This window comes from Ochotona curzoniae, unplaced genomic scaffold (assembly GCF_017591425.1).
Source record: "Ochotona curzoniae isolate NIBS_2020 unplaced genomic scaffold, NIBS_Ocur_1.0 scaffold_4505, whole genome shotgun sequence".
Lineage (NCBI taxonomy): Eukaryota > Metazoa > Chordata > Mammalia > Lagomorpha > Ochotonidae > Ochotona > Ochotona curzoniae.
The window spans coordinates 33,230,329-33,291,276 of NW_024467118.1; the positions used below are offsets into that span (position 1 = coordinate 33,230,329).

General features: G+C 49.7%; 2 protein-coding genes across 2 annotated transcripts; one reads left to right on the forward strand and one right to left on the reverse strand.

The window, feature by feature from the left end:
• Positions 1 to 11,532: 11,532 nt before the first annotated feature.
• On the forward strand, positions 11,533 to 22,742 carry CLU (clusterin). Its single transcript, XM_040965948.1, has 8 exons — positions 11,533 to 11,662; positions 13,064 to 13,212; positions 14,859 to 15,029; positions 15,657 to 16,068; positions 16,933 to 17,037; positions 20,884 to 21,113; positions 22,051 to 22,226; positions 22,468 to 22,742. Exons 1-8 carry the CDS (start codon positions 11,569 to 11,571, stop codon positions 22,475 to 22,477), a joined length of 1,347 nt encoding a protein of 448 aa, XP_040821882.1. The 5' UTR covers positions 11,533 to 11,568; the 3' UTR covers positions 22,478 to 22,742.
• A 6,817-nt stretch (positions 22,743 to 29,559) lies between these two features.
• On the reverse strand, positions 29,560 to 49,093 carry LOC121146793 (L-gulonolactone oxidase). Its single transcript, XM_040966348.1, has 12 exons — positions 48,983 to 49,093; positions 47,820 to 47,921; positions 45,051 to 45,176; positions 44,049 to 44,143; positions 43,107 to 43,197; positions 40,932 to 41,117; positions 38,683 to 38,790; positions 37,755 to 37,831; positions 33,900 to 34,049; positions 33,136 to 33,300; positions 30,183 to 30,273; positions 29,560 to 29,688 (listed from the first exon to the last, which is right to left on the reverse strand). Exons 1-12 carry the CDS (start codon positions 49,091 to 49,093, stop codon positions 29,560 to 29,562), a joined length of 1,431 nt encoding a protein of 476 aa, XP_040822282.1.
• Between the last annotated feature and the right edge of the window lie 11,855 nt (positions 49,094 to 60,948).

Consider the following 60,948-nt stretch of genomic DNA (forward strand, 5'->3'; position numbering starts at 1 on the left):
TGAGTGTCCATGCAAACAGGGAGTGAAACTGCGTCAAGGTGGTCAGAGAGACATCCGCTGGGCCCTGCCAAACAGGGGAGCTGTTTTCTTCACACCTTCGTGTCATCCACACCTACTGCACGGATCCCAGCAGCAACCCATGTGGGGGCCAGCTCAAATTCTGGATGCCCCATTTCTGATCCCGCTCCTTGCTTATGGCTTAGAAAAGCAATGGAGAATGGCCCAAGTTCTTGGATCCCTGAAGCCACATGGGAGACCTGGAGGAGATCCTGGTTTAAAACTAGTCCAACTGTGGCCATTGGCACATTTTGGAGACTGATGGACAATTTCTCTCTCTATATATATATTTCCCTCTCTCTGCTAACTATGCTTTTCAAATGATTGCATTACGTTTACATGCTGGTTATTTAAAAAAAAAAGATTTATTTACTTTTATTGGAAAAATAGTAACAGAGAGAAGGAGAGACAAAAAGATCTTCCATCCCCTGACTCACTCCTCAAATGGCCAGGGCTGAGCCAAGCCACAGCCAGGAGTCTGGAGCCTCTCCTGAGTCTCCTATGTGACTGCAGGGTCCCAAGACTTTGGGCCATATTCTGCTGCTTTCACAGGCTACAAGCAGAGAGCTGGGTCAGAAGCAGAGTGGGTGGGGCATGACCCAGTGCACTTGGAGGTGGAGGATTAGCCTGTTGAGTCACTTCACCAGCACCACTAAATCTTTAAAAATAAAAAAGCAATACTTAAGTTACTTGATGACATGATCTCAAGCACGAAAAAGGAATATAAAATGTGGATTGCTTTCAAAACTAGTACATAGGGCTCAGCACAATGGCTCAGTTGGCTAATCTTCCCACAGCAAGCATCCCACATGGGTTCCAATTCGTGTATCAGCTGCTCCACTTCCCATCTGGCTCCCTGCTTATTATGGCCTAGGAAAGCAGTGGAAGATGACCTAAAGCCTTGGGACCCTGTGCCCATGTGGGAGACCCAGAAGAAGTTCCTGGCTCCTGGCTTCAGACTCATTCAGTTCCAGCCATTGTGGCCACTTGTGGAGTGAACCAGCAGCTGGAAGATCTTTCTCTCTGTAAATCTGCTTTTCCAATAAAAATAAATAAGTAAATCTTTTGTGATGATGGTATCTCCCCTGATAGGTAAGTATAATAAATAAATGTTTAAAAAGAAGAATGTAAATGAAGTACAATTACAATGTCATTTGTTTCAACTGGAAAAAATAAATTTAAAATTCATACAAAAGAGTTAATATCTAAGAATGGTTGACAGCAGGTAAAAAGAGAGAGAGATGACCTTATAAACACGGTGTCTCAAAGCTATGCATTAAAACAATAAATTGTACATGAAGAAAAATCAGAAGTGACTGGAAAGTCCTGAAAGAGACTTAAATTTGTCCGGGTAAATTCACATATGAAAACACAGCATTTCATGTTAGAGTAAGTAGGGTGGCTTGTGTAAAATTAGCTGTGTGGGCACATCAGGAAGAAGATTAAGTTAGATCATAATCTCCTTACACACACACACACACACACACACACACACACACACCCGAAAATAGGAAAGTTAGGGGAATATCTGTGTATCTTCTAGCCAAAGAAAACATTCTTAAGCAAGACATGAGATTTAGAAACCTTAAAGAAAAAGACAAACGCTAAAAAGTCTCTATATGCAAAGATAGAAGGCGAAAAATACCCTAGTTTTTTTCCTAGAGCTTTTGTGACTCTCAAAGGTTATTCCTCTGTTTATAGATCTGCTATAAACTGATAGAAAAAATGATCATCTTGAAAAAAACAAATAAACAGTGTGGTTAGGACAACTGGTAAAGAGGTGATTTCATCTAAAAATGAATAACTGAAAACCATGAACATAGGAACAGACCGCAGGAGCAAAATGTCATTTTTCATCTACCAGATTGGTAAAAGTTTAAAAAGACGACATCAACACCGACTCTTCTTGAAAAATATTTATTTAATTTTTATTGGAAAGGCAGAGAGAAAGATCTGTCCATTGGTTCACTCCTCTAGCAGCTGCAGTGGCCGGAGCTACACCGATCCAAAGCCAGAGTTAGGAGTTTCTTCAGGGTCTCCCACACAGGTGCAGGGTCTCAAGGCTTTGAGTTGTCCTCCACTGCTTTCCCAGCCATAAGCAGAGAGCTGGGTGGGCAGGAGCAGCTGGGACATGAATCGGCATCCGTATGGGATCCTGGCATGTGCAAGATGAGGACTTGAGCCACTAGGCTACTGGGCTGGACCCATCAACATCTAATCTTACAACATATAAAATCAGCATAGAAGACACAGTAACCTTTGTTACTAGGTAAGAAGTGTGAACAATAAGAATGCATCTTTGGGCTGGGCGTTAGATACTGTGGCTAGAACACTGCTTGGGATGCCTGTATGCCATGTCAGAGGGCTGGGGTGAGTCCTGGCTCTGCTTCTGGTTGCAGTTTCCTGCAAATGTGCACCTCGAAGCGGCAGGTGGGAGGTTCAATACTTTGGTTCTTGTCACCCACGTGAGAGACCCTGAGTGAGTTCCAGTTTGCTGCTGTTGCAGGTGCTTGGACAGTGAATCAGCAGAGGAGAAAATACTTGTTATTCAAATAACACAAAACCAAATACAAATACATTTTTAAATTCAGAAACCGTGATTTACTTTATATAGAGCAATAAAGACCAACAAAGTAAGATGCGCACAGGCAGTTGTTTATTGGGACACTGGTTCAAACAACAGGAGAGTGTTGGGCTAGGGCAAGAGTGAATCAAATGCCTTTAGCTTTGCCATGCAATATCACACAGCTATTGATAAGTCTGAGTTAAGGCTCAAGGACCCCCCTGCCAGGTAATGTGGGCCCCAGCAACACTCCACCCCCGGGCTTCACAGACCCAGCTCCCGTCACACAGGTGAGCCCAAGGACATATCATATGCTTTTATATATCTTTTTTTAAAAGAAGAGAACACAAAAGCTATGATATATGTTCACAAACACGAAGGATATTCTAAATATAATGCATGTGTATATAAATGGAGCTGTTAGTTTAGAAGTGTAAGAGTTAGAAAGGAATAGGAAAACAGGAAAGAAAGAAGGGCGGAAGAAAAGATTGATCACTCACTAAATATTAACTTTCCTCTCTACATCTTTGGGTAAAGCTGCAGCCAGGATTTCTGTGCCTTTTGTGTACTTCCAGTCCCAGCCTGACTGACAGCTCATCTTCAATCAATTCCAGAAGCACAGTGTGTTATCAGGTTAAATCGCATAAACTGAGGATGCCTGGGGGCACAGGGAGAGACACATCAGAGCACAGAGAGGAAGCAGCCCACTGCCTTCCCACCCACCAGCCTGAGCTGGTGCTTTGTGTCTGGTCTGAGAGCCACACAAGGGAGAACATAAGGAGATGCAGCATTTGTAGGACAGAGCAGAGAAGAGCCTGGGACTTGGCAACCCTATTCCCCAAGAAGGGGTGGAAAGGCCTGTGCAAGGGAACCGCTCAAGTCGAAATACAGTCTTGTTTTCAAATGTTCAGTGTCAGGCAGACGAGGGAACCACAGAACTCTATTGCCTTAGAAATAAGAGAAAGGCAGAGAATTGATAGGTAGTTTCACATATTGCAAACAAAAATATTCCTCTGCCTCCATTCCTTTCTCATCTTAATTTTCTTTTTCTTCTTTTAAAAGACTTATTTATTCTATTTAAAAGGAAGAAGAGAGAGAGAGAATAATTTTCTGTCTGCTGATTCATTCCCCAAATGACCTTAGTGGTTGAGACTAGGCCATGCTGTAGGCAGAAGCTAGGAACTTCCTCTGTCTCCTGCACAGGTGGCAGGGGTTCAAGGACTTGGGTCATTTTCTTCTGCTTTCCTAGACACATTAGCAGGGAGCTGGATGAGAAGCAGAGCTGTTGGGGCTTGAACCAGTGCTGTGATGGTAGAATGCTGGTTTGGTAAGTGGTAGCTATAGTCCATGACCCCCAATCCGTGGATCTCTCCTTATTTCTTAAAATAAGAATAATACCCAGCATGCTACAAGAACACAGACATGCAATGAGGCTAAGATGGGCTACAGCACAGTCAATGTTGTGCAAGCCCTACAGCAGTGTCCTCCATGTCGGCTACTTTTATGTGGAGAGTTTTATAAGCTCTGATGCCGTATACCATGTTAATTTAGTCCTTATCTCTGCCCAGTGATGCCATCATATAATCACCATGTAGTTCCACTGAGAACCACTGTATGAAGTAGATATTACATTGCCAGCAGGATTAACAGTAGTTATATTAGCAATTAGGATTCTATGAAACAAGGGTTTACCTAAAGCAGATGTGGAGGATCAATTTTCTACAAAGATCTGTTCATTTGAAAGATAAGTTTCAGCGAGAAAACAAGAGACAGAAAGAAATCTCCACCTGTCAGTTCAGCCCCTAATTGGCCATAATAGAGAAGCGTGGAACTCCATCCTGGTATCCCATATGGGTTTCAAGTACCACACACCACAGTCTTCTCACATACATTTGGATAGGAAGCAGAACAGACAAGGCTGGAAGTTTGAAGTGTCTCCTCCTCCTTCTTTTTCTTCTTCTTTTTTTTTGGGGGGGCTTATTATCTTAATAATTGCAGCAAAGTTGAGCAGCTTTAGAGTGAAATACAGACCTCAAAATCAGCGAAGAGTCTCAATAGCAGTAGAGCTAATTTAGGTGACATTTGTCTGCTTAGGGCCACATGAGACATCAAAATCATTTTCCAGAAGTATGTGGGAAGCTGAAAGAAACCAGCTGATGGAGAGACTGTTCCCTGACTTGAGCAAGGCCAGGAAAAAGTGCGCATCGTGCTGCTAAATCGCACGTGGGCCTATTTCACTGCATATGACTTTATTATCCCCAATTTCATCATGAACCTGCAATTGACTGCATGTACCCATTAAATACTTACAGCTTGGAGAATGATTCTTATTTTGGGCCACAGGATATTGCTCTGATCTGTTTCCAGTTTGTTCAGTTATGTCTGGGGGTTGAGCCATCATTCTGGGAACGCTGAGCTGGCCAACAGCCAGGAGATATTTGAGCATTCAGAGATAGGCATGGGGTACAAAGAGTACGTGGACAAAGGGATACTACCCTCCCCTTAGGTTCCCATCTCTCCAAGAACAAAGATCAAGTTCAACCCCCGAGACCAGAGCAAGTCCACAGCAGGAGAAAAATAACAAAACAGCAACACCTGCCAAAATGGTGATGAATTCTGTATGAATCAGCCAAGTGACTCAGCACCTAGATAAAAGCTTATTTGAATCTCTGAGATTTGGTGAAGGGGGTAGTGCTGCTCAATTCCATGTGCCAAGATGCCCCTGGCATGGACAAGCACAGTGCCAGGCCCCAGGTTTCTGAGAGAGACACAGTCCAGGGGATCAGAGGGCTGTGGACACATCTGCAAGTGGTGAGAAGGGAAGGAACTAATGCCCTAAAGTCCCTGTGAGCTGCAGACCAAGTTGCCTTCAGATACAGGAAATCAGATGGATGAAGAGGCTAGCACTGGACTTGAACTTGGCGTTAAAACACTCAAACCAACTCAACAAAAGATGCCTCTCATGTGATCCATAGCTTCACTGGAGGTGATGGCTATTCATTCCTGGTGACATTCAAACTGAGGCAGAATGACCATCACTTGCTAGAAAGAGTGGTGTGGGCATAAGGACCCAGCAGATTGTGGAGCTCAAACCAGTTGACCTATATTATTTACTTAGAATACTAAGAACCTATAGTATTTCAGTGTGTTAAGCCTCCACTTACTGCTGGATCCTATATCGGAGTGCCTGTTGGCATCCCAGCTGCTTTGCTTCTGGTCCATCTCCTGCTAATGCAGTGGTGAGGCAGCGAGGGAATGAGCCAAGTCCTGGGGACTGGCTGCTGGCTTCTGCCTGGCCTAGACTGTTGTTGCAGTCATCTGAGGAGTGAACCAGTTAATGAAAGATCTCTCTCTGTCTCTTCCTGTAACTCTGCCTTTCAAATAAATAAATAATAAAACAAACCTTTAAAAAGAATACTTACTAAAAATGTAATGAGGCATGTATGGCACTTTGAAAGTTCGTGTTCTTTTTTACGGTTTATTCTGAATCCTGTTTGCTTAGTAACAGGAAGTAATCAAGTACTTGTCCCCTGGGCTCTGCACTCATGGCTGTGAATCATGCTATTTTTTTCCAAACCCTTTCTTCCTCTCCGCCCATTTCTCCATTTCGGCTGACTAAGCCTGATCTCCCTGCTTGACCTCCAAAAGCCAGTTTTGAAAAACTGGTCATTGAAGATTTATGCCTCTCTCACCGGATGCTCAGGGAACTAGGGAGCACAAAAGTTACAAGGATCGAGGTTCAGAAACAATGTTTCTGACCTTGGCATTGACAGGGCTGCAAAGGAGGCAGTTCCCATAGAAAATGTAACCACTACTGATATATATATATATATATATATATATTTTTTTTTTTTTTTAATTACAAGGAAGCCTTGAGCTCTTGCTGCATTTCTCCTCCTCCTCCTTGGATGAAGATCTTCTCCCACTTGGGGACCTCAGACATTTAGTTTAGATGTCAAGACACCTGCTTGTGCAGGTGGCAGAAGCTGAGGCTGGGAGGTCAAAGCGATTGGTCCCATCAGACCTGGGCTACAAGGTCCAGCTGGAACTGTTGCAAGGCCCGCAAGCATGCAGCCCACACTTGGGGGCATGCCTTGCAGCTCCCTACAGGCCATACCTTACCACAAGTAGGGTCCTGGTGGCTCCTGGACTGTGGGTAGCCAGGGACTGAGCCTCCTGGCTGCACTGTACAAAGGTTACTAGGGAAACGCGGCCCTGGCCACTGGTATCCTGCTGTTCTTTAGGCCATTTTGTTTTATGCTGGTTTCCAAAGCCGCCCCTGCCCCAAATCAAGCTACCTATCCCTGTGGGGTCCACCTGACTCCCACGAGCCTGATTGCAGCCATCAGGGCAGGTCTCCTTGTCCCTGCTCCTGGAGCTCAGATGTCCTGGGGATCCGGAGCAGGAAGCTCGGCTCCTTCCCCAAGAAGTGACTGCATCTCAGAGGCTTCTGATGGCTCCCTGTCCTGTCCCTTCTGCACCAGAGGCTGGGGTAGTGCTGACAGCAGAAAGTTGGGGCAGCTGGAGGCTACTGGGTCCCTAAAGATACAGATGCTGTTGCATAATTGTCAGGCCAGCATGGAAGAGGAAAATACAGTCTGCCCCTCAACCCCCCCCCCCCCCCCCCACCTCCTGCAAAAAACACTCAGGGCTTGTGACAAACCAAGCTTGGATCCCACCCCACGAAGCCCACATTGCTTGGCTGGTACCTAAGTGGCTGGGAAGTATATTTATTGGGGAGCCAGAAGAAACCTCTCATTCCCCTAAAACATGCTTTTCAAATTAAATTCATTTCTTTTTTCTCCAAGAGAAGTGGGTCTGTCAGGGACCACCTTGCCTCGTGCAATGAGCCTTGGCAGTCCAATACCTGACGGCTTTCTTTGAAGCACAAGGCCACTGTCTGTGCCCCGCCCACATCATTCCTGATACCACCCCATTGAAATAGGTATTTTTCATGGGGAACTGTGAGATGGTCTTTGCCTCCTCCTATCCCACTCCGGTGCAGAGGATGCCCAGATGGACACAGGAGCCCAGATGTTGTGTTCCAAGTCCCTGGCTCTGAGCTTCCCCGGATCACCGGGTGAGTGCTAGGCGACACCCAGGTTCACAGACCATTTGCGATGTCCATGCGGGCAGCTCCCCATACACCCCGGAGCGCCCCCCTCCTCTCCCCCTCCAACTCCCAGCTTCCAGAAGGCTCTCGTTGCATTCCACGGCATTCTTTGGGCGTTGAGTCATGCAGGTTTGCAGCCAGCCCCGAAGGGGGTGTACGCGAGCAAAGCGCTATAAATACGGCGCCTCACTCTGCTCACCACGCGGCGTCGCCAGGAGGAGCGCACAGGCGCCGGCGCCGCTGACCGGTGAGCAGTTTTCATCTTTCCTGGCCCTGCTCAGAGCCACAGCTGGACAGGTGGGCGGACGAGGGTGGCAGCCAGGAGGGCAGAGATGACAGCCAGGCAGGCAGGAGAGATGGCCGCAGCCCTATGCCCAACGGCTGCGCAGGGGACCGAGTGGCCGGGGGTGGCGTTCAGGGAGCCAGGACTCCCTGGAGATATGTGCTCCAACCACAGGGTTGGGGTTGTCCATTGGGCAGGTGTAATAACCCTTCTTTTTCAAAGACTGGGAGACGGGGACGAGATTTGGAGAGCGCAGGGTCCCGCCGGTGGCGGAGCCGACCTGCGCGTGGGTCCTTCCGCAGCATCTCTGGCTGCGAAGGTACCGATTTTGTCGGTGGCAGCTGCTGGCTTGCTCGCATGAGTCATCATGGTTTCTCCCGGGCGCTGTCGTACTCCTGCGGGTGCGTTGTAAGTACGATGTAGTGCATACATTGCGGCCGCCTCGAGCCTGCTTGTATTGTAGTTTTAAATGCAGCCAAGCCGCCGGAGAAAGGCGCCAAGGCTCCAGTCTGCTCAGACCACCTTCTCATTTTACGGATGATAAGCTAGGCTCCTGGCTCCGCGGAGCCTTAGGACTTCTGTTTCCAGCCTTAACATCAGATAATCACCCATTGAGAACCGAAGCCCTTGACTCTACAGAATGTCTGGGTTTTGTCAGGACAAGAAGTGGCTTCTTGTTACTTTTTGTTTTACTTTTATTATTTTTATTATTTTTTTAAAGAGCAAGCCTAAGAATTTCAAAACCAATGTGACAACACACAGTTTGCGTACCTAATAATATCTCTCTTTTTTTCTTTAGTGAAAGGTATTTATTTGGATTAAAAAAAATATTTTAAAAAGTGCAAATCCTAAGAAAGTTTATTCGGAGAGTTTAAGTAATAATAATATCTAATGGGTGGGGTATTTGAGACCATTTAAATGCCTGACCTTGCCAAAATGGGAATTTATTTGTCAAAAACACACAAAAAAATAGACTCCAGGGCTGACATTCACCGGTGTGTGTGTGTGTGTGTGTGTGTGTGTGTGTGTGTGTGTGTGTGTTACGGGTCACACAGAGTGTCTTTTAGGGTTAGCATTCTCCCATGCAGGCAGGGGCCAGTGGCCTGGGAGCTGGGGCTCTGGCCTTGAGGCTGTGCCTTGTCAGTCACTCCTCCCTACAGCTCCGCCTGCTCCCTCTTGGATTGTTTAGTGCCTCTGAGCCTTTGGCTGGGTCACCTTTGGCTTTGGCAATGGCCCTTTGGAGCCACTTGACCCTGGGAGTAGGGCTCAGGCCAGCCCCAGGCAGGATGAGAGGGTCAGTGAGTGAGGGCAGCGGGTGGGCGGTCGAGATGGACAGCTGCTGTTCAAATACTCTGCTTGGACTTGCACTGGCCGTGCAGGAAGCCCAGGAGCTAGGCGGATCCATTCTTGGATTCAGCGTCATCACAAGGCCTCTGAGAGCTTTGAGGTGCTTTAAGGAGGAGCTCTCCCATGCCCCCAACACTAAGCCTCACAGTCCAAGGACACCTCGCTGTGTATCTGCCTCTCTCCAGAAGCCCCAGTTAGGTCTTATCAAGGCTGAGGGTCAGTCCTCAATCCCGTGTTGAGGACTTCAGACTGTCTACAGAACATGTCCGTGTTTCTGAACTTGACAGTAAGTCCCAGTTTCAGAGGCTGATGTGACTTGGTGACAAGGCAGGCGGCTGGGTCTGGAGGTGAGGAGGTGGGGCTCTAATTTGAGGGTTGTGCCCAGTTTGCTATAGGCCCATTCTGGCTCTGGACTTGAGATCAGGCAGGAGAGTGCCCCCCTTGTCCAGTCAGCAACAGATCTTGGGCATTTACCCACCTGCAGATCCCATGCAGTGCTCTGACCTAAGGGACCCACACCTGGCTCCTGGAACAATCTGTGTTCCAGGTTGTCTGGGAATTTCTCAGGAGCACTGTTCCTGGTTGCTTTCATCTGTCTGGTGTGACAAAGGCTCTGTCCCTGCCGGAGGCATTTCAGGCTTGAGTGAGTAGCTAGGGCATAGCCCGTGAGACCCGGCCTTCCCAGCAGGCCTGCAGGTGTGCCTGGCTTGGCCGCCCACGCGTCAGCCAGGAAGGCACTGACCTGTTCTCTTCTCCCGTGCTCTGGGCTGCTAATGGCATCTCATCAGAGGCTGGCCTTGCTAATGTCCCCCCCTCCCCCGTATCCATATGGGCCTGCTCAGCTAAGCAGTTCTGGGATATGAACCATCTCCTTGATGGGAACCCCACGTCTGGGTTTCTTCTGTTATGAGCAGATAATAGTTTGGCTGGGGGCAGGGGTGGATGGGCAGGGGGAGGGATTTCTGTTTTATGTAACAACTTGAGCTTCTGGGAAAGGGTCCGTTATGTAAGACTCGGGCTTGGGGCAGCTGGCTGAGAGCAGGGATGCCCTGGCAGACCTTGAGGGAATGGGCCTTGTGAAAGGGAGCTTGTAAGTAAAGAGGCATGATCTTCCACAGGGACTTTCCAAGGGGGCCTGATCTGCTCCTGGGATTCATTTTTTTTTTTTTTCCCCTCTCAAGATTTATTTTTGTTTGAAAGGCAGAGTCACAGAGAGACAGGGAGAGACAAAGGGAGATCTTCCATCTGCTGGTTTATTCTGCGAATGGCCACAACTGCAGGGGCTGGGCCACACTGGAGCCACAAGTCTTAGAAGTTGATTCAGGGTGGCAGAATCCAAGTGCTGGGACCAGCCTCCTTTGGTCCCACAGGCACATTAGCAGGGAGCTGGACCAGAAGCGAAGTGGCCAGGACTAAAACAATGCTCTGCACTATAGGCCCCAGGTTCACTATTAACCTTGAACTTTGCCTTTCCCTTCCTTCACTCTCCCTACTTCACTCCTTGAAGAAGATGATTCTCCCTTCTTTGCTCTACTCTTTGTCAATACTCCTGAATCCATGTGCAGCTTGTCTCAAGTCCCAACTGGATTTCATTTCTCAAGAGGGTTGGCTGTTACTGCCTTGGACTCTTAAAAATCCTAGTTAGGTGGTGTTGAGATTCAGCGTGTGGTTGGTGATGTCTGCTATGGGTCAGGTGGAGCTGTGTACACTGTAGGGGGATTTGGCTGGGTGTAGGAAGCTTGTGGGGCTGGGAGGTCATGGAAAGGGTAGATGATTGATCCAAAGGATGTGTTTTGGACATTTGATATGAGGAGTACTCTCTGGATAACGAGGCCAGGGTACAGTCAGTTTGGACAGCTCTTATGGGGCAGGGGAAGACCTGCAGAGCACTGGCCTGCGACTCCAGGGCTCTTGCTTCTCTGTCCGGTGCTGCTGCTTTGTGCCTCCTCCCCGCACCACCTGCCTTCACTTCCTTTTGAAGTTGTGAAAGGGCTAAGTCTGATCTTTGCTCTGAACTTCCGCAGGGATAAAAATGCACTTGTTCTTGTTGGAGGGAACAACCGAGGCGATACCTCCTCTGTGTTTCTGGGCAGCAGCTGCTGGGCAGGAAACCAGCAGACTGCCCAGCCAATAAGTAGCATGCCTGTCTCCTGATCTCTCCCAACGCAGGTCTGCTGGGATTCCAGACTCAGAGGAGGTGGCAAGATGAAGACTCTCCTGCTGTGTGTGGGGCTGCTGCTGACATGGGAGCAGGCACAGGTCCTGGGAGACCAGGTGGTCTCTGAAAATGAGCTGCAGGGTAAGTAGAGCAGGCATGGGAATGGGGTCCTCAGGCCACAGCATAAGGTTGCAGCTGAGGGCAGCTGTGCCCCCTATTGCAATGTTCTCCAGCCATTCTGCCTCTGGTCTGCAAGACCATGTGCATCTTGTGCCCTAGCTCTGGGTTCCTCTGGTCTGCTCCTTGGCTCTCTAGTTGAAGCCCTTGGTGGTCAGGTTCACTTCTAGGAGTTGGCAGGCACCTTCCAGGAACTGCCTGATGGCTGCATTCTGTTTAGCTGTCGTCTTGGCCCAGCCCCCAGGCCTCCTCTTGAAGGAGCATTTGTACCTTTGTTGGTCTCCCCTGTGTCCAGAACATAGGCTTCATGTTCTCGGCAGTAGAGAGGAGGCCAGGTCATATGAGAACTTGGGACCTCCCCCCAAGAGACCCTGACCCTCATCCCACCACCTTTCTCCTGCCCGCTGACCAGTTCTGCAGGGTCATCCTGAAAAATTCCAGGCCTGGAGATGGGGCCAGTTGTCACATCCCAGTTGTGAACCCCGGACAACAGTCTTAATCTTACTACCCTGCACTCTCCAAAGCCCACTAGCTTTACAGAGGTGTAAGTGACAAGTGAAAGTTACATGGAGTGTGAGATGCAGCATGACACACACTGTGAAATGATGACCACCTTGGTCACCTGATAAGGTGATGAGAACATTTAAGAGCAATTGTGTCAGTGAATTCCAAGGATAATAACAGGCCCCTCCAGGTCTAACCCGTCCTGGGTAACCAACGCTTTGTCCTCTTTGCCTGGCAATTCCCTTGCTGTACTGCTTGTTAGCCATCTGTGCGATGGGCACAATGTTAGGCTTCTGAAGAAGAACCATTGGCACAGTGTTTGGCATGTGCTAAGCACCAAGTGTGCAGTCCTCAGGTGATGTGATGGCTTCTTGCCTGGTCCTGTGTCATTCATTCGTTCTCCTGTCCCTGTGACCAGGTTGGAAGAAAGGACAGCTGTTCAGTTCAACTACACTTGATCTTAGCCAAAAGGCCGAGAAGCGATTCAGTTCAACTAGATTGCAGAAAGATCTGTATTCCAAACAGCAGCATTTGAATGCATGAAAATGTACATTTCTGTGTTTTTCTTTTTCCTTCTTTTGTGGCCAGGCCGGTTCTCCAGCACTGGCTGGGCTTGGTGCTGGCTGCTACCCCCTTTCCAGGCTGTGCCAGCTCCTGGGCTTGTATTTCTGAGCAGGTGGGCTGAGAGACAGTGACTCCTGTGATAGGAACTGGTTTGAGAGCCAGGCTGGGGCCATGAGGCGACCTGCTAGGGGCCGGGGGCTTCTCATTCTGGGTGGTCCCTGTGCGACCTGTGCGGCTCCGTGCAGAGCAACATCTGCTCCTCTCTCCTCATGCTTCTCCCTGCCCTTTCCTTGGCAGAAATGTCTACTCAAGGGAGTAAATACATTGACAAGGAAATCCAAAATGCTGTCAAGGGTGTCCAGGAGATAAAGACTCTGATAGAAAAAACGAACCGAGAGCATAAGACGCTGCTCGGCATCCTGGAGGAAGCCAAGAAGAACAAAGAGGTGAGGCTACACTGGTGACCCCGGGTCCTGCCGCAACCACCCTGCTGGACAGGAGGCAGGGGTCATCTCAGGGTACCTTGCTGGGTTGCCATGGGGACCTGCGGTCCTCCCAGGACTGTGTCAGCTGATCCCGGGACCGTGGTTAAGAAAAACGGAAGGATTATTTGCTTTTGAAAGCTTCAGGAGAGTGAAATCTTGGATCTGGTTTCTTTATAGTCCTGGCCTAGGGCCGGATGCCCAGATTCATTTGAGTGGGTTTTTCTAAACCCCGACAACGTGCCGGCTCCATGTTAGACCACAGATGGGGCGGCAGGGGTTGGGGGGGAGCGATGGTGTTTTTCCTTTCGGAAGCTTTTCATATTTGGTCTGTTTCTTCTTTTCTGTTCTTTTTTGATGTTGATTATATCCAAGATCATGAGTTTTTAATATTGAAACACCGAGTTTAACATTTCAAATGTGTAAGCGCTCCTTGCAGTGATCCCCATGTCCAGCTTTATACGGTAGTGGTCCCCCATCATCCATAGGGGATGCTTGCATTCCAAGACCTCAGGTCAATATTTACAACCACACATGGGATTGACCCTGACATAGGCTGTGTTTTTCCTATCTATGTGTACCAGTGGCAAAGTTCAACTTATAAAATTGGCAGAGGGAGAGGTGACTGAAAGGGTTAATCATAAAGGTGACTAAAAACTCCACCATTATTTTGTTAGAAGTGCTTCTTGCTTATGGCAAGGGGTTGTCCCTTGACTAGAAATGAAAATCATTTCACTCGCCTTGGAGTCTCGTTCAGATTCATTGAACCCCAGCAGGTGACCAGCACAAGCGATAATAAAACACAACTATTGTAGCAGTTAACCATTATAAAAGTTAAGTGGAAGCAATCTCTCACAATATATCTTAATTTCTGATTGAACTGTAGTAACACTTTGGAACCATGCTTGACTGCAGATAGCTGAAGTTGCGGAAGGCCAAACTGCTGATGGGGGTGGGGAGGAATTGCTGTTACTGTTACACAATTTATGTGTTTGCTTTTGAGCATCTGTGTGGCTTCACGACTAGTCACAAACCAGTACCATAACCAACACCTTTACTCAAAAGGACTTTTTAAAATTGTGAGACTCTTGGAATAGCTTCTTACACAATGATTGTGTCAAATGTCACAAGACATGGGCTACGGAGTTGTGGTAGTTGATGTGACATTGGCTTTGAAAGCCTGCTGATTCTTCATCTATGCTAGGGGGCATGTTTCCCATAGGAAAAAAGATTCATGGAGCCTATGGTCTAGTTTGGGGGCTGGCACCTGGACATAGAAGCAGAGATTAGAGAAAATGAGGTACTCATGGGGTAAAGAATGTAAGAGCAGAAGTCGGAGGGGATGATCCAAAGGGCTGCAGGTGCACAGGAGACCTGGCAACGAACTAACTGGATCATGAAGGGTGAGAGATGCTTAAAGCTTGGTGGGCTGGGAGTCCAGGCACGTGAGTGAGAAGGTGGTGTGAACTGGAGCTGGGGTAGAGGTCAGCCCATTGGGGAGCCCCTGAGGAGGCCTGATGGGGTGGAGGGCCCAGGAGAATGGCACTTATTCAGGAAGAGCAGAGCCTGTGGTCTCTGCAGGCATCCCACTGGCCTCTTGTCTTCTGTAGGATGCCCTTAATGAAACCCGGGACTCTGAAATGAAGCTGAAGGCGTTCCCAGGAGTGTGCAATGAGACCATGATGGCCCTCTGGGAAGAGTGTAAGCCCTGCCTGAAGCAGACCTGCATGAAGTTCTACGCCCGTGTCTGCAGGAGTGGCTCAGGCGCGGTTGGCCACCAGGTGAAAAGAAAATACACGGGTGGCTTAGGCTGTCCATGGAGAATGAGGGGAACACAGTGAAATAGGCTTCACTGTCAATGTGATTGATTGGGCCTGGCTGGCTGCATGGGGGCCCAGAGTGCTGTGACTGATGAGTCATGCGTACAGATATATGGAGTATGCATGGCAAATACTTGTCATCGCTTTCAAGGCTCTTGTTCAGAAATGATTTTCTGGATAACTTAATAGAGAGCTTCAGGGTGTGGCAGAGCCCTATGTTTACTTAGGCAGAGGGGATTAAGTGTTTCTAACACATTATTATTAACCTTGTTCTCCTCCGTGGGCCTTCAGGGTTTGGTGATTTTATGCAATTCATATTCCTGAAGGCACATTGATTTTCAGCATGCCAGGAGGGGGTGTCCTCAGTGACCAGAGATGGCCTCATTGGGATCTCTAAACTCTCCCCCAGGGAAGGCAGCAGACGGGGACAGTGTCCTGGCAGTTGGCCATCTGCAGGCTGGTTGGGTCTTGAACTGGTAGCTACATAGAGCCTGGCCCATGTGGCCTAGAGGAAGGCCCTGCGGGGAGCAGGGGGATGCTGTGGGCTTGCTGTGTGTCTCCTAACTGCACCTGCTTGGGCTGTCCCAGCTTGAGGAGTTCCTGAACCAAAGCTCTCCCTTCTACTTCTGGATCAACGGCGACCGCATCGATTCCCTGCTGGAGAATGACAGGCAGCAGAGTCACCTCTTGGACATCATGCAGGACAGCTTCAGTCGTGCCACGGGGATCATGGATGAGCTCTTCCAGGACCGGTTCTTCACACACCAGCCCCAGGACATGTTTCACTACTCGCCCTTTGGCTACCCCCGCAGGAGGCCCTCCTTCCTCTATCCCAAGTCTCGCCTTGCCCGCCACATCATGCCTTTGTCCCCATACGGCCCCTTGAACTTCCAGGACATGTTCCAACCCTTCTTTGAGTTGATCCACCAGGCCCAGCAGGCTATGGATGTCCAACTGCACAGCCCGAACTACCAGGGCCTGAACATGGAGATTATCCCAGGTGAGAGAGTTGCCTTCTGCGAGCTGGCAGTTTGCAGAACAGCTCAGTTTGTCCCAGTGCCCATTGTTGCCTAGCCAGAATCCTCATCTGGGAGGGTAGGGTTCTCCCCACTTAGAGGGGGAAAAGAGTCAGAGTGGCAAAGGAAGGCATCCCAGGTTGCACAGCTGAGAAAGTGGGACCCAGCCCAAGCCAGTCCGACAGCGTTCTTTCCAGTCGCCTGTGTCCCTTTGAGCAGTTGATGGCTGTGACATTCACTGATCCTCCTGTATAATCAGAGCTCCCTCCTTTTGGCACTCTGGTGGCATTGTGGGCAAGCCATGCATCTGTGGGTGACAGATTCCATCATCAGCCCTTCTCACACCTAGGCCAGTTGTGTATGGCTGGAGCCTTGGAACTGAAAACAGAATGTGCCCTCAGTGTGGACCTTTTGAACACTAGGCAGGGAAAGGCAATGCCTTTAGGAACAAGTTCCTTCCCCTGTGCTTGGTTGGCCAGGAGTGTTCCCTCCCACCTTCATGGGCACGCTGATTGCTTGGGCAAAAATAGAGAGCTTGAATGAAGACAGAACTGATGCATGGTAGTGCCAAGGAGAAGAGCAAATTGTGGTGGAATGAGGAGGCAGAGGAGGTCTCTGATGGAGACAGTGACAGGGGAATCCACATTCAGCTGAGGGGTCAAAGGAACAGCTGCCAGGGAGCTCACAGATGAGGCAAGGCAGAGGACTCAATTGCAGCCAGTCTGACCACTGGACCATCCTGAAGGACAAAACAGCCATGCAGAAGGGTTCAGAGAGGTCCATGATGCTGGCTGGCCTCTCTGGCACTGGACACCTTCGTCTGACTTTCTCTTCTTATGTGTTTCCAGAAGGCAACGATGATCGCACTGTGTGCAAAGAGATCCGCCACAATTCCACAGGCTGCCTGAAGATGAAGGACCAGTGTGAAAAGTGCCAGGAGATCTTGTCTGTGGGTGAGTTGGCTGGGCTCCAGGCTGCCAGCTGCCCCTGTGACCGCCTGGGCCTCCCTGGGCCTGCTCTAGGGGGTTCAGACAGATGGGAATTCAGATTCTAGTCCCCAAGATGTGGCCCAGTATCAGGTCCTTAGCCTAACAGAGTGGGGTCCATGTCCGTAGAATGAGGCTAAGATGCAGGACTGTCTGAAGTTGGTGAGAAATAGGTGATATGCCCATGCCACATCTAGCTCCTGGAAAACGGATGGTTCAGGGTGGGTGCTGCTGTGCTTTAAAAACAACAACAACAACAACAAAAAGCAAAACAAAAGAACTCATCCATGATCCCGAAAGATGATGCCCATCATCCCTTGATCTCTGCCTCCTTCCTGCCTCCGCTCCCTCCCTCCCGCTCCCCACCCCAGTTATTCTGCTCCTGAGTGTCAAGTGCAGAAGACATCCTCAGATTATAACATTTCAGCGAACATCCTGTTCACTGAGTAATCATAATCATATGTGCAGGTACTGTTCTAAGCTCCCCCTAGGCACTTAATTGTGCTCTGCCCAGTGACCCTGTGTGTTGGGGTTAGCCACTGATCCTGTGTCAGCAACAAGGAAGCTCAGTCACAGAAAGGGTAAGGAAGAATGACCATATTACATCATTCCCAAGCGCGTGACCTGGAATTCCAACCCAGGGGTTGGGTGGGTGTGTTTGCAGACAGTGGACTGACTTCTTTCCACAGTGTCCCTAAATTCTCTGGCACATGGACTACTGATTCAGCACTTTGGCACCTCTTAGGTTGGTTTGTCCCTGGGCAAAGGAGGTAGTTCCTTCTGACTTTCCCTTCCATCGTGTCAGATCTGGTGATCTATTCAGCTCTTTCTCCTAGATGGTAGCTATAGCTATACAAATCTGAGGACTAGTTTCTGGTACGTGGTAGTCTGTGATCAGGAGTTAATTTTTCCTCCTTGCAGCCAGCTTATCAATCTTGTGGCTTTGTGCTTACTTCATAGGTTTGGGTTTGCCTGGGCAGGCCCTCAGAATCTAGTTAATTATTCCTAGCCAATGCAAAATAAACATTAGTGTGTTAGGAGACTGAAGTACGAAGTTTTAAATGGGTATATAATCAAGGTGCTTGGCCTTTTCACACACAGATATTATAGGCTAGCATAAATTACATAGTATCTCACCACAAGAAAGTTAGTAGTTACGTTGGGATCAGAAGAGTAGCAGGTGTGTTGGCTCCAATTGGACCTCTCATGTTGGACTTCTTGGTCCTCAGCTACAGCTTTGCAAAAAACAGTCACTTTCACTTCTGAATTGAGGTAGACTTGCTCTCTCTCTCTCTCTCACTCTCTCTCTTTTAAGATTTATTTATTTCTGTTGCAAAGTCAGATATACAGAGAGGAGGAGAGACAAAGAGGAAGATCTTCTGATGATTCACTTCCCAAGTGGGTGCAACGGCCAGTGCTGTGCCGACCTGAAGTCAGGATCCAGGAACTTACTCCAGGTCTCCCATGCAGATGCAAGGTCCCAAGGCTGTAGGCTGTTCTTGACTGCTTTCCCAGGCCACAGTAGGGAGCTGAATGGGAAGTGGGGCTGCCAGGATTCCGGTGCGTTCAAGGTGAAGGTTTTAGCTGCTAGGCCACTGCGCTGGGCCCTAGACTTGCTCTTAATTATGGTCCCTGTAACCTCATGATCCGGTATCTGTAAGGAGTTGTAGACCAGGGGATCTCAGTCTTGTTCTACTTTTAGTATATATGCTGCTGAAGTGAACACGAGATCTGTTTCAACACTGCCAACCTGTGGAATCAGATGATTCTTTGTCTTGGAAGTGTGTCCTGAGCAGTGTAAGATGCTGAGCAGCCTCTCTGGCCCCTGTCTCCCTCAATCCCAGCAGCTCCACCTCCCAACCAAAAAAATCCACATGTGTTCAGAGCTTCCCAAGTGTCCCCTGGCGGATAGCACTGCCAGACTGAGAATCTGTAGACAAGTCTCTGTTCTCAAGGACTTTGTCTTTTAATTATTTTAAAGCTTTTAATTATAACTCAGTAGAGTTAAGGATATTCATTACATGCTTCTAATTTATTTCTTTTAACTTAACTGAAAGCAGGGAGACAGCGAGAGTTCTCCCAGGGACTGGTTTGTTTCCTCAATTGCTGGCAAAACCAGGGACTGGACCAGGCTGGAACCAGGAGTCTGGGACTCCATCAGGCTCTTCCATACCGCTGCCCATGGTGTGTGTTAGCAGAAAGCTGGAATTGGGATCAGGGCAGCTGTGCCAACCCAACACATGAACCCAGACACTCTGATACGGGGCGTGGGGGTCCCAAGCAGCATGTTAACCGGCGTGCCCAATGGCCTCCCCCCCACATTACATGTTTCTTTTCAACCTGGCTTCTTGGTAGTTACCCTGCTTCTTATTCCAGGTAGCACTTGTCTGTGATATGAACAATTGCACTCACTATTCTGAAGATTTCTTTTTTCCTATGGCTCACAGGAATTTGATGTAACCTCCTCTAGACATTGTTCAAATCCTTTAGAAGGAGAAAAGCAGTAGTTTTTTAAGAGATAGGGGCAATTTTCAACTCTTGTAAGTGTGACAACCCATGGTGGACCCTTGAGGACCAAAAGGAAAATAATTCAGTTGTGTTCACTCTCCCATCGAGCTTGCTACCAGCCTTGGTGTGAGGTGGGCAGGCAAGGGCTTGCGATCACCAGGGGCTGGATGTTGTGGCTTGAAGGGACCAGAATCGTCAGCTCAGCAGACATGCTTAGAGCACAATCTGGGAGAATGTTCCAGAAGCACAGCTCTTGCATAAGAGTAGTACAAGTTTAGTCGTTAAAGCCCTGGGTTCAAGCCTGGCTTCTTTGGCTCTGGGCGAGTTACTTTTATGGACCCCAGTCTCACTGTTGGTGAAATAGGAGTAGCATTGATTGTTTGAGAAAGGGGTCACTCAGAGCGCCGGATGTGGTGTCCAGTGCGGTGTCCGGGATGCAGCAGGTGCCCCCTAAGTGGCACATTTGACGCACAGAAATGACGCCTGGGAGGGAGGAGGACTGCAAGCGTCAGCAAAGCTTTGGCTTTGAGGACGTAGATCGGCTTCTCACAGTGTGGTCAGCAGTTTTTGTACCCAGGTCCAAGGCTGTGAGGGCCTGGCATCCAGAGAGAGATCAGTTACGTCACTAGGCAAGGATTTAGCTCAGCAGACTTTTTTCCCAAGGACAAAATTTTCTTACTATAGGAAACAGTATTATGATTCTCATTCTGAGGCAAATTCCTTATTTTGTCACAAATGATAACAAACTGTGCTTGTCCTTTTTTTTGTTGTTGCTATAACAAGAATACTTGACCACATTAACTTTCTTTTTGAAAAAGAGGTTCATTATGACCCTGCAGTTCTGGTCCAAGGTGAAGGCGTCTCCCACATGGGTTCTGGGGCCCAAGCAGTTGTGCTGTCTTCCACTGCTTCCCCAGGAACATCAGCAGAGAACTGGATAGCAGAACAGCCGGGACTTGAACCAGTACCCTTACGTGCTGTTGGTGCTGCCGGTGGAGGCTTCCCTAGCTTCTCCCCCTCATCTTCCAAAGCCACGAGGGTTCAGTGGTGAAGCCTGCACCTGATGGTCTTATCTATAACACTTGAATCACCTCCCGAACACCTTGCCCCGTCAGCATTAGGGTGGGATTCAGTTTGCACCCGCATTCTATCTCACAGCAGGAGCTTATACTCCAGGATCTTCCACCATCTTCACAGTCAAGCACCTGGCTAGGTCCCAGCCCTAAGAGCTGGTTCACATTGATGTCTTGATCCCTCTGAACTTTTCCCTCCTCGTTTGTGTCTGGTTTTCCCATCCCTGGGCAGACTGCTCGGCCAACAATCCGGCCCAGAACCAGCTGCGGCAGGAGCTGAACGACTCCCTGCGCATCGCGGAGGAGCTGACCAAGCGGTACAACGATCTGCTGCAGTCCTACCAGCGCAAGATGCTCAACACCTCGGCCCTGCTGGAGCAGCTGAACGAGCAGTTTAACTGGGTGTCCCAGCTTGCCAACCTCACACAAGGCCAAGACCCCTACTACCTCCGTGTCACCACGGTGAGTCACGGCTCAGCCGCACACTGATGGGTGCTGTGAGGATCTGGATGTTGTGTGCCTCTCGCTCCAAGGATGAAGTGGAGAGGGCTTGAGGGAAGGCACTTTGCTTCTCACTGAGCGCATACGATCGCATGGCAGGAAACAGGACAGCTGTGTCCATTGGGGTGCCCCTGCCGCATCACCCAAAGGGCTCAACTCAACCTCACTGTACCCATGGAAAGGGGGACAGGTTCTGCAGTTTGCACCTGACTGGGTGACTCAGCACGCTGACTCGCCTGGGTAGTGGAGCCTGTCTGCCAGGCTGCAGAGCCCGGAGAGCACCCTTTGTATCCACACAGCCCCACGTGCTCAGGCTTAATCACTTGCTGATCAAAATCATTAAAAAAAAAAAAAAAGAAATGCAGTGTCTTTCCTGAGCGTGTGTAGATTTTTTTTTTTTTTTTTTTTTTGCTTTATGGATTAAGCCATCCAGCACAGCAACTGTTTGTATACATTTCCATCTTATGAGGAGTTTTGGAGTATGGGCAAGGACCACACCATTTGCCTGAGATTGCCATATTTGTGAGGGAGCCAGGAAGCCAACGGCCTAGGGGCCTGAGAAACAGCGGGTTCTTTCCTCAAACTGCCTAGATCATGAACTGGTGCATTGCTTGAAATCAATGCTAAAAACTTTTCTGCAGCCGAAAAGTCCTTATTTACCCCAACCTGGTCAGTGTCTGCCCAACGAGACAACATGGAGAACCCGTTGCTGGTCTCTGGGTTACACCCCTCGGCTGGTCACTTGTGGCTGCAGCAAGTGCAGGCCTGTGTGTCCGCTGTCTCCAGTCCTCCGAAGCTGTCCAGCCGCCCAGATGTTCTTCCGGGTCACGCACCTGACTCCTGCTGCACGGTGCACACCTGTGGGCTGCTGCTTTCAGCTCCTCCCTTCCTCTTCCAGGTGACTACCCACACCTCCGAGGATGACGCCCCCTCACGCGTCACTGAGGTGGTCGTGAAACTCTTTGACGCCGATCCCATCACTGTCACGGTTCCAGAGGAAGTCTCCAGGAGCAACCCGAAGTTCATGGAGACTGTGGCGGAGAAGGCGCTACAGGAATATCGCAAAAAGCAGCGGTGAGTGGTCCGGTCTTCGTGGCCACCTTCTGGGGCCTCACCGGTGGCTGGGAGCCGCAGGACGCCTGCAGAGTGTCCTCTAGTCGCTGCTGGGGCAGGAGCCCAAGGACGAAACCAGGGAGTTACTGGGAGTTGTTTTTCCTTTAACCCATGATCTTTACTAGTACATAAATTGGCTGTTTCATCTCCACGATCTTGAGCCTTCCCTCCCATCACCTCCTCTTGTTTTTTTGTTTTTCAGAGCTGAGTGAATTTTGAATGTTGCTTTTCCACCTACGGGGGCGTCCGCGTCCAGCTCCCCCTGAGATGAGCCGCAGCCCCCATGCCCTTCCAGAGAGAGCTCTGCACGTCTCCAGGAGACCAGGCCCCGGCCCCACCCCGTGCCTCCTCCCTCGGGATTCTGCCCGCTAGTGCCTGCCTTGACCAGCTCGCTCGCTTGTGGGAAGGACGGCTTCCGCATGCAACTAACTGAATAAAGCTGCCTTGTCATCCCGGTGTCGGGGCTCCTGTTTTTAAGCTGCTGCCGTGCCTCCTGCATGCCTTCACATCTTGCTACGGACAAAGATGGTGAAACACCGGCTGAGGCTCGAGACTGCCACCTGGTGGTCAATAGCAGGAGTGTGATGCGGAGGTTCAGTTCCAGAATTTCTGGCTTTCAGGGAGAGAGGCGTGTGTGCCAACAGCCCTACTGAAGTGCCTTCCTGAACGGGAAAATTTTTCCGTTCCAGTAAAAAACCACTGACGTAGTCTCACTGGGGCAAGGATGGTAGAATGCATTGAAAATTAGAGTGATGACGGGATGATTGTAAGGCCAACTGGGTAATTTCGCACATAATTGGTATCTGCTGTATGGAACTGTAGGCCACCAAAGACCACACAAGGCTGCTTGCTTTTTAGTTGTGTCTGGGGAACTTTCTAGACTGTGAAATCTATCCACAATCCATCTATGCAATCTTCATTATCTTTCCGCTAGACCACAGGGATGTCTGCCTAGATTGTTCTAGATGACTCACCCAGAGCTTAATCTGAACGGTAGTTTGGCTGTAGTGCCCACTGCTGCCAGAAGGTGGCACTGGCAAGTAGTGCTACACAGCTCCGTGTGCGAAGCCTTGTCAGTGACTGCAGTCTCAAAGTGTAGAACTCTGTTCTTCAGAAGGCGCAAACGGGAGAAAGTTATCCAGAGGCACCCAGGGCTAGTAGTGATGTTCACATGTGAATTCTTCACTCAGAAGATTTTTTAAAAAAAGATTTATTTATTTTTATTGGAAAATCAGGTATACAGAGAGGAAGATCTTCTGTCCAATGATTCACCCCCCAAGTGGCCACTCAGCTGGAGCTGAGCCAATCTGAAGCCAGGAGCCAGGAGCTTCTTCCAGGTCTCCCATGCAGGTGTAGGGTCCCAAGGCTTTGGGCCGTCCTCCACTGCTTTCCCAGGTCACAGTAGGGAGCTGGATGGGAAGTGGGGTTGCCAGGATTAGAACTTGCACCCATGTGAGATCCTGGGGCGTGCAAGGAGAGGATTTTATCCACTAGGCCAGCATGCTGGGCCCAGCTCAGTAGATTGTTATGTCACCATTCCTCGCTTCTCTGTTGCAAGGTGCAAGTGAGAGTAACAAACCACGGCAGTAACACACCCATGAGGCCTAGCCAGCTGCACACACTGGAAAATCAGGGTAAAGTCAGTGTGATCCACTCAGTGACGTGTGTCAGAGCTGGAAGGGCTTTATTGAAATGACCACAACTGTCACGTAGCACAGTGAATGGATGGAGGTATTGATGATCTTACTCCAGTTCACAGGTGCACAAAGATTCACATTTTTTTTTGTACTTTAAAAAATGTTTTTATTTCTGTTTGAAAGGCAGACACACACACACACACACACAATCTCCCATCTGTTTGTTCCCCAGATGGCCACAATGGTGGCTGGATCTGGGATGGTCTGATGCCAGAAGCTGGGAGCCTCATTCTGGGTTCCCACGGGGTTACAGGGACCCAAGGACTTGGGCCATCTCCCGTGGCTTTTGCAGGTACATTAGCAGGAAGCTGCATTGAAAGCAGGGAAGCCAGGGATGGGACTGGTGCCCACACAGAGTGTCAGCACCAGTTATGAGGCTTAGCCTGCTATGCCATGCTGCTGGCCCACATAGTTTAAGCGCTGACACTGACAAGGCGCACCAAGTGATGACATTTATTTGAAAGGTGAGAGAGTGAATGAACACACACACATACAAGCGTAGGAAGCCCCACACAAAGAATATCTGTCAGGAGCGGCCAGTGGCCAGAATCTGCCAAAAAGAAGAAGTGGGGAGGGGTGACAGAACATCTGGCAGGCTTTGCACTGTGAACTCTGGCCAAGGACAGAGAGAAACAGAGGCAGCGAGAGAGATCGCTGCCCTCCCAGCGGTCGCTCACCTTTAGGAGGTTGGGCAGGGCCTGTCTGGGTGTGAAGCCTCCTGGTAATCCCATGGTGCCCCAGCAAGTCCCATGTGGCGCCCCACAGCCCTGTTTCATGGCCCTGCGTAAGTCCCAGGTGAAACACATACATCCTGGGAAAGGAGGGTGTTTCGACTGCCAAGTAGAAGGATAGAATTACTGGGGGAGAGGGAAGCAGTGACTTCCAGCCCAACATCACTCAGCTCACCGCCTGCCTGTTCATCCCACATTGACCTTGGTGTCACAGAAGGTTCAAAAGTTCTATCCTCACCCTCACCGTTACGTTGCTGGATTCTGGAAGTCATTTTGTCAGTCATGTTTCTTTTTCTTCTTCTTTTAAAAAAATGCATTTACTTTAAACTCTCATGTAGTAGAGGGTGGGTCTCCTCCCTTCTGCCCGCTTGGATGTCCCCTCCAGTCCTGGCAGACATTCCAGGCCAAGACACTGGAAAGATGGAGACGGCCAAGGCATGCAGACACGGAGCTGTTTGTGGCCGGAGGCTGCAGAGAGTGCGCCTGCGGATTCGGGCTTGTAGAACTCCAAGCAAAGTGAGAGCAAGGCCATGGGGTGCTGAGAAGGTTCTGGCATCCGCCTGGCGTGTCACCAAACTTGCTGTTGGGTCCGTGCTGACACAGAACTCAGGTGCCAGAAACTCGTAGTGTGACACCTGGGTAGGACTGCAAGATGGCATGACACCGATGGTGCGCAGTGCACAGCCCTGGGGACATCCAAGTGTTCTGACGCCTGCGGTGTAACCCTAACACTAGGTTCCCTACATCTGCCCTCCAGGGAGGAGCTCCATTCACTCCCTCCCAGGAACAGTCAGCTCTGGGAAAGTATCAAATTTGCAGACTGTGCAAACCCCCCACCCTGATGCCTAGCAGCCCCCATCGTTGAGTATGGAAAACCAGCCAGGAAGTCGCTCGGCTGTGCAGAACAACACTACAGTGCTCGCACTGAGGATGGGCAAGGGGCCAGTCCTTGGTGGCAGAGGGAAGAGTCTGGTCTGGAAATGAGACCCACAGCCACAGCGAGCTGATAGTTCAGGTCACTGGGGCTTTACTAGGAAGTAAAAGGATCTGCTTCGGACGCTGCTGACCACAGAACACTGGTGAGCAGGAGTGAAGGGGTCTCACGTTCACACCTCTGTGTGAGCCCAGGACGGCTCCAGATGCCACGACCCACAGGGGAGCACGAGGGTAAAGCATGACCCATGCGAGGGACGCTGCGCAAATTGTATTTGTAGCTGCAGTCATGCAGAACTGGGCTGGCATGGAGCCTGACTCCACGGCCTTCTTTGGGTTTCCCGGGGGTTCCCACTACAGCGTTGTCTCCCCTCTATCCAGCTGTACCAGCTTGTACCAGTTTGGCAGACCCAGGGTCTAGAAAATAGCTCTAGAGAGTGCAAGAAGGATCTAGTATTCAGAGTTTGCTCACGGAACCAATGATTACCAAACCAGGGATATCAGAGCACCAGGTTAATAATGAACTCCCTGTTGGCCTCTGGGTAATTCTCACATGTTGATCTATTTCATCTCTGGTCCCGGGGCTGCCATCATGATCACTGGATTACATCACCCCCTGCTGGCTGGGACACTACAGTTTGTCCCTGTCCCCTAACCCCGAGGGTCCACTCAACAAACAGTCCAAAAGTTGTCTGTAGCAAGAGCTGCTTATCCCCAGCACAGGCAGGGGGCTTAGTCCGGCTAGGCAAGGGTTATGGGCACAGCTACAGCATCATTTACTGCCTATTCCCATCTGGTACTTAGAGAGGAACAAAGACCCTGACCTTGAAAGGGGCCCAGACTGTCTCTTGCGACTTCAGCTTTGCCTCTAGTCCCTCCCAGGTGGTCAACCCAGCAGAGACTAGCATCCACGTTGAGGCAGACAATGGGCGTGGGGATGATATGGAAAACGTGAACTCTGAGCTCACATTTGGAAGGAGACCAGACAGTTTTGCAAACGACTTAGGTATAGGAAGCCACAAAGATACACCGACAACATCAAACATAGGTATTTATTTTCCAAATGTAAACCCACATCCCATCACCAGCCCATCATTCTTGGTGTATGCTGTAACAACTGTATCCTGCGACCACTTTGAACACCACATAATATTGTCTCCCTCTGGGTGTGTAAAAAAGCATAAAATAAACCAGCATTTTGGTAACTGTCTTAGAATTTTCTAGAACTGCTTGGATCCTGTTACATGGAAAAGAAAACCAGAGTCTAAACCAAGACAGGCAGATTGTGGAGACATGAGCTTATACTTTCCCCACTTTAGTTCCTGAGTTCAGGCTCAAAGGCTCTTGAGACCAACTGTCCCCCTACAGAACTCCTTCTGCGCAGTGGCCAGCGCTCCCTTCTCTGGGACGTTCCTGGTCCCTTCGTCCTTTAGGGTCAGCAGGCTGTGCAGTTTACATCGAAGGCCACTGGGTTCCAACAGCTGCCGTCAGGGGGGCATCTTGAGTTCTTGTGCAGGTGCTGACTGCGGCGCTGCTCCTGAGCCGTGTCCCTCCCCAGCCAGCTCCACCTGCCCACCTCCCTGACCACAACCACAAAGTCTTTTTTCTGTTGGTTTTAAATATGGTATTTGTCTTAAAAAAAAAGATTTATTTATTTTTTATTGGAAAGTCAGATATTCAGAGAGGAGGAGAGACAGAAAAAAAGAGCCTCCATCTGCTGGTTCACTCTCCAAGTAGCCGTGATGGTCGGTGTTGAGCCAATTTGAAGCCAGGAGCCAGGAGCTTTTTCTGGACCTCCCATGTAGGTGCAAGGTACCAAAGGCTTTGCGTCATCTGCCACTGCTTTCCCGAGCCATCAGCAGGGAGCTGGAAGGGAAGCAGAGCAGCTGGGATACGAACTGGCGCCCATCTGGGATCTTGGCATGTAAGGTGAAGACTTTAGCTACTAGGCGACTGCCGGGCCCAAGGCTACAAAGTCTTATCTCAGATCCTGGGGATACAACAGTTGACCATCCTCCTGCCCCTTCTGGGCAAGTGCCCACTTGGGGCCGTCCCCACTGCAGACGCCCAGTGGTAAAGTGGGGGTCACCAGGACTGGACTTTCTGGTGCCTCACATCTTTGTGCTGGGGGAGTCTTTTGGAGCAGTGTGCGGTTCCCGTAACCTCTGGGACCCTCACAGCTTGCCTGGATCCTCTTTCTGTAGCTGGGCAGCAAGATGAGCACCACGCGAAGAAGCTGCCACTTGGTGAAATTTGCTGTGTTTGCGTTAGTGGGCTACCTCGCTCCTTCAGTGCAATTCTGAGGGCCGCGTGGCCCAGCAGCCCCGATGCTCCAGGGCGATTGTGTTTCCCATCTGCCCAAGGAGGCACCTTTCTTTACTGGTCCACGCAGTTTCTAATTCAACTGCAGGCTCCGCTGTTGAGCCCCAGCTTGCAGTCCAAGTGTCTGCCACAAGGGGGCAGAGCTGGCACATGATGCTTCAGGTTTAATCAATGAGAGAGCCGGATCGGGAGGGATGGGAGACCCCTCCTGAGGGAGCCTGGAGCCGGTGGGTGGGTCCGCGGGACCCTGCAGGAGGACTCCACAGCGAGAGTGCGTGGCCTCCCTACACCCTAAGTTTCCCGGCTAAAGGAAGCTGCAACCACATCTATTCAAAGGCTGAACCACAAAAGAGCAAATCAGGTTAAGTCTATTTTCCAGAAAATGCGATGACCTCAGTGTTGCAGGAATTAAAATTTTCTTGACCTCAAGGGTCCGACCGTGAGCCATTGTGCCATGTTTGTGTCCCTTCTTCCTCTGCACGGGTGAGTGCCAGCCCATACAAGTGTGGTCGCTCCTTCTAGAAGTGGAAATGTCACTTAAACATGCAGAAAGTGAAACTTTCCTTAAGTGTTGGAAACACATTTACACAATAAAATGGAAGGCAAAACCCAAAGCTCTAAAACATTAAAATATAAGCATGTTGGGTGCTGGTCTTGGAGCTGGTCTGGCTGCGTAGAGCACACCCTGTGTGGAGCTCCGGAGGACTCTGTGCTTGGCCGAGAACTCTGCTGTCACCACCCCTCACTCCCCTTTGACATTCTTAAGAATTCTGGAGCAAGGGGTCTTGGTTTACATCAAGCCCTGGGCCCTGCCGCTCGCATGGCTATGGCCTAGGGTCCTGTGGCTGAGCTTCTGGCTCTGAAGCCGTGCAGCCCAGGTAGGTGTGCTGGGTCCAGTGGTTCTGCCACTTCTTGCCATGGTCCCCACCACCCACCTCTAGCACCTCTCCATCTTTGCAAGGGAAACTACCCACCAATCCGTATGTCCCCACTTCCCCTTCCTTCCAGCCTGGCATTCTCCATCCTACTTCCTGTTCTTGGGAATTCCGCTACTTTGGGTACCACATGTCAATGGAATCGTATGCTGTTTGTCCTTTAGAAACTGACTTATTTTACTTAGCCTGAGGTCCTCAAGGTTCACCTGTGTTCAGCTTGGGTCAGCATTTCCTTTGTGAGACCAAATAACAGTCCATTGTGTGGAGATATTGCATTTATTTAGAAAGGCAGGGCAAGAGAAAGAAGAGCGTGAAAGAAACCGAGGCCAGGCCACACCAATCAAGGGACCCCCTTCCAGAACTCCCCTCGAGGTGACAGACCCTAAAGTTTCACATCTGTTTCCAAGTGGAACCTTGGACCTCCCAGGCTGGCAGAGTGTTGGGGCTCCCCTTTCTACAGGGCAGAGAGGATAGAGGCTTAGGGGTGGGGGGGACGCCCTTGACAGGGCTCTGGGTGGCAGCCGCTCTCTGTGGAGGACTCCGAGGGAAGGGAGGCCAGCTCCACAAGGTGGGGCTGGGGAGGAGGTGTACTCCCCACAGGCCCAGCACCTGAGGGCAGGGGTCGGAGGTGGAGGGGTGGGATGCTGTGGCAGGTGGAGCTTGCTTTTGTTCCTGTTCAGTAGAACACCTTTTCCAGGTATGAGTTCAGGAACATCCCCGTGGGGTCCAGCTTCTCACGGATGGCGCAGAACTTGGGGAACGCAGGATACATTTTCTCAAAGTCCTTCCGGGTGCAGTTATGGGCCTATGAAAGCAACCAGATACAACAACCTGGAATCTGTATCTGTGTCTATGAGAGAGACTGTGCATGGGACACACGCATATGGGTAGACACACACACACACACGTTTGTGTGAGCATGCCCTGTGGAGACACAAACAGAACAGAGGTGTTTTGGAAAGTAAAGGGGAAAGCTGTGTTCTCTCCTTCCACTGCCACCCACAGTGACTCAGAGGTGGGGTCCTGTTCTCAGCTCCACTGTTGCCATCGGGCAGCTTCGTGTCTGAGACACCTCTGTTTCTGCTCTGTACTGCCCTGTGTTTTGTTGTTGTTCCCAGGGTTTTGCTAAGAGCCAGAGGAAGTGAAAAGAAGAGGCATTTTGAGGGACCAGAGAGGTGGCCATAGTCAGCCCCAGCACCACAGCAGCGTGGAAAAGAGGTGCCCTTGGTGGAAGCCGCGTGCACAGCAGCCCCCTCGCTGGTCCGGCAGGGGTTGGAGGAAACTGCCCGGAGTTCTCACCTTGGCCCAGTGGGGTCTGCCCCCCACCTTCTTCATGATGGTCTCGTAGGCCAGCCAGTAGTCCAGCCGTGGCACGTCCTTGCCATAGGGCCTGGGAAGGGGCAGAAGGAGGTGAGCCCCTGCCCTCATTGTGGCCTCATCTCCCACCCGTGGTCATCAGGTACCTGTGCCTGCGCTTAGCAATGGCTGCGGAGATGAAGGCCACACCAAGGTCGAGGCCCTGCCTGCAGGAAGCAGGGAAGCAGCGACCTGACCTCCAGACACCTTTAGCTTACTGTTTATCTCCCACAAATCCTGAACAGTGTATGTCCGAGTCTGCATTTTTAAATTGGTGATCTGAAAGCTTTTGTGAACTTAAATAGCTTCAGAGGATATGTGTACACACATGCCAGCAAGCACTGTGCATTCTACATCTGCCCACTGATTGACAGTGTTTGAAAACAAAAAATTCCAGAAAGTTCCCAAAACACATGTACGTGTCTGAAGAGGTGCAGGCATTTCTCTTGTTGTTCCCAGAGTAATACACTGTAGCAACTATTTACATAGCACCTACACTGAGTTGTTATGAATAATCTAGAGGGGATTTAACAAGTGCAATTGTGTGTGCATATATTTATCCTTTGAAACATATTTCTTTATTTTCATTTTATTTGAAAGAGAGAGAACGAGAAAAAAAAGTATCTTCCATCCCCAAATGTCTGCAACAGTTGGGCCTGGGCCAGGCTGACGCCAGGAGCTGGGAACTCACCCAAGTTTCCCACGTGGCTGGCAGTACCTACATACTTGAACCATAACCCATGGCACCTGTACTGAGGACACCCCAGGGTGCACATTGGTAGAAAGCCTGGACTTGAACCAGGTAGTCTACTTTGAGACGCAGGGGCCCTGAGTGGCAGGTCAAAATCTGGGCTGAACACCCATCTCTAAACTCATCTCTGAACTGTAGCTATTCCTTCTCCCAGGTCCTTTCTAAGCACGCTCCTCTAAGCACACTGCTTTGGACATCTTTTTGTCACAGATTTAGAATCTCAGAAGCACCTCACTTGATGTACGGAAAATGTGGTTATGTGTTCAGCTGACAACACATGTCAGGCCTCCCACCCAATCTTTCCACCAAATCAGATTGACAGAAAAAGTCTGGCTTCATTTTAAGAAATTTAATTAACAGGGCGCCAGTGACATGGTTTGCAGTAGGCTAAGCCTCTGCTAGCAATGCTGGCATCCCATATGGGCACTGGGTCCTGTCCCAGCTGCTCTACTTCCAATCCAGTTCCCTGCCTGGAAAAGCAACAAAGGATAGCCCAAGTCCTTGGGACCCTGCACCCATGTGCAAGAAAAAGCTCCTAGCTTCAGATCTTCTCAGCTCTGGCTGTAATAGCCATTTGGGGGAGTGAACCAGTGATGGAAGATTTCTCTGTCTTTCCTCCCCATGCATCTTCCAAATAAATATCTAATAAAACAATTTCAGATGACCATATAGAAATCTATGTCCTCATAGTGACTTTCTAACTTCTTCTTCTTCTTCTTTTTTAATTGGAAAGGCAGATATACAGAGAGAAGAAGAGACAGAGAGGAAGAATTTCCATGTGCTGGTTCACCCCCCAAGTGGCTACAACAGCTAGAGCTGAGCCAATCTGAAGCCAGGAGCCCAGAGCCTCTTCCAGTTCTTCCATGCAGGTGCAGGGTCCCAAGGCTTTGGGCTGTCCTCGACTGCTTTCCCAGGCCACAAGCAGGGAGCTGGAAGGGAACTGGAGCAGCCAGGACATGAAGATATGGGATCCCAGTGGATGCAAGGCAAGGATTTAGCCACTAGGCTATCGTGCTGGGCCTGCTTTCTCACTTGTGAATTTGACTCTGCAGGCAGGGGTTAGATAAGTGTACAGACAGGTGAGGTCTGAGCCTGGGTTTGTGGCATTTCCTCCAGGCCTGCTGAGTGTATGCTGCAGGAACTTCTGTTTGGCTTTCTGGGATCGCCCTGGGGTGTGCATGCCTTCACTGTCCCCTGGGTCTGCTGAATGTTTCAGGGTTCAATGCTGGAGGAATACACCCCAGTGAGTGTCAGGACGGCTGAAAGGAGAGAGGAAGGAGAAAGGCAAAGATGGCATGCATGAGGCAAGACATTGTAAAGATGAACTTCTTAAATCACGTGCAGGCATCGGCCCCGATCTGGATGCCACTACCTAACCAGCTAGGACAGTGTAAATGCAGTCCAGCCGGTGGGGCAGGGTGGGGTGGGGAAGGCATCCAGGGCAGGCACTGAACGTCAAGTATCATCCTCTCTTCTAATGAACTTGAACCTGGCCTCGGAAGCTTTCCTGACATAGCCTGGAATCACTGACCCCAGCAGGCCGGGGTGAGAACATGTATCTGCCATTCCGTAACATGAGTCCTGGAGGGTAGCCGTTCAGTTTGTGAGTTCTGAAGATGTTATCGTCATATAGACAGGACGTAGCTCATGTCCTAAGAGTCTGCAGAGAGTAAGTGTTACAGGAAAACTCAAAGGAGAGAGGCTGGCTCCTACTGCCAAGATCAGTGATGTATCCCCAGAGCAAGGGACCCTAGAACTGACTTGGAAAGGTTGGGAATGTGGAACCAGCGACGTGGCACAATGGGCTAAGCCTCAGCCTGCAGTGCCAGCATCCCATATGGGCAACAGTTCATGTCCCAGCTGCTCTACTTCTGATCCAGCTCCCTGCTTGTGGCCTGGGAGAGCAATAGAGGATGAACTGAAGCCTTGGGACCCTGCACCCACGTGGAAGACCTGGAAGGAGCTCCTAGCTCCTGGCTTTGGATCAGCTTAGCTTTGACCATTATAGCCATTTGGGGAATGAACCAGCAGATGAAAGAACTTCTCTGTCTCTCCTTCTCTTTTTATAACTTTGCCTTTCAAATAAAATTAAAACAAATTAAAAAAGAGAAAGATTGAGAATGAGAACGAGGCCGTTTGTGTCACCTGTACATGATGATGTTGATGTAGCAGCTGTCTCTCTGGAAGCAGGGGCTCAGCAAGATGTCATCGGCCCGGGCAAAGCGCACCTCCACGGGGTAGTGGGCCACCATCTTGGGGTGGGCTTCCAACACGGCCTTCAGTTCCAGCAGGGCCTCCTTGGTTCTCTCTCTGCACAGAACGCAGACCTGAGCAGGGAGAGGGACCAAAGCCACCGCCTCCCAGGCCTCCTCCAGCCGGCCTGGGGCACACTCCCATTCCTTGTGGCTGAGCCAGAGCCCTGCTTCATGATAGAGGACAGGGTCCTGCTAAATCAGGGTACCCCTCTGATCCCCAACCATAGTGTTCTTGGCTCCCTGTGTGTCCTTCGTAATAAATCGTCCTCATTGGTTTTTGTGATATTCCTACCTGCAGGGTTGTCTGGATCAGTTGGACGGCAGGGGGCGACCTTTTAGACAGATAGGCAGCTAGCCAGGAAGCTGTCAGCGCAAGCCTGCTGCCACCGCCCCACCTGGAAGCTGGGAGGGGCAGGCTGGGCGAGGAGGGGACCTCTGGGCTTGCTGAGTCCCAGGAGCTCCCGCTGGAGACTCAGAGCTAAGGCCTCTACCAGCCGTAGTCTGGGGGCACTCAGAGGAGCCTCATTAGCAAATAGGAGCTGAGACCCCATCCATCCAGAAGGCAGAGGGGAGAGTGTGGCCGCTGACCCCGCTTCTATACCCCCGTACCCTCTACTGCAGCCCCCGGAGCCTGGCCGTAGGGCACAGCCCTACCTGGGGATGGCCCAGTCCTGGACGTGCTGCTTGAAGCGGCACTCGTAGGTCAAGATGCGGTGGCTGAGGTTGCTGTTTTCCTTCTTGCGGGTGAACAGGAGCCAGAAGAAAAAGCGATTGATCCAGCCCACGAGGCACGGCAGGAAGGTGCTGTGGGAGCAGGCAGGGGAGGCATCGGGGCTGTGCTTGGGTGCGGGTGGGAGCCTCGACACCTGCCGTGCCCAACGTGCCCGGCGTGCTGGGTTATGGCCGCGCCATGTCTCTTCCCTGCCTCCCATACTTACTTATGGCTTTTTGGGGGTGTCTTCCATATCACTGCCACTACACACCACAACATGAATGTGACAAATCTCTGGGCTCCAAAGCCTCACCAGCTTGCCGGGGTGAAGGGTGAGGAGTACTCGGCCTCTGGCTACTGCCAGGTTGGTTTCCGTCAGAGTTGGGGGAACTTGCCCCCTGCCAGCCAGGGAGGCCTGATTGCTCGCACAGCCAGGACTGGGTGCTGTGGGGGCAGAAGTCCTGGGAGGGGATTGGGAGCCTGAGTCTCAGGTTCTTGTCCTTAGGAATGTTGCTAGAACTTTCCGGGGAAGTTCAACAGTAGGGCCCTGTGATTCTCGGGCCAGGAACAATCCTGCCATCTGGTTTTTTTGTTCTAGAAAACTCATTCACCAAGTCATGGTCTTCAAAATCTATGCCTCAACACCCCCTTTCTCCTCCCCAGATACACATAAGTGTACACATAGAAACATACACACATACAAAGATATGTACATACAAACACACACATATATACATACACTAATGCACAAACATATGTACATGTATTTATCTACACACATACATTTATGCACATCTACACACTTACACAATACACACTTATACACATGTACACAACACACATGCACACATGTACACGTATTCTGGCACACATACACACACACAAGGATATTTTAAAGAGTCACAGAAAATGAAATTAAGAAATAAGATTATTTTGGGGCAAAAAGCTGTTGAAACACATGCAAAAGAGGTGCTCTTTAAAAAGTTCCTGGAAAACACATATTATAAAAAACTATGGCTCCTAAAGGTTTCTTTCTTTTTTTTTTTTGCACCAAAAAAGCTAATCTTTTAATTCCAATTTCTCTGAAGGTTAAGTTTCTCTCTTCCCCTCTCAATATATCTATAAATATTCTCTGTAGACGTATCAGGAAGCAAGTGCAGAGAATCGGCTCTCCTTGTTGGTACAGTGACAGACTCGGCATCCTTGTGCCTGCCTGGAGGAAGGAACGGAGCTGGTACTTGCTCTCTGCTCAGAGCATCACCTGGGTTGCTACAGGTGACAGAGAACCGGCAGTGAGGTCCTCACCTTGGGCCTGAGCAAGCACAGTGTTGTCTCGCAGACAAGCTTCACAGCAACTTGACCCCAAAACCTCCCATCTTGGTGCTTACAAGTCTACTTTATGTGTGAGTGAGCCTCGGCACAGATTTACTCAGAGTCACTCAGCAGCCAATCGAGGCAGGGAAATCAGAGCCCAGGTCCATTGGGGTGCCTTGCCTGCAACCCCTGCCACTGCCCCAAGTTGCCCATGTCTCTGGATGCCCTGGGGAAGGGATCCTCTTTGCTCTCAAGGCAGGTGTTTCCTGGTAGGCAGAGCCCCAGCTTGTCACATGGCATTTCTTTCACTATGAGCCTTCTGCAGGTGCCAGGTGCTGTTGGGGCACTGGGGATAGAGGGTCATAGAGAAGTAGGGTCCTACCTTCAGGCATACAGTCAGTCTTAGGGAGAATTAGCTAGGACCCCATCTCCCAGCCATTGCCCAATGCTTTCCTTCCCGTTCCCCTCAGTGCCCAGCCCAGAGAACATGCAGAGCTGCTGGGGTGAAGCCAGCAGCAGCTAAGCCAGAGTCCCAGGGGACTTGCAGCTTTCTGGCAGCTTTGTGGAGGGAGGCTGGGATATGGCAACTGTGATTTACAGCCCAATTTATGTGGCAGACAGCAGATGCAGGCACGTAAAGCTGTCAAACTGCTGTGATGGAAGCTGCAGCCCTGGAGAGAAAGCCTACGGGGCACTTTCCTCTCGCAGGCTTGAATTCATCATGTGCGTGAGGCACTGCCCTTCAGGCCGATGCCCGTACTGCTCCCTGGCCTTTCCTGCCAGGATGCGGCAAAGTCACATCCTATGTTTCCTTTCCTCACGTTTTCTAGGCACCTGCTCCTCTTGATGGTTTGTAGGACCCTACTGATGCCAGCTGCAACTCCCTTGCACACGAGAGAGACTGAATTCCTAAAAGCAAGGCTAAGTTTTCCTGATTGCTGAATTCAGATCTCACATGGCCACTGTCTGCCCTGACTAGAAGTGCCCTGACAATGGGCAGGTCTCCAGACTGTGTTTCTCATGCATGTCTGACTTGGGAGAAAAAAAATTACAGCCTGGCTCCCAGTTCACCGGGAACTCTGAACAGACCTCTCTGAGCCTCAGTTTCTCCCTCTGTAAGTTAAGGATGAGTGCATTGCCCACTTGGGATGTAGCAAAAGCAAAAAGAAGCAACACATGCCCAGGACCTAGGGTCATGCCTGGAATACAGTAAACCCAGCACATTGCCCCATCTGCTGACGATCCCAGCCACCCACGCAGAGAGGGGCATGAGGGTAAATGGATGGATGGTGGTAACTTCAGCTGGCATCAATCAGAGCAAGTTTTTCAGCCCATCAAGTTCAGAACCTTTGGGGCCGGGCATGGGCACAGGGCTCGGTGGAGGGTTGCATGGACAGGTTCTGGAGTGCAGAGAGGAGAGAGACCAGGGGGATCTTACATAGCTGGAAAGGTCCCCTGGACCAGAGAGGTCAGATCTTGCCATTTCACCTGCTTCCCTTTGATCCTAGCAACATGAAGAAGCCCAAGGTTGTGTCATCTCAGGCCCTGCAGGTGAGGGTGGAGTCACCCTTTTTTCACATGGCATGCAGGTAAATAATCATCTGCGGGATTCATCAGCTGAGATCATATTACATTAAAAGAAAGAACAGAGGACCTGCGGGCTAAGTTCACATAAAGGTGCAGGGTCTTCATCCTGGGATCCCTTGGTTGCCTCCTGCCTGAGCCTGAAGCTTACACTGCTTTGTCAGATCCTGGCTTTACCCTCACTCCCTGGGATGGCCTGTGTAACATGGTTCCACCCCAAGCATTGTTTCCTATTTACTTTTCAATCAGCAATAATTGTGCCTTGGATAAACCTCTCTGGCTGTGATACTGTCACAGCACTATTTGCTAGTTTTCTAATTATTATTCTTAACTCCAGAGCTAAGAACTGTGTCTACTGGGCCAATGCTGCTGAGTGTCATTTGGAAGTTCCTCCCAGTGTCAGAGTCCTCAAGGTCATCTCCCTCCCAGGCCACACACAGCTGGTCCATTCATTCTCCCATTTCATGGAACCATCCATCATGTCAGGCTTTGGACTTGAAACAAAGACAAGGGTGGCATCTTGCTGGCTTTGGGAGAACTGGATAGGAAGTCCTGGCAGTTTGTGGCTTACTAAAAAGGGGAAGAACACAGGAGAGGTGAGGCTTGAGGACCTGAGAGAAGGTGCCAGGTCTGAGCTTGGCACAGCAGGAAATAGGCCAGTTGCAAGGCCAGCAGCAAAAAGGCCTTCCAGACAGGAGAGAGGGCTGGGAACCTATGATGATTTTAGCCCCCTGACCACAGGGGAATGGGGGAAATGGTCAAGCTTGTGGGCTCAAATTGTTCCTGAAAGCTCCCCATGTGACTGACAGAGGATGGTTAGGCTTGGAAGTTAATTGCCTTCAACCCAAGAGGCAGATCTGCTTAGCGTGCATTCAAGCTCAAGTGTCCATCATTCCTACCTGGTCCACAGCAGGAACTCCAGGAGATAGAACCCAATGGCGTAGTCCCAAAACCAGTTCGCTGAAGAGGAAGGGGGCTAGGAAGCAGAATTTGACATCAGTTGGGGACCAGAGCTGTCTTCTGACCTACTCCTCATGGTGTCCCTAAGAAAGCGAGCATCCCTGGAGTGGCTTTTTGTGGAGGGTGGGAAGAGGAACAACCCACCCACCTTCAGTTTCCAGTGACATAACTAATTCCCATGTCCCCTCTCCTTTCATCTTGTGCCTTTCTTTAAGCATTTATACACTGTTTTTCTTTTTTTATAAGACACAGACATGCATCTGTCCCTTCTCTCAATACCCGGTGGACAGATGTTTAACCTTTATGGACCATGGGCTCCTCTTGTGATTCATGCGATATGGTCTTTATCTAACATGCCCTGTCTCTGATATGCCCCTCAAGTATAGCTTTGCTTTCTTCTACTAAGGAACAGCTTGCCTGGGAAAGAGAAGAAATTGTCAGCCTCTTGGCTGTACTGGTACACGTGGAGGTGGGGCAGAAGGGGATGTAGGAGGGAACTGGGGAGGGTTGAGATAGTTCCTAAGGTCTGGCTCAGCTGCCAAGAGCTCCCATCACTCCCACCCTGTCTGGCATGTTTTCCTGTCCTCTGCTTCCCTCCTCTGCATCTGGACTGTCTGTTGATCACAGCCTTACAGATCCCTGCCACAGACATGGTGGGTCATTACTTTCATTTTCCTAGGATCCTCTGGCCTTCTTTCCTCATGCTCAGTGACACACCCCTGTTACCTGCTCCCTGCCCGTCGGGAGGTGCATATTGGCCACATGGGAGCAGAGAGGATGTAGGATAGTATAAGGAGGAGGATGCTCGTCCCCAGGTGCCACCTGCTCAAGGATGCTGTGCAGGGACAGGCATGCAGTTGTGGCTACCTTGTTGGTGTGGTCCTGGTAGATGATGCTGACGTTCTCCGTGTGTGGGAACCAGAGGAAGCGAAAGTACTCGGATTTCTTCAGGTGACTGTCCAAGTTGTCCAGGACCTGGCTCGTAGGAGGAAAGGGGAGAGATGGCGCTGGTCCCACAGAGATGGCTGGGAGCCGTGGGAGTTAGGGTCTGGATGTGCCGCTGTTCTCCCCCTTGAGAAAAAAAATGCTCAATGTTGTCCTAACATTGCTAAATGGCACGTGAAGGCTATTTCAGTGCACTGGGCATGAGGGTGGTTAACTTCCACGTTGACTTTCTAGAGTCATTTTGAGGAAAGAGGGAATTTGTACTTGTTTCTGGCTTGAGTGACAACTCACTGTAGGAGTTTGGGAAGGTTATGCAACATCTCTGAGTCTCTGGTGAGAGCAGCTGAAAAATGGAGCAATACAGTACCTTGGAGTGCTATAAAGATCCAATGAGCTAATGCTACCAACAGTACCAGACACTTGGTTAGCACTAGCCAGGCCTGCACTCCTGCTTACAGCCTTCCGCCTCCTAGGCTATTGTCGTAACCACCACCATCAACATCATCTCTTATTTCTGGACCAACAGTAGGGTCCTTAATAAAGTGACTAGGTGAGTTCTGCTCTGATATGGCTCGTTATCACACATGTCAAGATAATATAATGTGGCAAATTATGTCTCTCTGAAACCTGTCGGGCTGATACGGGACGAGCCTTGAGCTGAAGTGTAGATAGGCTTTGGGTTTGCCAGTCAGCAGTGGGCTTAGGTCATGGGGCTTTAGACTCAAGCAGTCAACATCTCAGAATCCTTTCCTTGGCTCTGGCCCGTGAAAGAGACCTGTTCTGTTGCCAGGGTGGTTCCAACATTGAATGACTACTTGATGCTATAGGGATCTGTATACCTCTACCCTAGCAGTCAGTGATTGCTGAGTGGTACCAGGCACTTGGTTAGCACTAGCCAGGCCTGTGTCCCTCTGTGGGGTCTTGGGGAACAAGGGTTGGGACAGTATGGCTCCAAAGAGCTCAGAGTTTAGGACAGCTCCTGTTGGAGTTGAGTACACCAGACACCCAGCATTCCTTCCTCATTCTGTTGTCTGCCTCCCTGCCCCCGCCCTCTTGGTGCTTCCTGCCCTAGTCATGCCTTGGCAGGCCCATCAGTTCTGTGGAATGCCCTTACCTGAGCTTGCCCTGTTCTTCTGGGTCAGGATATCAGTCAGCTCATTTGTTAAACAGCCCATGAGGGCTCAGGATTAAAGCTATACAATCACCAGTTTGGGGATGTTGGGAGATATTTCTGTTTCATTCACACCTGTAAATAGGGGTCTTCTGGACTTAAAGCTCTTTCCCTGTAGCTAATATAATAGAAAAGATAATTGTTTCATTTATCTTTTACTGAGTTCCATGAAGGTAGGTTTTAATACTAAACTAGACACTTTATATGCATCACTTGGTTTCACCCTCAGATTCAATACTTTAAGGTAAATATGACTAATTCTCTTTTTAGGTGAGGAAATGAAGCCTCAGCAATGTTAATTGACTGGTTGCAGGTCACAGCATAGGAGTGGCAGGGCCAGGTTCATTTGACCCCGAAGCTCACAGTCTTTCCCATGAGCAGCTGAATTGATGTTGCTGACAGCACTGCTAAATCCTGCTGTGCAGAGGCCTGCAAGTTTGGAATGACAAGGTGACAGGTGAATAACCTGAACTCTAAGGAACTTGGAACCACAGGTGTAAGTCCTGTAGCTGAGAAATGAACATGAGGTAGATAAAGGCCCTCTAGGTATTTCAGGCCAATTGCATATCATCCACCCACTCATCCATCCATCACTGCCGAATGAACAATAGAAATGTGTTTTCATTAATTAAAAAAAAAACACTGTTATCAATTTAAGCCATCCTTCCCGTCCCTCATCATGAGAGTTGGAACCCCCTGCATGGAGCCTTTGGCATTGCCTGACATTTACTCCAGTTCTCTGTTGGCTCACACTTTTCTTCGGTGTTGTCTCTACTCAGCCCCCTTTCTTAGCCACTCTTTACAAACCCCACAGTTCCTCTGAGTTTTACTGACCTGCTCGAAAGGGTTCTTGGCCAAAGTATCCCTGGGGTCAAAGGAAAGGGTGGCGAGGGCAACATCCTCTAGTGTGGGGCCTGAGGCTGGCAGTGGGCGTGACCTGCCTGACCAGGTCCTTCATGGACTTTCTGAGGCTAAGTGGCAACATGCAGGGGACCAGTACCTCCTTCAGGGTCGAAGGGAATGATGTCTCTTGCAGGTGGAACTGGGGCACGCACTGTAGTGTGACAGTGAGGATGATTCCCAGGCAGCCCAGGTGTACCCGTGCAGCCTGGAATAGCTCTGCATTGCTTGACTTGGAACACTCCAGAATGGTGCCATCGGCTGTCAGCAGGGTCAGTGCCACCACCTGGGAGAACAGCGATGAGTTAGGACCCCTACAGCTGCTGCCCTCACTCGCCTGTGTGTCCAGAGGATTTTTGTCATCTGGCCGGGGGACTTTTCCCAGCCACGTCTCCTGTTCACAACCTGATGAATCACAGTAGTGGGAGAGAGAGGAATGCCTGGGAGAAGGGAGGCAGAGGTTACGGGGGATGCTGCTGGCCCATCCTCCTGGGTTGCTATTATCCTTATCTTGCAGGCCTCATGGTTCCCGGGGCAGCAGGTGTTTCTCTGCTTGGAGGAGTCCAAGAGATGACCACACTGCAAAGAGCCATGTGTCCCTGGGTCAAGGTGCTCAGGAAGGCAGAGTGAGCGGGTGTGGACCTCTGGGGTTGGTCAGGCTTGTCGTGCCAGTGTCCTAAAACAAGGTCCCACAGCCCCCTGCTACTTGTGACTGCTTCCAGACAGCTTCTCAACCACCCTTGGTCCTCCTCTCCTCCAGGGATCCCTGACCTGAGGACCTAGCTTCTCTTATCCAACCGTAGTCCACCAATAACCCTTGGGTTTCTGCATGAACTCAGATCTGCAGTTGGAAACTAATGATTACCCCTATCTCTCAGCCCCATTTCCAGAGGGACCTTCTTTCAAGGGCTTGAGGGCCTCTCCAGCCTCTATGACCTGCTCCTTTGGATGGAAATTCCTTCTGACACATGAGGTTGGCAGCTGGGCACTTGGGCTGAGAGGACAGATAAGGCTGAACTAATTCTGATTAGCGGTGACTAAAGACCAGAGAGGAGCCGCTGGCAGAAATGGGGCATACTGGCCATCTGTGTAAGCCAAGGCGTCACACTGATTTTAACAAAAGTAAGACTCTCACACTTGGAGCAGAGACCAGGAACTGGCCTGTGAAACCCTTCATAGGATCAAAAAAGGGTGGACATTGTACTGACATGCTGTGTGGCTGTGTATATTATTCAACCTCTTTGCTTCCTTCGCAGTGGGATGGACGTATTTCAGAGGACTCGGTAAGAATCAAATGAGGGGCTGTGTCACAGATGTAACCACCTGCCTGGCATCTGGAAGACACTAGGGTTGCCAGTCCCTTCATCCTTGCTCCCTGCCATCGGCATGAGTGTAAAATGAAGCCGTGGGCTTCTCTCCTGGTTCCCAGGCTGGCCCAGGTAGGTTTCCTGGGAGAGGTGGTCAGGAAGTCTGGCGTAGACATGAACATGTGGCCACCCAGGTTTATGCTCAGACTCTGCAGGTCATTTTGGAGAAGGTGGAAACATCGATCCTGAACAGAGACTAAGACTGGGGTTAAGTCTTGTAGGGAGGGGGAGGTTGTTGTGTCACCCTAACTGCTGGTTACCACTAGCCTCTCTTTGACAAGGTCCCTGAGAGTTTCAAGGCTCCTTCTTCTAACATCATAAGTTAAAGCTGCTTGCACTCCCCAGGGAGGTACCTCCTATTCCTGTGATCTCATTTCCTCCTCATGAATCTAGGATTCTAAATGAGCCTAGCACGTTGAAAATATGCTCATTTTCAATGATGATCTTCCCAGGGATGCCTGGACAACAGCCAACAAGAAGTGGAACCAGGGTTGAACCCAGGTTTGTGCTCCAAAACGGTGCTCCTGGAATTTACCAACTGCTTTTTGGTAAAGGGCAGGTGGGAGACTCCATGCTCCCATGTACATCTGCTACCTCTTGTGCCACTGACCTAGAGAGTCCTGTTTTCCTGCTGGTTCCCTACAGGCACTTTCAGAAGGGATGGCACCTCCAAGTCATGCCTGCCCATTACTGCATGCTGGCTCTTGGCAAGCAATAGTCAGCAGGTGTTCTATGAGTGTTGGAGCACTGACATGCTTGGAAACGCCTCAGTCATCATGGCCATGGTGGGTGTATGAGGCTCATGCTTCTAGGGGCACCTGTTGAGTGTCTACCCATAGGGGATGCTGGGTGGGCTTCAGGCCCACGCAGAAATGAGTCAGTTCTACTGTGGAAGCAGGTACACTCACCTGGGTGGCCAGGATGCCATGCTCGATCCCTGTGTTGTGCGTTCCAGTCCCGATGACACCAGCTGCAGCCACTTCTGACACGGCTCCCAGACTAGGCTCAGCAGGAGGGAGGAAGAGGGGCCCCAAAGACCAGTTAGGGACAGTGGGCACAGGGCACACTGGCTGCCCCTTGGGACAGAAGGGCTCATGAAACTCCTGTCTGGGATTTCTTCCAGACCATTATTGGTGAGGCTGGCCCTTGTCTCAGGGTCTCAGTTCCTGTGTCTCAGCAGCCTGATGGGAAGTTCATGCCTGAGGGGAGGCCAGCTTGCCCTGGTTTGGGGATCCTTTGCAGTTCCTGTCTACCGTCAATGTCTTCCTTAGAGCTGTAGTTGTAAGTTTTCTAAAACCCCTAATCCATGGGGCCCGGCGCGGTGGCGCAGTGGCGCAGTGGTTAAGGTCCTCGCCTTGCAAGCCCCAGGATCCCATATGGGCGCCGGTTCTATCCCGGCAGCCCCGCTTCCCTTCCAGCTCCCCGCCTATGGCCCGGGAAAGCAGTCGAGGACAGCCCAAAGCTTTGGGACCCTGCACCCGCGTGGGGGACCCGGAAGAGTCTCCTGGCTTTGGATTGGCATAGTATCGGCTGTTGCGCTCACTTGGGGAGTGAATCATCGCACGAAAGATCTTCCTCTCTGTCTCTCCTCTCTGTATATCCACCTTTCCAATAAAATAATAATAATAAAAAAAACCCCTAATCCATGACAACCCAATCCCTGACCAAGACTTGTATTTCAAGCCCAGCTTTGTTCTGTTGTATTCCCACAGGGGCTGTGGCACACAGGGGATGCACCATGGGAATCCTTCCTCTCTGGGTCCTTCTGGACTTCTGGGTATCTGACACAGGCCACAGCACGGTGGCTACAGGCAGCTCTGATATACTGGGCAGTGCGGAGGGGCTCTTACTTGGGCAGGGCCAGGCCATGCTTGTCCAGCTGTGGGTGCAGGTCAGCCAGAAGGATGCCAGCTTCCACAGTCACTTGCTTCTTCTCCTTGTCCACCTGCAAGAGCCCAAAACAGACTTGGAGAAGCTGGGCTGGCTCCCAGTCCCTGCCCCGTGTCTGGTTGGGTCCCTTGGAAGGCTCAATGTGAGTTGTCCCAGCCTGTGCTTAACTTGAATCTCTTCCTGCTGCAGGCAGCCAAGGGTGACAGAGAAGCTAGGAAAGCTGAAACTTCAGAAATGTTCTAGATAACCCTCCCCAGAGGTGGGAACAACAAGGCACTCTGCCATACCTGATGTGTTGGACTGAGTATTTTCTAAGAGGGGAAGGTTGTCAGCCTGGGCAAATGAGGATATACAGAGACATCTAGCGCCCTGCTATCAGTGTTAGGGGAAGGGGAGGTTATTGATTTGACAAAAATGACAGCTTTAGGAAGCTGATCCCAGCTGATTAGGACAGGAGATCACACCTGGCTGGCACCCTGACCTGCTAGGGCTGTCCACCAGGTGCTGGTTGCATGGCACACGCAGTGTCTCAGTGTGGAGCTGGCCTCAGGGCTGTGCTCAGCTCTTGCTGTGCCCAGCTCCTGTGCGACCCCAGGCAACCCCCTCACTCTGATCTTCAATTTCTCCCTCTGTCAAACTAGCTAAGCATCTCTTTGAGCCCTTCTGCATGTCACTGTAACCCTACCTTTCAGAGACTTGACTCACCTGTTCTAGAGGAGTGGAGAGAGGGGATTTGGTAGGGTGGGGGCCAAGGGGGACAGTGGTGGACATGCTTTGTGTAGCCTCAAGGGAGCCAGGCCCAACTGACCAGAGAGGCAGAGTGAGTGCAGGAATCAGAGCATCCCTCTGAGGTAGCAGCGGGCAGGGTGAGGAGGAGGCCCGAGGGCTCTGTTTCTTCCCATGGCCTGGGATGGAGGCTGAGGCTGGGGCAAGCAGAGGCTGAGAGCTGAGGCTCTGGATACCTGGAGAATCCTGTTCATCTTGCCCATGTGGATCATGAAGCCGTCAGTGCAGGCGATGTCTGAGGGAGAGTGGCCACCGCCCACCACCTTCACTCGCTTGTTCTGTTGTCTGGCTAGGGCCAGCACCTGCCAGGATGGGAGCAAAGGTCAGGTCTTCTTCACTCCAGAGGTAGCCAGAGAGCATGCAGGGGTCTGGTTGGGCCTGCAGGGGTCTGGTTGGGCCTGCAGGGGTGGGGGGAGGTGGGGCGCCCGGCTCAAGGAATTCACCCATGGGTTTCCAGTCTGGCTCTGGGCTGCTGTGCTAGTCACTCCTGCTAAGCAAGCCAGAGAGAGGGCCAGGAAGTGAAGGAGACAGAGGACCAAGGGCCACAGGTCTGGCTCATTCTACAAATGTGCAGCATGAAGCTTTTCTAAAGGCAAACTTTATCATTACATGTTGACCAGTGCAAAACCTCCCAAGGGTGCTACAGGGTTCTAGGGATGGGATTAAGATTCCTTCCTTTTGTTGGTGATAAGACCCTGATGTCAGACTGTCACGTTACAACAAAGAGTCCTCAATGGAATTCCACTTTACAGCTCTAGTGACTGCCCCAACCTAGTACAAGCAAATAGTGTCTGATGCCCACTGAATGAACAGGTGCATGATGTCACTTCAGTGGATCCAAGCACTTTCACCATCAGATCCCTGCTCAAACACTCGTGTGTCTGTGCTGGGGAGCATTAGTATGACAATTCATACCATGAAGGCCTTCATGGGCAAGTGAGACCAGGAAATTCTCCATATCCTCTCCCCACCCACCAAGGCTGCAAGACCCTATGACAATGACATCTGATGCACTTAACTTCATTTTCTGGCAGCTTCCTTTACTGCACAACCTACTCTGCTAGCCCTCTATGGAAGCATTGACCTACCATGATCTCATCCTGTTAGAGAGGCCAGCAGGCCTTAGAGACTGTCTGTAGATGTGGCTCCTGCATATGATGAGAACATAGAATATTTGTCTTTCTGTGTCTGACTTATTTCATTTGACATAGTAGCCTGTGGTTCCATCCAGTTTTTCTGCAAATAACAGGATTTCATCTTTATGTCTGAGTAATATTCCATTGGGTATGTATGCCAAATTTACTCTAGCCATTCAGCTTCTGATTGGATGAAGCTGGATTGGGTGACTTCCCTACTTAGAGGCCCTCAGAGGCATTCTATCATTTAAGGCATGAAGCTTTACCTCTGGACCTTCCAGCTCATCATCCTCTGGCCCATCTTTTGGCCTCCCCAAGGTCCCTCTCTCCATGGCTCACCAACTTCCAGCCCTGTGGCTCTTCCTTCAGTTCACAGAACAAGCCAGCTCTTTTCCGCCTCAGGCCCTGGCTGCCTACTCCACCTGGAATGGCCCTTTGTTCATTTTTCACCCGATTGGCTGCCTTCCAGCCTTTAAATCGCAGGGCGAACTGCACCTTGCCAGGAAGATTCACAGACCTCCTTTTTTGAAGTACACCCCCATTTTCTGTATCTCAGTTCCATGTGTACTTCTCCATCGCCTGCTCCTAACTTTCAGGAATTTTGTTGACTTGAACAAAATTTTGTTCTCTTGCTTGTGTCTCTCTGCTCCTGTAACGACTTCAGCCTGTGCTCATACTGTTCTCTGTCACACACTCAGCACCTGGCAGCACTGGCCTTAACACACAGGAAGGACTTAACAAATATTTGTTGAATGAATGAATAAGTGATGGGAATGAATGAATGAATGAAACCCCATCTCTAACTTTGGAAGGTTTGTAGCTAATACCTAAGAGGCATATATCCACAGCCTACTTCATAGGATGCTGATGTTGGTCCCTGGGGGTACAGAAGAGGGAAAAATTCATCCCGAGGGTCTGTGTGACTGACTGTGTGATTGGCAGTTGTGTACGTGGGAGTGGTCAGGGGACAGCCGTACTAACAGTAGAGGTCACCATGGAGTGATAATCTCCCTTGGGATTTATTGCCTTATCTGTCTACAGAACACCTCTGCAAGGAGTGGTGATCATCCCATTTTATGGAGGAGCAAAATGAGGCTCCATGAGGGCTGTGTAATGTTTCCATTGTAACTAGCATCCAGGGTTTAGGCAATTCAACTCAGAGACGATCTGATCTCAAAGCCCCTAACTTCTCATGCAGGAAAGGCTAATGCAAAGGTTCATTGGCCACTAACCGGGCCCTGGAGAAAAAACAAGAATTGAACAAGGTGCTGGGGTGGAGAAGTAGCAGTGGGAGAAACAGAGAGAGTGAGGACAGAATGTGGGAAGTGGCTCCAGGGAGCATGGGTTGGGACTAGGGCGGCAAGATCAGGAAGGGATCAGAGGGCTAATGCAACCCGCTGCCCTAGAAAGGGAGAGGGAGCCAGCTGGAGGTGCATCTGAACAGACTAGGTTAAAGGTAAAAAGGAAATGTCATCCTGGACACATTGCTTTGGGATGGCTTTGAATTATGAAAGAGCCATCATGTGAGTCTGTGGAGAGGAGATGTGAGCTGGCAGCAAAAACCTGGCAATCCTTGGCACGTTGTGGTGCAGATTGGAGGCAGGCCCAGAGAGGGGAAGTGTGGCAGCTGGGTAGAGTTGTGCAGCCACAGGAGCCCTGGATCCAGCTGACTCCACCCAGCCAGAAGTTCTGGGCTGGGGAGGTGATGTGGTCTGAGCCCAGGGGGCCTCATCTCCAGCCTCCTCTCCAGGGTCAGGGCTCTGATCCCCCCAGGTTCAGACATTTGACCCCAAATAGAGACACACTCACCTCTTTGATCTCTTCCACTGACGTGGGTTGATAGTACATCTCTGGACAGCAGCCATAGGTCCTAGCCCAGTTTTGGAACTGGAACCCTTTGTGACCATGCACCTGTGTCAGGCAAACAGTCGGGTCCCAATAGTAGATAAGCAGCCGGAGATTGCCTGACTTCCCATCCCCCACCCCACAGCCTTGAACCTAGGCTCCTGTCTGCCCATAACACCCCTCAGGGATTAAACACTTCTAGCTGTGGCAGGGCTGGGGGTGGAGGGGATCTCTGATATGGTCAGTCTTGGTTCTTTAGGGTCAGACATAAACATCCCACAGACTGTTCTACCCAATCTTAGACAAAGGGGTGGGGTAGGGATCACAGGTGCCCAGGAAAGCTCGACTCAGGATTCTGTTGAAGGGCTTGGTAGAAGGTGTCATCCCTGGCTAGGGACACTGGGCAGGAAAGGGCTGCAAGGACTTGGGAGGGGTCCTTGGCTTTCCCACCAGACTTCTCAGTGGAGAAGCTGTGTGCTTGGCAGCATCTAGGGCAGGGATGTCTTCTGTGTCTTGAGACCCCTGCATGGAGCCCTGGCGGTAAGCCTCCCCTCTCCCCTACTTTTTTTAAATTGGAAAGGCAGAGAAGATTTACGAAGAGAAGGAAAGACAAAGGTCTTTTACTGTCTGGTTCATACCTAAACATTGCACCTTCTCAGAACCTCAAGTTCCTAGTCCCAGCCTAATGATGCCGCACGCGCCCACAGACCCGTCGTAGACACAGCCCACCTGGATGGCCTGGATGACCTGGTGGATTGTGCCATGGACCCTTACCATGACTCCTATGATTGGTGGCCTTGACTGACTCTGACTCCTCTGTGACCGAAGTCCCAGACAGCAGATGTAGAGAGTGCGATGACCTTGGTACTGGACTGGCTTTGCAGCTGCCACACAGCAAGGGGCTTTGGGGCCTGACATAAATAGGGATACTGCTGGATAGGCTCCACCCCCCAGCAAGATTAGGGCCATCTGTGCAAACAGCAGCAGGGCCCGCCTCTTCCTGGGGGGCCCCCTCCTAGGAGAGGTGGGTGGGAGGAATTTGAGCAGTGACTGCTCTGTTTCTGCTAGCTGTCTGAGCTATGACCCTAGGCATTCTGTAAACCAAAGAACATCCCTGGCCTGCTCACCATGTCCTTACTGTCAGAGTTACGGGAAGCTGCAGCAAGGAGCCCCCGGGCATCTCCAAGTGCTTGCATGTGTGCAATTGATTTGTCAGGTCTGAAGTATGAGTAGACCATTGGGGCCACCACCACCAGAACCCACCAGGTCCCTGAGAGCTGCAGGTGACACTCAGAGATCTTTCCTTCCATTTGTGTGTTCAAGGAGAGTCAAGCTGCAGGGCAGGCAGACCTGCATTCCTAATCTATACTTGTCCAGTTAATCTCAGTTTCTTCCTTGGTGAAATGGGGGCACTTAGGGCCTAATTCCTGGGTCAACATCAAGATTGCTATAGAAGTGTGAAACCTAGCGTGGTCATAGCCGGAGCTGGAAAAGGACGCTGGGCTGCGGCTTTCCTCCCTCATTTACCCACAGTGAGCTCGCTGGTGGCAGGGTCCTTGGAGCACTTTATGTCCCTGTCCCTATCCCTTAGTTCAGCATCTGGCACAGAACCAGTGTCCCATGAATATTTTTGCAACAAACAAATTAATAAGTCACTGAGCATCTTGGCTCATCGGATCTTTCCCAGCCAAGAACTAGTCTCCAGTGGCACACACCAGTGACACTCTGGAAAACTTTGGCTGCAAAAATGAAGCCAGGGCCAGACACCCACAGAAGTGGTATGCTGCCCAGAGTGCCAGGACCCAGCTGGGTGCCCCAAACTGTGCTTCCACCAAGCTGATCTGTGCATGCATGAATGTGTGTGCACCTGTGCAGCATGGCACACTTAACCACAAATAAAACATGGTAAAGCGGGGTGGGGGCCATGTGCTCCCTGTAAGCAAGCCCTGCTGGGGTAGAGAACACCCAATAGTGGCTTACTCATGGACAAGGGAGCCATGGGGACAGGTGAGGACGTGCAGAACTCAGGCCAAGGAACAGGGGCAACAGCTGGAACTAAGACCTTCCACGGTAGTCCAAATCCCTAGCACCTCAGAATCTGTTCACATTTGGAGAGGGTCATGGAGGAGGTGATGCAGGAAGGCTCTGCTACAGTAGGGTTGGTGTCCTCCATCAGCAGAGGCACCTAAGCAGAGGGAAGGCCCAGGAGCATATAGCAAGAAGATAGCATTGACAGGCCAAGGAGAAGTGCTCTTAGAAGGAGCCAGCCCCATGACACCCTAATTTTGGACTTCAAGTTTCTAGGTCCATGAGGGAGAGCAGGTGTGCATATTTGAGTTACTGAGTCTATGCAGATTTGCTGCAGAGATCCTTGCAGATGAATGCTCCATGCATGCAAGTCCCCCTCTTTCCCCTAGAGATTGGAGTCTCTCTGAGGCTTTCATCTGTGAGCTCCACAAGGCAAAGCCTTTTCTGGGTTCACCTGGGGGGCTGTCCATACTGGAGCCTGTGGGCCTACAATTGCCTGAAGGATCCCATGCTCCCTTCTGGAAAGGGCAGGGCTCCTATGTGTGTTTGATTTATCAGGGAAGGCTTTGGGGTTGAGAAATGGAGAAGGTGCCTAGTGGATTAGCTCCGGTCCCTTTTGCAACCTTGCTGTCTCAAAGCACTGGAAGCAGCCCAGGGGTAGTGGCCAGCACACCCATCAGGGTCAGAATCAAGTCCTGAGGATAGAGGGGTATGTGACAGGGTGAGGAGCAGCTTGCTCAGATACAGTCTGGCAAACTGAGTACCTTGCTGTTCACTGCCCTCCTCAAACACTATTCCCACAACTTCAAAGGCAAAGTATGGGTGGGTGGTGCCCTAGTAGATATACAGATGGAGTGGTGTTCAGAGGGGAGCTCCAGTGTGAGTGGCGGTCTTCAGGAAGGTGTTGTGGTGTCTCCACATTCAGCTGCAGCACACACATGAGCATCAGTATGTTTCGTACAGGACGGAGGGGATGAGGCTCAGGTGCATGCCTGGGAAGAGGGTGGGCAAGCCTGCAGCAAGCTTAGGTGGGCATAGAAGGGTGTGTATGTGAGTTGTCCTGTGTAGGATTCCTGCTAACAGACTGCTGATGGTCCTTCAGCTCCACATCCCTCACCAGCCCCCAGGCAGATGGGCCTGGACCAGTCCACACCCCTGGAAGCGCCTTCTGGGCTCCCGGCCTTCCTCTGCGGACATTGGCCAGAACTTCTGTTCTCTACCCCGGGTCATCGGCCTGGAATGGAACATTTCTACCACTTCCCTCCTAAAGCTAGCCACATCAATTTTATAAGTGATCTGAATGAAGATGTTTAAATAAAATGAGAAGAAATCTGAAAGTCAGCAGAAATGGTGCCTAACAGTGAGCTCGATTTGTGTTGCCATGTCTCGTGATGGAGGTCCAAAGGTCACTGCTTATTTCTTCCCGTCTGAAGAACCCAGCTCGTTCAATACTTGCTGAGTCGTAATCTCTACATACATTTGTGAGCAAGGGAAATTAATGTTACCATTTCAGCAGTCCCTAGGGAGTTTGATTTTAGATTATTTTTCCCTCCTGGACTTATTCATCAATGTGAATGAACTGCTTTATTTGTCATGTGTGCCTTGTAACTTAATGCATTTCTTTAACATCTTTCTGTTCTTGATATGTAATGCTCCAATGATTGTTAACAATTTGAAGGCTAGTTAATGATTTTTGAACTACAGATATCACTTCCTTGTCCCACCCACCTAAATCTCTTTAGTTCATAGTATCAGGTATAGCATTTTTTCAACACCTGCACAACACAGAACTGTCTAGAACATTCTATGCTATTCAGAATTCTTTTTTAAAAAGACTTATTTGTTTATTTATTTATTGGAAAGGCAGCTTTACAGAGAGAAGGAGAGACAGACAGCAAGATCTCCCATCGACTGGTTCACTTCCCAAGAGGCTGCAATGGCCGGATCTAAGCTGATCCAAAGCCAGGAGTCAGGAGCGTCTTCTGGGTCTCAAACATGGGTGCAGGGTCCCAAGGACTTGAGCCATCCTCTGCTGCTTTTCCAGGCCACAAGCAGGAAGTTTGATGGGAAAGTGGAGCATCTAGGACACAAACTGGTGCCCATATGGGATCCTGGCGCTTGCAAGGGGAGGATTAGCCAATGGAGCAATTGGCACCAGGCCCCACCTGGTATTCTTTCTCCTTTTGGATCCAGAACAACTGCTGAAGACAATGAATATCTCTTTAGTAGATCCAGCTGCAGTGACCACTGCTGTTTTGGGTCTTCCTCAGAAATTCTCTTACTGAATTGTATGAAGAGTAATTGCTCTTTTTGAAATCCTGACACACACCCAGTTATATTTACTCCTTAATGCTGTTATGTTCCATTTTCAAGTAGAACAGTGACGAATTGCTTATGAGTCAGAAGTCAGGACCCAACCTGAGAACTTTGTAGACATTGAATGCTATTGTTTGATTAAAAAGTGAACTTCTAATAAGACTCAGGACACAGCACCCTGAAACATGGCACCTTGGCATGCTAAATACTTTGAACTGGAGGACATGGGAATACCCTAGAAGCAACTATGCCCTTCTTTTGTTGTTCTTCCTTCGATCCCTTGCTGCTTCCTCCTTTTGAAGCAAGTTGTCAAAACCAGAATCGCGCTGCTCTAAGCGATGCATACAAACTAGAAGTTCCCTTCCCCAAAGCAGAACTGAAGACCTCAGGAGTTATTGTCTGCCTTCTCTCTGGAAGACCCTCCTTCCAGTGAGATCCCACCCATAGGCAGGAGGAAGGGATGCTACAGGGAGGCCCAGGAGAATCTGGAGACAGGACTGGCAGGGTTTCCTGTTATTCCCTCATACTTACAGGTCAACTTCAGCCAACTCTTTTATTCCTTAAGGGTTTATTTTATTTTTATTTGAAAGTCAGGGTTACAGAAAAGGAGAGAGAGAGAGAGAGAGAGAGAGAGAGAGAGAGAGAGAGAGAGAGAGAGAGAGAGAGAGAGAGAGAAATATCTCCCATCCTCTGGTCTACTCCCTATTTGGCTGGAACAGCTGGAACCATACCAATTTGAAGCCTGGATCTAGGAGCTTTTTCTGGGTCTCTTATGATGGCTTTGGGACATTCTCTACTGCTTTCCCAGGCCATAAACAGGGAGCTAGATGGGAAGTGGAGCAGCCAGGACACAAACTGGAACACATATAGGATCCTGGCACTGCAGACAGAGGCTTGGCTTACTATGAACTGGCACTGGCCCCTGGGCCAATCTCATTTTTAACAAGTTTATCAATAATTTATTGAACCTAAGCATAAAAATAGTTTCCCCTGGGTCATTCTTTCTGAAATCTTAATGTCATGTAAAACTTCGATTAAATGTTCATGCTCTGTCTTGCTAACTTGTCCATAGAAGTGTCCTTCATGACGCTTATGAGGAGAGACATGCATAATTTGTTCTGTGTGATGTGGGAACACATATCATAGATCTTATAAGGGGTAAATATCTAGAACATGTAAATACCTAGAACTTAGGAACAAACAAACAGCCCAAACTGAAGATGGATAAAGCTGCATGTGGCAAGCCCATCCAAGTGCCTGGGATCTGGTCCCTCCTTCTAGTCCTAGCACAGCTTCCCGCTAAGCTCTCTCTTTCTCTGTAACTCTATCTTTCAAATAAATTAAATGAATATTTTAGAAAAGTGTTAAAATGACAAAGTTTATGTTATTTGTATTATATTACGACAAGAATGAGAATGAGCTTATAGAAGAACTATATCAGCCTAAAAACCCTTGTACTTAAGTGACAAAATGTATTTAAGTAAATGGGGAAAATGATCCCACTATTCTGAAAACAGTGAATGCCTGCAGTAATCAGAAACAGAATTAAAGCAGCAATATAATTAAAACAATTATTGTGCTTGTGTTCGTTTCAACAAAACACTAGTGTCCTGTAACCATTTGCCCAGCAAATCCTAGAGAATGTTCACAGATGTCTGATGATTTGCCTTCTCCCTTTGACTTCGTCCAATCAGTAGACATGTCAGCAGTCTTCGTAAGACACCTCACAGCCCATGCAGGTCAGTGCAGTTAGGTGTGAGGTAGCAGCCTGCCTTGCCAGGGTGTTGCTGTTGTTGAGGTGGGCTCACTGCCCCATGGCACCCCAGCTAACCCCGGGAGATGCTGACTGCATCAACGGAAGACTGATCAACTGGGGCCACGGAGCTGGTCTGAAACAGCCTGCAACAGGTCCTACCTGAGGAAAAGAGACCACTAGGATATGCTTGGTATGGAAGTTTATCTGCCTGGCACAGAGCACCCCTCCTGCCAAAATCCTGCTGATCTCTTTGCTTTCCACCCATGGTTGTAAGAGGAGTGACAGACCCATCTTCTCAGCTGTCCAGGCAGACACTAGGTGGCTCACATCTTACAGTCATTAGGCCCAGGGCAATCTTGGGGGGTGTATACTAAATCCACATGTGACTGGTGGTGATAGATGCCCAAGCTAGTCCCTCTCACCAGCATAGAGATTTCTGCCTGGTATTTGGGCAAGTCTAGAGACTCTGTTCACAGGTGTATTGCTTAACAAGTGTGCTGTTAGGGTCTGCTCATGTTGTGCCTCAATAATCCAAACCCAGAATGGCCTCATGGTTCTTGGATGACTGTCCAGGACTGCAGAAAGGCTAGAGAGGCAGCCACTGACCTTCCAGATTGGCACTAGTTGGGGTCCCACAGTCCTGGGTTCTGGGGACACATGCCAGGCCCCTGGAGGGTAGGTGGAATGAGTCTGTCCCACTGGAATGCAGGCTTCTGCCTGACACCAAGCAAGTCCAGAGTCTCTGGCTTTCAGGATGAATGCAGTTCCACTCTGTTCTCTGTTGAACTTTGGGGCAATCAGTGGTGGCGGCAGCTCCATCTGACTCCGGCTTTTACCTAATGCAGTTCCCACTACCTCCCACAAGCACAAAGAATCTCTCTTGCCATCATGTGTTACTTGTAGCTGTAGGAATCTTTCCCTTTTTTCTGCAAAAAAACCTGCAATGTGTCTTGTGTATCCTGAAGACCAGGCCCCACAGCAGGGAGAGCTGGACCCCTGGGCTGCAGGCAGGTGCCTGCCCTCAAATGGGGCTTAAGAGAGCAGAAGGGTGTCACGGGGTCACCAGGAGACCAGAGGCTGAAATGTAAACAAATGTGTCCATTCACATGGCATGTGTCAGGGCTACAGGGAGAGGGGGAGCATGGGGAGGGCTGCGTAGAAAGAGAAGATAAGAGCGTTTGTCCTCTGGTTCTGTGCCCGGCTCATTCGGCTGCCTGTCTTTAATCTACAAGAGCTGAGCCGCACTAGCAAGCCCCACAGACCCATGCCAGCTTGCCTATCTGCCCTGCTGTGCTCTTGAGCACACAGTCTCAGGGTGGACTTTAGGAGCCAAACATGGCCCAGTGCCAATGCTTGGTGTTTTGTGTGTGTGTGTGTGTGTGTGTGTGTGTGTGTGTGTGTGTGTCTTCTACCAGGTAGGTAAGACATTGAATCTGCACTTCTTTAGATCATCCCCACCAGAAGCAATGCTTTTTGGTATGGCAACTTGCTTCCCTTGAACCTCAGTTTCCTAATCTGTGAAGTGGAAGTTTTGAAAGAATTAACTGAGGGGAGTCCGGTGCAATGAATGGCTCAGTGGCTAAATCTTCACCTTGCAAATGCTAGGATCCCATATGGGTGCCAGTTTTTGTTCTAGCTGCTCCACTTCCCATCCAGCTCCCTGCTTGTCACCTGAGTCTTGAGACTCTGCACCCACGTGGAAGACCTGAAAGAAGCTCCTGGCTCCTGGCTTTGGATCAACTTAGCTCGGGCTGTTGCGGCCACTTGGGGAGTGAATCAGCAGATGGAAGAATTTTCTCTCTATCGCTCCCTCTTTCTGCAAATCTGCCTTTCTAATAAAAAAATCTGTTGAGAGTCATCATGATTTTGTATATATATGTGTGTGTGTTTGTGTGTGTAATACATTATACATTTGTCTATACATATGCACACATGTTTATTTAAAAGTATTTATAAAATGTCTGGAAAATACTTATCAAGTGTTTAATAGTAGCTATTATTAGCCCCTAGATGGTTAAAAGAAAATTTACATTTTTATTTTATGCAATTCAATTATTTTAGTAGGCATGAATTATTTTATAATTTAAAAAAAGCCTAAGTAGTCAACCATAATTAATCACCAACTGCCCCTGTCACCTGAAGAGTTATTGTGTTCCAGGTTTCGAAAGACTCAATACCGTGAGAGAAAATCATTGATTGGTGTTGGGAGACTCAGCCAAGTGAATCTTCTGCTACCATCATTTCATTTTTTTTTTCTCCCCCATTTTCTCTCTGTTTCCTGATTTCTCATCTGGTGAAACACTTCAGCAAAAGTGTTGGGTACCTGAAACCTGCAGCTAGCCTGCTCTGCATTTACGCATCCGCACAAATGCACAGGCACACACACACTCCACATGGTTTTCCCCAAATATATGTAAAAGCATGTCCACTGTGCAGGTGAAGTAAGGAGGTCCTATTGTGGGCAGATGGAAGAGGAGAGGCTTCGTAGGTATGGTGGGCATGTTCTGATCTGGGGGTCCCGGGGGCTGTGAGCCATGCCCAGGCTAAGCAAGGATGTTAAGAATCCTCAGCAGAATGAAGCAAATGACACTGATCACCCTGAAACCAGACAGGTCGGTCCAATCTATTTTTTTTTTTTTTGCCAGAGTTGCCTCCTCCTCCCTTTCTGACTATACAAACAGAAAATCTGTTTTCTCTTCTCTGAGAAGTAAAGAGAAACAAAGCCTTTTGGTTTCCACCAGACCCGGCTGACTTGCAGACCAAGATAGTACCTGTGTTGGCGAAAGGCTCAGAAAGACTGGAAGCCAGATCTGAACCTGAACTTGATTTGAACCTGATCCTGTGGCACTCAGCATTTAAGAACAAGAGCTGAGGGCTGAGAGCAATGGCTTATTTGGCCAATCCTCCTCTTGTAAGCACTGGGATCCCCATGTAGGCACTGATTTGTGTTCTGGCTGGCCCACTTCCCATCCAGCTCAGCTATGGCCATTGGAGGTAATTTGGTGAGTGAATCAGAGGATGGAAGATCTTTCTCTTTATCTCTCCTTCTCTTCTGTGTGAATCTGCCTTTCCAATAAAAATAATTAAATCTTAAAAATATAAAGAGATGAAGGTGCTGGGTGCATCCTCTACCCAGGCAGAGCCTCTACCAGGTTATGTGCACATGGAGGGGGTCAGGAGGCACCTCTCTTAGTGCAGAGGTGGCAGGAGGGACCGTGCAGGGAAGAGGAAGGCATGCAGGAGGGGCTCCCAGCATCGACCCCCGAATCAAAGAGCTGCGCTACTTGTTGTTGGCTGTATCCACTGATCTGATTTCAGCTGATATGTGAAGTATTGCTTCTCTGAACACCTTTGAGCCTCTTGCAGATGAATGCCCTGAGGGTTGCAGGTAGAAGTGGCTTTGCCTACTTTCTTCCTAAGGGAGTAATCCCCATGCACAATGGCAGGAGCCCCCATAAATATTTTCTCCCAAAGACCCGTGACTGGGCCTTACATGACCACTCGCAGTTGTGGGAGCTGTGGTCCACTTTCCAAATGGCTGCAGTGGTCAGAGCTGAGTGAATCTAAAGCCAGGAGCCAGGAACTTCTAGGTAGCCCAAATGCGTGCAGGGTATCAAGGACTTGGGCCATTCTCTACCATTTTCCAAGGGTATAAGCAGGGAGCTGAATGGGAAGTGGAGCAGTGGGGACATGCCCAAATGGGATGCTGGTACTTGGAGGGAGGTGGAGGATTAGCCAGTTGAGCCATGTTTCGGCCCCCTTTTTGTCTTCTTTAACCCAAAGCCAAGGGCACCTTTGTTGTGCTGGGCCTAATTACTTTTTTTCAGGGCTTTGCTCTTAAGAATGCAACCATACAGCAGATTTTAAGGCAGATTTAAGATCCAGTTGCTACAACAGAACAACAGAGGTACTGATGCTCCATATGACTGTAACAGCCAGTAAAATGAAAAAGTTTTGGAACCAGTATTGTTCTATAAATGTTTGTAACTGTTATTGTTCTCAGTATACTAAGCTGCAGCATGCTATGCTGGCATTCCATATCATGAGCATTGGTTCATGTCCTGGCTGTTCCACTTCTGATCTAGCTCTCTGCTAATGTGCCTGGGAAAACAGTAGAGAATGGCCCAAGTGTATGGGCCCCTGCACCCCCATGGGAGGCCTGCATGGAGCTCCGGGGCCCTGTCTTCATTGTGGACCTCCTCCAGCTGTTGTAGCCATTTAGTAAGTGAACCAGAGGAAGGGAAATCTCTCTCTCTTTCTCTATCCCTCTATCTCCATTACTTTCCCCTTGAAGTAAATAAATAAATCTTTAGAAACACATAAGCAAATATTTAAAAAATGGCTTTATACTTACTAGGGCAGAAAATATTAAGCATCTTTGCCCTAAAGTCAACTTGTAAGTCAGGACTTTAAGCTCCAGATTATTCTTTGCATGGACCCCATGGCACATCGAATAAAGTCCGAGCTTCCTCATGGTGTGGCTTAGTGGGCAGCACGTAGGCACTGAAGATAAACACACCTAGGTCAATATCCTACCCCAGCTATGTACCTGGGATTGGGCCAGCTGGTTAACCCCTCTCATCCTCTGTTTGCTCAGCTGAAAATAGAACACCATGGAGTTGGGAAGACTAGAATCACCTGGCCAGAAGTGCTCAGGAAAGGCGAGAGAGCAACTCAGGCATCCACTGACAGAAGAACAGAAGAACAAAACATGCTGTCTGTGCAATGGGACATTATTGAGCTTTAAAAAGGAGGGAACATCTAACATTGGGTATCATGTGGATGGACAACAGGAATGGGACACATTAAGGACGATATTATGTTAATTAAACCAGTCACAAAAAGACATATGGCTTCATTTCTGTGACTTTCCTAGAGTAGTCAAATTGATAGAGCCAGCAGGTAGAAAGTTGGCTGCCTAGGGCTATAGAGGTGATGAAATGTTATTCTGTCACAGGTGTAGCATTTCTGTTTTGGGTGACAGAAAGAGTTCTGGGGTCAGATGATAACGATGGGCTCCCAACAAAGTGACTCTTTCATGCCACTGAGTTGCCTACTTACCAGTTGTTAAGTTGGGAAATTTTGTGTTATGGGCCTTTTACCACTATGAAAATGTTTTAAGTGAGCATTTGAAGTTGCACACACCGTCTAGAACACAGGCAAAATGTGCCTGCAGGTAACATGAATGTTGAAAGAAGGCCTATAGGGTATTGTGCCATAGCGATTTGGAAAGGCTAAGACAACACTAAGACGAATCTTCATGTAGAGGTCTTATACGACAAAAGCAGCCAGTCTATAAAACTAATAGAGACAATCAATCTACAGATGCACTACCATTAACCCCAAAACACACGAAGCTTAAGAAAGAAGAGGGGGTAATCCAGTGTCTTCAAAGAGCATGATGATTCTTAAGCAAGAGACAGTAAAGATGGAATGCCTATAAAAGCACTCAAAATAATGATTTTAAGGAATCTCAGCAAGGCATGAGAGATGAGTGGCAGTGAAGTCAGGCAGACGACTCATGTATTGAGTGAACTCAATAGGGCTGAGTCAGTGGGGGTGGGACAAGACGCAGAGAAGGCAGTGGTAGAGGTTAGGCTCTTGAGATGGGGGCACCCCAGAACCCAGGGTGAGAGGTAGAGAGGTAGAGAGGAGGAGGAGGTGGCCAGAACCTAGACCCCCATTTCCCAGTTTTGTTTAAGGTTCTTTCCTTCCTGGCTCTCTGGGGCAGAGGCAGCTGTTGCTTAAGGTCTGAGAATCAGCACTGTGTCTCCACTTACCTGACTACGATGGCCTGGACTGTCCCCACTCCTCCAGCTGTGTATCAGATTCTGTTACAATCCTTGTGAGTCTACGGAAATTAGTTTCCTATGCATGTCTGATGTGACAGCTTTAATGGCACTAATGCCATTTGGAGTGTGTGTGTTAGGACTTTCATTTCGTAGCAAGGCTATGATGAAGTCAAGTGACTGAATGGCTATACCACAATGCTAGTCCCTACTTGTTTTCTTTAAACATTATCCAGTTTCGCATGTTTTGTTTTAAGGTTTATTTGAAAGGCTGAATGACTCAGAGTGATGGAAAGGTCGAGCAATAAAGATCTTCCATTTCTTAGTTCACTCCACAAACAACAGCAGTGGCTGGGGTTGGAGCAGGCTGAAGTCAGCATTCCAGGAGTTTCTTCCAGGTCTCTCACATGGGTGCAGGTCCCCAAGTACTTGGGTCAACATTTGATTATGCTTTCCCAGGCCATTATCAGGCAAGCTGGTTTGGAAGTGGGGTAGCCGAGACTCGAACTGGGACCCATATGGGATGCTGATGTGGCAGGAAGCAACTTAACTTGCCATGCCAGGACGCTGGGCTCAGCCTCAGGTATTTTGTTGTAGCACACATTGCTGAGTGTGACACGTTTCTGGTTCAGGAAGGAAGCCACTTTTACTGAGGTGTCCGTGATGTGGGGTTTGTTGCACTCACAACACTCAGTCCCCAGTTCACAATACTGAGAGCAAGCACATTGCAGCTATCCCGGAAACTCTGACAACCCTGAGACATTTCCAGCCTCATCCTATCTTCTCTCCTTGGCAAATGTTCCTGGATATTTGAGGTGAAGGCTCTCCTTTTCCCACAGGTGTGACAACGCTGTGTGGCTTCCTGCACATCAGCCCTGGCCCCGCATCAGACGCCCCCTGCTGGCAGGTTCCTTCCAGGTCCGCAGAGGGGAGAGTGGCTGCTCACCAAGCCACTTGTGGCTTCCTCCTTGTGAAAATGTTTGTCTATCTTGACACAGCTCAGGTCTAGGATAATACAACAATCCTGTCTGCCATAGTGTGTGTGTGTGTGTGTGTGTGTGTGTGTGTGTGTGTGTGTGTGTGTGTGTGTGTGTAAGGGGCAAGTAATTCATTGTCTGATGAAATCTAAGTTTCAGCCTTGGGAGGCCTTCCCCATTTTTTTTTTTTTGAAAGGCAGAGTAACAGAGGGCAGGAAGAAAGAAAA

Excerpts from the sequence above, each read along its gene's own strand:
- CLU (XM_040965948.1), top strand. The coding sequence starts at position 11,569 with ATGAAGACTCTCCTGCTGTGTGTGGGGCTGCTGCTGACATGGGAGCAG. Across the intron at positions 11,663-13,063 it reads CTCTGAAAATGAGCTGCAGG|AAATGTCTACTCAAGGGAGT; the intron begins GTAAGTAGAGCA and ends TTTCCTTGGCAG. Across the intron at positions 21,114-22,050 it reads ACTACCTCCGTGTCACCACG|GTGACTACCCACACCTCCGA; the intron begins GTGAGTCACGGC and ends TTCCTCTTCCAG.
- LOC121146793 (XM_040966348.1), bottom strand. The coding sequence starts at position 49,093 with ATGGTCTACTCATACTTCAGACCTGACAAATCAATTGCACACATGCAA. Across the intron at positions 44,144-45,050 it reads AGATGAACAGGATTCTCCAG|GTGGACAAGGAGAAGAAGCA; the intron begins GTATCCAGAGCC and ends GGGCTCTTGCAG. Across the intron at positions 38,791-40,931 it reads TCCCTTCGACCCTGAAGGAG|GTCCTGGACAACTTGGACAG; the intron begins GTACTGGTCCCC and ends CCTACGAGCCAG.